General features: G+C 36.7%; 1 protein-coding gene across 1 annotated transcript; it reads left to right on the top strand.

The window, feature by feature from the left end:
* The first annotated feature begins 36,992 nt into the window (after positions 1-36,992).
* Positions 36,993-61,471, top strand: ERI1 (exoribonuclease 1). Its single transcript, XM_081269870.1, has 7 exons — positions 36,993-37,244; positions 41,295-41,473; positions 44,524-44,734; positions 45,847-45,930; positions 47,422-47,531; positions 49,515-49,629; positions 60,561-61,471. Exons 1-7 carry the CDS (start codon positions 37,137-37,139, stop codon positions 60,801-60,803), a joined length of 1,050 nt encoding a protein of 349 aa, XP_081125996.1. The 5' UTR covers positions 36,993-37,136; the 3' UTR covers positions 60,804-61,471.
* Positions 61,472-72,089: the final 10,618 nt, after the last annotated feature.

Genomic DNA, 72,089 nt, shown 5'->3' with positions numbered 1-72,089 from the left:
AGGAAAGGTAGCAGAATACAACAGTCACTAATATGGCAGTATGTAAAAATGTGATGTGTAATCGATGTGATTCTGCAATCTGTATTTGGGGTAAAAATGGGAGTTCATAACCCACTTGATTCTAATGTATGAAATATGATATGTCAATAGCTTTGTAATGTTGTGAACAACCAATAAAAAAAAATCTGAAAAAAAAAAAAAGAAAGCCAGATCGAAGCTCACCTCTCTGTTGAGAGGGTGTGTGGCAAGAAATAGGCTCTTTCTATCTTTGTTGGAATTCTTATTTACTTACTTTTATGAGTTAGATCCTACTGTAGATGAAAAGAATCTCACCAAATTTACTTGTTCATGTTTTTTTTTTCTTTAATGTGTATTTAGTTGTAGATAAACACACAGTGTCTTTATTTTTATGTGGTGCTGAGGATGGAACCCAGTGCCTCACACATACAAGGCAAGCACTTTACCACTGAGCTACAGCCTCAGCCCCCTTGTTCATGTTTTATAAGGAATTCTGTAGAATTCATAAACACATCACTGCAATGCGACCCCTCCAATAGGATACTGAGAGGATGTGATTCACATGTACAGAAGGACACAGCTGGAGGGCCTTTTGACTATAAGTGCAGGACTTCATTACTCTCCCTGCAAATGAAAAGTGTAAGGATGTAAGTGCACCAATTGTTCCCAATTTCTTAAGACATTTTCTGTTAATATCCAACCCCTTTCTGCAATTTTATTGCCAAGTTGAAAAGAAAATGGCCAGATTACTGTAGAGAATTTTAAAGTGTACAAATAAGCCTTTCAAACTGCTTAATAAAACAATGAAGCGTTGAAAGATGATCATCAGAAATTATATCCAAATTCAAATAAGCTGGTATGTGTCACATTTCTGATGCTCAATGGAATGTTAAATAACAAAATAAGTTTCAAAATAGTCACACAGAAAATACAACAGCCCAGTATGGTGGCACACGCCTGCAATCTCAGGGGGCTGGGGAGGCTGAGACAGGAGGATCACAAGGTCAAATCCAGCCTCAGCAACTCAGCGAGATCCTGTCTCTAAATAAAATATAAAAAGGGCTGGGCATGTGGCTCAGTGATTAAATGCCCCTGGGTTCAATCCCCAGTATGTATAAATAAATAACACAGCATAACTTTGTATAAATTGTAGTTCAATAACATAAATAGATGTGTAAAATTCACTTAACAGGTATAAATAGCAAGAGAAAAGCCACCATGCAAGGCTCTTGAAATTAGTTTTCTTTCTTGACTAACAAAATAACAAGAGACAAGCAAGCAAACAAATATATATATATATATATATATATATATATATATTGAAATAAATAAATATATATATATATATATATATATATATATATATATATATTGAAATAAAGTAATATTAGGAATATTTTTTCCCTACTAGTCTATTTCCTTCTAAGGGACACAGAAATTTAACATGCATTTGGTTGTAGCAGCCTACTAATCAAGTTAACAAAGGGGAGGAGATTGATTTTACTCACCTGACCTTGTGTGCATATCCTTGTGTGAATGCAGGAGTCATAGACCTGAAGATCCTGAAGATATTTAAAAATAAGAAGTGGCTCATCAGGGCAAATTGCTGCGATGCCCTGAGCACACTGAGAGTTGCTGGTTAGCTGACCTCTGGGGACAATATTTACTGAGTGCATGTATGTTCTGGGAAAACTCAAGACTATCAAAATCTCAGGGCTGCGGAATACCTTCTGTGCCAACGAATAGCCTGCTTGTACTTACATAGAAGTGGTTCAGTGACTTAGGTGCTTGTGTAAGTTTTATAGCAAACTGTAACCTAGATAGTGATCAAACGTTTGGCCAAGTAATTAGTAATGTTTGGTAATTTACTTATAGGGGATCTGGCCCTGGAAAATTATTTCCTCTAATATACTGAATATAGAAATCGAGTAATCTTACTGGATCCTTTATCACTACACCATTTCCTTTTAGCTCTAATCTTTATGGCATGTGTAAGTTTAGGGGTTTTTTCAGACAATAGATGAGACACCTTAGTAATTTTTCCACTTATGTTCTCTTACATTATATCTTTCTGGTCAGAAATAGAACAAATGTGACCATTTGCTGATAACAATGCTAGATGACTAGGGAAGAAAAAAAGATGACTGTTAACCTCTATTAATACACTTTGTACAATTTAGATAAATGAGTTAGTAATGTTTCATTTGTATTAAACGAAAGCTATTCTATCCCTAGACGTTTTCTATTTTCCAGTGTCCTTTGGTTTAGCTTTTTTCCCATTCTCCTTCCCATGTTTTTCCTTAGTGGATGTTCCAGAGTCTAGTGAAACAGGCTAACAAAAAAAATGAATGGAATTTCTCAGGGGAAATTTCTTACATAAACAAATCTCTCATCAAACCATGATTTTGCTCATATCTCAGATGTACAAAGAGCAAAGTCCACTCTGTGAAAGAAAGACATCTGTCAACTGGATCAACCCAACGGTCCTCCACTCACTTAGAGCAGATAATTTAGATGAGATTCTGTGTCTAATAAATGACACTGTGATGTTCTAACTTAGGTAATCCACAGGATTTTTGAAAGGGAGATAAAAACCTCCCAGTGGCTCAAAGACCCAGTATAAAAACATTAACATTTTATTCTATAAAATACATTTCCATCGCGCATCATCATCACAAAAGCCACATTTTGTGAGAGGGAGTGGTTTTTGTCACTGGGCTTCCCACATGGAAATGTTGGGTATTTGGGTATGTTTTCTAACCTTTTATGGTTACTATTTACCCTAATAAAGTTTGGGAACTTGTACTAGGTCTTATATCTATTTCCCCAAATATTGTAGGCGCAATGTAGGACAGAAACCCAAGGAAAGTACCTAGACTTTCTTTTTTTTAATCAGTTTTTGTGCTATTGGTTCATGGGAAAGTTAAAGGGCACCAAAAAAGAGTTTTTTTCTTCTAGAACTGTGGCGAGAAGCTCTGAGTGGAAATGTGGTCACCAGGGATGTATGACCATTGTGCATTTGTCAAAATCCTTACAACTGTACAAAACAGTGAATCCTAATTTATATTCTGGATCTGGTTAATACTAATGTATGAATAATGGTTCATCAGTACTGACAAATATACTAGAGAAACTGAACAAAAGGGAGTTGGGTATACAGGAACTCTCTGGACTTTCTGGTCATTTTTTTTTTTTTTTTTTTTTTGTAAACTTAAAGCTGCCCTAAAAAGATAGTCCATTTTTTAAAAGTATGTGCTCATAATAGTATGCTGATATTCAAAACCAGCATTTCAAAACTAAGGCGGGATTATGATGCTTTAGGCCATAAATTTTAAAGGCAAGGGGCAGGGATGCCTTCCCTCTCAGCCCCATTTGCACTGGGTCTTGGGCTGGTCCACACTCTTCTAGGTTCTCGGGGGAGAGATTCTGGCTGGCTGAGGACCTGGCGCACCCTTCTCTACCTGGGCGGGCCAGGCAGGCGCAATTTGTTTCCCACCTGGGTGTGGGGCACCACAGGAGATGAGGACCGCTTCAGGCATTGTCCCAGCCCGGTTTACGCCACCATTTCGGCCCAATCCCTTGGCACCTCCGGGCTCCAGTGCCTGGACACACCAAGGGTGACCAAGACGCTGAGCAAGGAGCCTGCATTCCAGCACTTTTTGCAGCTTGGACACCTCTGGGCCAGCGACCAGCCTGGCTTAACCCAGGTAAAGCAGACGCCCCTGCCGCAGGGGGCGTCTCCAGGAAGAGAGGCCCCGCAGGATGAGAGGCTCTCCGCTGGCCCAGCTCCTGGCCATACTGCAGACTCGCTCACAGTCGGCCAGTGGTGAAGCTGGGTCCTGGTGCTTAAAGCCTAAAAATAAACACCCACTTCCCTTGGGGGCATTGGGATTTATTCTGTTTGGATTGTACAGATTGTTTTCATTCCTTGGTGTCTAAAGCAGTGAAGGCTAAAATCTGCTTCTCAGCCCTTTGCATATATTTGTTTAGGGATGGAGTTGTCCCTGCAACAGGGACTGCTCCTATAGCAACTGCAGCAAAATAAGATCAGGCCTCCACCAGGGTCCAGGATGAAACCTCCCAAGCAGGCCAGGCGCTGTGATCACAGGCAGGGATCTACTTGAGAAGGGAGGGCCTGACCAGGAAGCCTAAAGAAAATCCTGTATGTATGACAATGATGCTCTCATGATGAAGTTCTACTTACTGTGTACTATCTTGACTGAAAAAAAAAAAAAAAAACTGACAGATGCTCTTCTCATTGGGTTAGAAGGAAATCACTGGAATTCAGAGTTGCATTATCCTCAGTAGTATGCATACATACACAGTGTATATAATGTGGAATGCATATATAATTACATAATTGTATCCTGTACAAGACATAGTTTCAGAATAAATGGCTATGTCTTATACATATAGTACTACATTTATTCTGAAACTTTGTAATTCAGAGCAGGTATTTGGTTTAAGTTCTTATATTAGTTAATTCCTCTGGATTCAGCCTAAAAAGTCAGGCTTCATTTTCTTCTAAAGGAAGAGTTCTCAAGTCTATCAGACCCATGATCACTTTTGTTTTTGGCGGTGGTTGCCGCAGTCTTGGCTGGGCACCAGATCACGAGCCACCACACACCTTGTAGATTCAAACAGCAATTCTTTATTCCCGAACTCACACCGGCCTCTACACACGTTCTGGGGAAATCCAAGTTCTGCTGCCGCCCAATTCACCTACTCCACGAGGCTTTTTTCCAATATCCCATTTGAATCTCATGAGAACTCAGCGGGAACAAGCAGCAGGAACACCCTAATCCCGGCAGCAATAATCTTCAACCTCCAACTTCCCTAAAACCCCTATTGTCTTAAACCGGGAACGCCCTAAACCCAAGGAGCGGGATACTTCCTCAAACCTGATCAGCTCTAAACCCGGATCCGCCTTGGTCCTTGAGCAAGGTCACCTTACATGCAATGTCAACAGCGAAATCCATTTAACATGGGGTACGCTAGCAAGGAAATTTTGATGCGTCATTCCTACTTGGCAATGGCCCTCAGCAGGTGGTGGGGGTTTACTGGGGATTGAACTCAGGGGCACTCAACCACTGAGCCACATCCCAGCCCGATTTTGCATTTTCTTTAGAGACAGAGTCTCACTGAGTTGCTTAGCCTCAGTTTTGCTGAGGCTGGCTTTGAACTTGTGATCCTCCTGCCTCAGCCTCCTGAGCCACTAGGATTACAAGCATGTGCCACCGTGCCTGGCCCAATGCTCACTTTTTATTAAAAAAAAAAAAATCAGCAACAAATAGTATGTTTATTGAAAAAGGTCTAATTTTTAGAGCAGTTCACAAAAAAATTGAGTGGAAAGAGATTTCCCATGTACCCCCTGCCTCCACACATTCATAGCTTCCTCCATCAGAGTGGTATGATACCTTGTTGCAATCAATGCCCCTGTATTGATGCATCATTACACACGGAAGACCACAGCTTACCTTAGGATTCACTCTGTCTTTAGGGTTCATTGTCTTAAAATCACTTTGTGCTGTTTATTCATTTCCTCCCTTTCCCCTGTTGTCTGGCAAACATGATCTTCTTACTTGTCTCTAAGGTTTTCCTTTTTCCAGAATGTCATATAGAATCATATGGTATGTAGTCTTTCCAGATTGGCTTCCTTTACTTAATAATATGTGTTTAAATTTCCCTCTTAGGGGCTGGGGATGTGGCTCAAGCGGTAGCGCGCTCGCCTGGCATGCGTGCGGCCCGGGTTCGCTCCTCAGCACCACATACCAACAAAGATGTTGTGTCCGCCGAGAACTAACTAACTAAATAAATAAATATTGAAAAATTCTCTCTCTCTCTCTCTCTCTCTCTCTCTCTCTCTCTCTCTCCTCTCTCACTCTCTCTTAAAAAAAAAAAAAAGAGCATGCCTGTCCTGACTAAAGGACAGGCATGCTCTTAAAAAAAAAATAAATTTCCCTCTTATCTATATGTTTTCATGACTTAAAAGCTCATTACTTTTAGTACTGAATAATATTCCACTGCCTGGATGTACCACAGTTTATTTGTCTACTCACTTATTCAAAGGTATCTTGGTTGTAGCCAATACTTCTCAATTATGAATAAAGCTTCTACAAACACCCACCCATTTTTATGTACAAGTAAATTTTTAATTCATCTGGAAAATACAAGGAGCATCATTGCTGGATTATATTGGTAAGAGCATGATTAGTTTATGAGAAACTGCCTAAGTGGCTGTACCATTTTGCATTCCTGGTAGCACTGAATGATAGTTCCTGTTGCTCCATATCCTGGTCAGCATTTGATGCTGTCAATGCTTTAGATTTGGGCCTTTCTAATAGTCATGTAGTAGTATTGTCATAAGATAAGGGTTCAAGGAAGTCCTTCCAAGGGGGAATTGGGACCTTAGCTTGGTCAGGGCAGGTTCTGGCCTTACACCATTGAAAGCAATTTCAGGACACATTGAAAGCAAGGTATAAGCAAAAATTTATATACACACACACACACATTATGGTAACAAAGGTATTTGCATCCCCAAAGAAGGGTATGGAGATCCCTCATTTATCAGACAAGTGACATGTGAGGGTTGGGCTTCCTTGATATATATATATATATATATATATATATATATATATATATATATATATTTTTTTTTTCCCCCCCTGGGGAAGAAATGTGCAGGTTCCTAAGCAAGCTTTTGTGAAAATCAAATCCCATTCATATTTGGGGTTCAGAATGTTTCTGCTAGGTTAAGCATTCTAGTCATAAATCAATTGTGGACACATTGTGTAGGTCTTTGAATCTGGTGACATTTAAATTCATTTTTTTTTTGTTGTTGTTGTTCTAATTGATTGGGTATAAGCATGCACTGGAGGTTTTGTTTATCTGGCTCAAGAGACAAGCATGGCTGATCATGCTCTTGGATCTGGGTCTTCCCCTGCTAAGTGTCTTTCTCACTGTCTCCTGGAGAGTCCACCTACCTCAATATCTCCTTGTTGCTTTAATTTATACATTCCTGCTGACTTATGATGTGGAACATCTCATATGCTTATTTTCCATATCACAACAAGTTCTGTAACATCTTCTTAATTATCCTCAAATTCGATTCAGTCAATATTAATTACCTCCAGCATAATTTCGTAAGAAAAACTGATATAATATCCCAACTAAAATATAAAGGAGAAATAAAAAGAAAGTGATTAACAATGATATAATATACAGAGGTGCAGAGGGGACATAAAGAAGCAGACATATGCTTGTCCTTATATGTAAAATCACCAAGAAAGTGACTACAATGAAGACTAATACAGGCATCTCATATTGTTGCAGGAGAAGAGATGTCTCCAACAAAGGGTCTGCGGAGTTCTATGAGAGAAGGGGAACTTGACTGAGGACCAGCAAGTTTCTTGGCATATGTGATGGAAAAGAATTTCATCACTTGCCAGAGGCATAGACAGAAGTTTATTTAGGAAAGCAAGGGCACATTCAAGGGAGAATGTGGGCTGTCGCAAGAGTGGGGGGTTTGGGGTAAAGCAAGAATACACTTTCAAGGGACAATGTAGGCCATTTTCTGAGGGAAAAACAGCCCGTTTGGTGTGAGATTTCTATGGTCATGGGCATTTTCTGCATTACTGAGGTTCATGGGTGCTTTCTTTGAGACTCAGTATATCTCCCCCTTTACACCAAATTCCCATCTCAATATTGGCAGGTAAAATGTCCCAAATCACCAGTGGAATTTTCTGAAATGGCCAACAACTCATACTAAAGCAAGGGGGAAAAAAAAGTAGAATCTTCTCTCTTTCACATTGTAGACACATTCACAGAAATTTAGTGTGTATTGAAATCATGTAAACGATATTTTATATTTATAAATAAAATGGATCAAATTCTGGGCTCAGATAACATAAATAGGGTGGTTTTTCCTACATGTATATCTGATGGGATATTAAAAATTTGGCAAAACTGTTTATGCCAATAGTGCTACTTGATAGCATGTAAAAAACACCTCCCCCCACCCCCCACCCCCCACCCCCCACCCCCCACCCCACCCCCGTTCTGGGGACCAAACCCAGAGCCCTGCAAATGCTAGGCAAATGCTCCACCACCCAGCTATACCATCAACTCCTATTCTACCTTTCAAATCACTCTTGTAAGTGATAAAACTCTGAGTTAACAGGAACATTGTGTGTTTTGATCATTGTCTTGAGATTTGAATCAAAGAAAGGAAGGCAAAGTTCCTGAAAAATCAGACTGACTTAGAAATCAAAGAATATAATGAGACCGTGTGAAAGGGTCCCTTCCTATTGCCTGGTGCTGAGGGAGAGGAATGGAATGACGGGTCTATTCATAGACAAAAAGAGCCAGGTCTTCAGAATTTTCTCCAGGCACTTTGAAGTTGCAGCTGGCGCCAAGTCCAGGTGCTGCCTTAGGAGCTCAGTCATGGGGAATAACACGGATGACGCAAATGCGTGACCAACCATGAGTGAATGAAGAGGGGAGAAGGAGATGGAGTACTCTCAGCCTCTCTGTCTCCAAACAGCTGCCTAGCTGTAGACACCATGTCAATCCGGCTAGAGCACAGCATCCCTTCTGCAGGCCTGAGTGCCATTTGCTTGTCTGCTTATGTCACAGAGATCCATATGCCATCTACCAAACAACAGAGGAGACATGCACAGTGCAGGAAGGCTGGATTGAGGGGAGAGAGGTAGGATGGTAATTCCCAAGCCTGGCTGCACTTTGGGATCTCTTGGGAAATCTTTAAAATATATTGATGCCTGGACCCCTTTCCATAGTGTTGTCCTCTACCCCTGACAAATATTAGCTGTTTAATTTATATATATGTACATATATATGACACACATATATGTTTATCTATATACATATATACTAAATATATATCATTTTTGAGAATTACCCCTAAATTTTGATTGTTTTCTCCCTCCAAATTCAGAGCTCAAGATATACATGCTAGCATGTCTTGCTATGAAATGGGAAAACCGATGACTCGACATTAGTTTCATTACTCTCCTTGTAATCCCTCACTCACTGAGGCCAAAAGCATGGTCCCGTGCTCTTCTCCCTCTAAGTGATACTCTTCTAACCATGAACTTGCCACCACATTTTCAATACAAGTTTAGTCTTTTGTTCTTTTTCCATCTTCATCCATGTGGTGTGAAAGTTGTCAAGATCAAAGCAGAGTCACTTTTTTTCCCCCTCTTGCTACTAGGGATTGAACCCAGGGGTGCTTTACCACTGAGCTACATCTCCAGCCCTTTTTTTATTTTTTATTTTGAGACTGGGTGGTGCAAACTTGCTGAGGCTGACTTGGAACTTGGTGATCCCCCTGCCTCAGCCTCCTACATTGCTGGGATTATAGGTGTGTACCACCACACCTGGCTAAAATGGAGTCACTTTTGTCCAATTCTAACCAAAAAAAGAAAATAATAAAAAAGAAAGAAAGAAAGAAAGAAAGAGAAAGAAACGTGGGAGATGGTGAAGGAGGGGGATCTCATGCACGTGTGCCTGATAATAAGAACTACTCACAAAAAGGCTTTGCCAGAACCACAGCCTTGCAAAAAGATGATCACAACATTACAAAATAAATAAATAAACAAATAAATAACTGCCACAAGGACATCTGTCCAACAACTGTTCGTTTAATCTTGGACTGACACCATCCATGTTGTTGATCTTCATAGCCAAGGACTATTATTTCAAGATATCTCTTGTAATCCTCTTCTTTTAAAAACTTCCCCTGCCTCACCAACCTCCTTGAATTTGCTCATAGTTTACTCTGACACATGTATTCCCCACTGCAAGGCTGTGCAAGACTGTGCTCCTCTCAAATAAATGTAATTAAACTGTAATGAAACTTTCTCTGATTGTCATTTAGTTTGATAGCAGTTAGCTTAACTTATTCTATAGCGATATCTACCTGTGGTACTCTGACTTAACTGGCTGAAAGTATGACTTTGGTGTTGGTAATGTGTGTGTATATGTGTGTGTGTGTGTGTGTGTGTGTGTGTGTATTACTAGAGATTACACCCAGAGCTTTACAAAATACTAGGCAAGCACTCCACCACTGAGCTACATCCTCAAGATCTCACTAAGATGCTGAGGCTGGCTTCAACTTGTGATCCTCCTGCCTCAGTTTCTTGAGGATTACAGACATGCAGAATTGTGCCCAACTTGTTATTAGTGATTTTAAAGAGCTCATCAGAGTCTGGGGGTGCATCTCAGTGGTAGTGGTAGAGCACGTGCTTAGCATGAGTGAGGCCCTGGGTCCAATCCCCAATAGCAGCAGCAACAACAGAGACTCATCATTCTATCCTGCAGTTGGAGTGGAGAACCTACTGGTGACTGGAAACAAAGGAAGAGTGAAAATTTTCCCTTTTGCAACGAGAAAGTACTTTTTACAAAATAATTAAATAGATATGGATACTGGAAAAGAGAGTCAGGGCCACCATATTGTGTTAGTCCTGAAATACTGATTTTGTATATGACTCTGTGTCATCTGCAACAGAAGGTAAGTGACAACACCAGCCTATGACTTGGGTTGAGAGTATGAGCTCTGGTGGCAATCACTTAGCTGGCACTTGAGAGGAAATGATCAGGAGATAACTGCTATTTCATTACCACCATTGTTATTATTTAATGGAGTAAAACTTGGAAGATTCATACACATTATATTGGCTTCCATGAAGAAAATGTAGACAATAAATCTTTTTAAGTGATTTCATATTCTGAGGCAGCTTTTCCTTTGAACATAGGCTGGGGGAAGCAATTTAGTAGATTTTGTGCTCATAATTGGACCTCTCCCCAGTTTTTTTGGCATTCCCAACTTTGAACCTCTGCCTTGTTAGTCCTCCTCCACAAAAGCCCATATGAGGCTTTTTTCATTTTTCTCTCAATATGTCCCATGTCTAGTGTCTGTGCATTAGGCTCTATAAATACTAATTCCAGACTGGTGTAGCCAGCACTTTCTGGCTGTAAAGGCCACACAAAATGGACAAGGAACTTCACATATAAAGCGTGGTCCTCTAGGCTGGTCAAAGGTGATGAAATGTTTTGTGGTATTAAATCTGAAAAATCAGGCTGCAAGAGCCAGGCTCTCAATCACTTAAATCATTTCCTAAGACAAGAGAAGATAAAGATGGCTGTCATTATCAATCCTCTGGAAAGTCATGAGCTGGAATAAATGATGTGAAGAATTCATATGGGCTAGGCTAGAGACAGGCCTCTGGGCTGTACCTGCAACAGAGAGCCCAGAAGCTTCTTGGGCTTCCTTTGCCCTAAGCCAAGTCCAATGCAGCCTCTTGGGCAGTCTGATGTGATAAGCCCAATGCAAGGGGTAATAAAAGGGAATGAGCTCCTTCCCGAGAGCAGATCTGAGTGTATTTAATCCCCCCAAACCGTACCTGTCAGTAATCATATTCGCAAGCAACAGGATCCAACTCCAATAATTTAAGATGGAAGTCATCTAATAAAGGAATTTTCAGGAGCTGCTGTTCTTACTGAGAAGGCTGGAGAACAGGCTTAGAAACAGAACCCCAGACCCAGACCTTGCTCAGGGCTGATGCCTACAGGAGCAGTGCCACGGCCACAGGCATGACTGCTTCTGCTTTTGAACCTTGATGAAGCAAACCCTCCAAATGATCAAATCGCAAAAACAGAGAACGACCCCTCTGAGAGTGGAAGTAAATGCCCTTGCCTTTGACCCTTGCAGATCAGTGTTGCTCCCCCTGGGAGATAGAGTGTGGAGGGGGACTGGGCTAGAGGATAGGAATAGAGGAGAGCTGTGTACTCCTGGGAGTCGGCGCTGGCACCCACGTTGTCACCAGTGTTTCATGTCCTGTTTGGTTTAGGGCAACATTTCTCAGCTAGAGGCCTGTGGGTATCCACTCTAAAGAAAGTGTTCTGGTACCTGTTTCACTGTCCAGGTTTTAGAGGTGAACCATGACAAATATCTCTGTCTAATTTGAGAGCCATTGAGTATATATCAACTGAGAATGCAAGGTGATTAATGGAGATCAGGTAGGATTGCTAATGATTCCGTGACTCGATCAGGGCAGCCTCTGCTGGGTGCAGTAAGCTTCCATGTTGTGTCCTGATTACCATACAGCACAGGAGAGAGCTAGGTGTCACCTCAAATCCATGTTCCCCTTCTTCAATTGGAAAATGCCAAACCAGCTAAAAACTCGACTTTCTAGTCTTCTTTATAGCTAAGTATGGCCATGTAGCTGTGTTTTCACTAGTAGAAGTAAAAGGAAATGATGTTATGAAATGTGGATCTTAAAACCAACATACTATAGAGATACCTGCATACCCATGTCTATCATGGCACAACTCACAATAGCAAAGTTGTGGGATCAGCCTACAATGCCCATCAACAGATGAAAAAAGATACTATGGTGTATATATATATATATACACAGTGGAATATTATTCAGCAATAAAAAAAAGAATGAAATCATGTACTTTGAAGGAAAATGGTTGGAACTGGAGTTGGTCATCATGTTACCTGACCAAAGTCAAATTCAGCGAGTACCACACATTTTCTCTCATGTGTGGAATCTAGGGGTGAGGAAGATGACATGAATGTAGAAGGAAGATGATTAGAGAAAAGAAAGGAGATGGTGGATGGGAAAGAGAAGGGAATGGGTAGATAATGAGAGGGGAGGGTAGAATTGATGAAAATATGTTATACGCCTGTACTAATACGCCATAATGAAAGTCACTATGCTGAATAATTAGTATGTACTAACAAATATTTTTTAAAAACAGAAGGAAATTTTGGCCCCACTCCCTTAAAGCATCCCTAAAATTTTGGGCCTTATTTTCCCCAAAATAATTATACTGGATTTCTACTCTGTCCCTTTCTTGAGTTAGAGCATGTCATGTCAGTTGCTCAATTTTAATCACATAAATTAGTTCATAGCTCTAGGGTGGGATTGCCTTAATCAGGGTTTTGTAAATACTCAAGGAATTTGGAGATACAAATCCAGGAGAGTGCATAACCCTACAAGGAAATATATGTGTGTGTGTGTGTGTGTGTGTCTCTCTCTATATATATATGTGTGTGTGTGTGTGTGTGTGTGTGTGTGTGTGTGTGTATGTATCTCCAACAACTTGTTGAAGGCTATTAAAATGATAATAATTATACAAATTCACTTCAAGGAGACCATTGCATATCTACATATAATTTTCATTTCAACAGAAGTTTCACATAGCCTAGTAAAACACCTCTAGTACTTTAAAACTGATATTAAGAGAAGGAAAATATGTCAATTAAATCTAACTTGACTCTTCCTTTGAATCAAAACATTTATTCCTACCTGAAATATGTTGTTTGAACAGAAATACCTGTATTTAGAAGTTTAAAATAATTTCTCTGTATTCATCATAGAAATAAAAATGGAAATTGTAATATATCAATTTTTTTATGAACATACTCAAGACATTAAATCTGTAGCACTCAGCTTGTTTTTGCCATAGCACATAATTTTAAATTTTAATCTAGATTTTAATATACATTTGATCCTAAAATAATATACTATACAAACTACTCTTGAATTAATTTGTTTCTTATTTAGGTTTTTGCTATATAATTCATTTAAATTAATAACATGTTATGGTCAAATGTGGAGAATCTGAATATGTCTATGTATTTTAAATATTACTAAGGAGTGTATAAAATAAACTCTAATCATACACTAAATAAAATGCTTTTTTTAAACATTTTATTTCACTTTTTCACTTTGTAATTCTTTTTTTGGTACCAGGAATTAAATAAACCCAGGGTTGCTTAACCACTGAGCCACGTTCCCAGCCCCTTCTATTTTTTTTATTTTGAGACATGGTCTCACTAATTTGATTAGGACCTTGCCAAGTTGCTGAGGTTGGCCTCAAACTTGCAGTCCTTCTGCTTCATAAAAGGCATTTTATAAGTGAAATTACTACTTTTTATATACTCTGTAAAATGATGAAATTATTATTAAATACCTTTTCATCCTAGGTACTATGGTTTAGATATTAAATTGTCCCCCAAAAGTGCATGTGTTGAAAGCCTGGTGCCTAGCTGATGGTGCTATGGAGAGAGAGTGGACTCTTTAGGAGGTGGAGCCTAGGGAGAGGAAGTTAGGTCATTGGGGGTGTGTCCTGAAAGGGGATATTGGGACTCCAGACCCTTTCTCCTTCTCTTTTTGCTTCCTAATGGCCACAAGGTGAACAGTTTTCTTTTATCACATACTCCTGACCATGACATTCTGCTTCACCACAGACATAAATGCAACACAGCAAGCTGATCAGGGATTGGAACCTCCAAAGCCATGAGCCAAAATAAAAACCTTTAAAGTTCTATCTCAGGCATTTTGACACAGTGATAGAAACTAACACACCAGGTTATACTATAATATGGCTTTGAGGACCAAATAAAGAACTAGAATAATGAAAGGACCATCAGGAAGAAGACCTGGTGTACAGTACAGTATTGACCTTGTCCAAAGACAGGTCTGGCCTTGGCCTTCAGATCCTGGGAAGAATGTCCTGACTAATAATTTACTGGGGGCCTTGGTCCAAGTAGATAGGCTGTACTAATAGCATCCTGTACAGTGAGAGCTCTGTGTCACAACGGTATCAGATTAAACTTTGAAAGAACTGGGAACTAAGTAAAGCCATGCATGTTGCTAACCATATCTACGTCACTGAGCCCCAATTTAAAACTCAGTACTTCAGGGCTTGAGTGACCTTCCTGGTTGGTTGGTAACATTCAGATGAATTGTTACACACCACTGCTAGGAGGAGCGAATAGCATTCATGCCTGGGATAGCTTTGCACTTGGAACTCTCCTGGACTCTGCCCCACATGCCTCTTCCCGTGGTTGATTCAAATCTGTTCTCTTTAACTATGATAAACCGTAACTGTGAATATATCAGCTTTCAGTGAGTTCTTTTGAGTTCTTGTAACAAACTATTTGTGGTCTTGAGGACCCTTGAACTGGCAGTTGGTGTCAGAAATGAAGGAATGTCCTGGAGACTCCTGATGTCTGACCTGTCTTCTGGTCCTGATTACCATTAACCTGAGTAATTATTGATCCTCTGCTTGGGTCCATGCCAGACAGGGGTCCTCACTCCACCCTTTTCTGCTTTCCTTTGCACCATCCCCCATATTCCTTTGCTTCAGGGGAAGATTTTGCAGTGGTTCATCCTCTGCCTACATTATTTTGTTTCTCATTGCCCATTTGAAATTTATTCACTGGAAGATATTTCTCTGCCCACAAATAAATAATCAGGTGGTTCCCTATCATTTATGATTATCTTTAAATGGTTCTAAATCTACATTAAGTTGCAAAGCACAATCTCACTGTGACATTTAAGATGTCACATCCTATATAGTAATAAAAGCTTCTAGTTTCACCTAGTTTTCCTGGTTCTTCTAATGAGAAGCCAGGTTTGGGACATGATTGTCTTCTTCTCTTTCATATTAACCCTCCAGTCTTGTTCTCCCAATCAGATAAACCTGGTTTCTCGTCAGTAACGTGAGAGGAAAGGTAAGAAGGAGGTACGGTAGTGGTGAATCCTTACTTACCTGGTCTGTTGAAGATGGCTTCCCACTATCTGTCTGGGCAGATGTGTAAAGGTGTGGAATGTCCCCCACCACGGCATTCATCCACACTTCCCATGTTGAGGGCAATGCATTTTCTTCTGGTTGCTTCTACCTTCAGTTTAAACCCATTGTTCCAGGGTTTAAGGGGGCTTCAAGCAGGCCCCCCTCACTCATGGTCCAGACATGGATGAATTCTTCGTCCTGACAAACAGGGAGCGCAGGCTGATCTTACAGCAGCAACAACTCTCCTTCACCCTCATAATGACACTGCTGGTCTATCCTTCTCCCCTGCCCTCTAGATTCTTGGGGTGCAAGTCATACAACAGTCTGCTGTGCATTTTCCTGACAGGGAACATTTAACAAGCTCTGTACAGCTCCGGGCAAACCTTTCTTGACCTGAGATGAAGCAGGAAACCTGCCCACCATACCCCTTTGGCCCTTGTGAAAAAGGAACCTTAGAGCATCTCTTTCCAAATAGATTTTCTTCAAAAACATTTTCTCAGTTTGAATTCTTTGGCAGGCAGGCATGCACTCCGTAATGACGTTTCCCTCCACCCACCATGGACTGCTTAGACCAAGGGGTCCCATAAGTTATAAAGGAACTGAAAACTGCTGTTGCTGATGAAATTCTAGGGTAATGCATTACTCACAAGTTTTTTTGTGTAAACAAGCCTACGGCATTGCCTGTTATAAAGAGCATAGCATGTATGATCATGTGCAGTCCATAATGCATGATAATGATAATAAATGACTATATTACAGGTTTATATATTTACTGTGCCATTTTTATTTTAGAGTATACTCCTACTTATTAAAATGTGCTGTGTTACACTGGCAGCAGCTTCATACAACCTACATTTACCACGGCTCTTGATTATATCAAGAAACCACGTGGAGTGATTGACCTATATCATCTGAGTTTGTGTAAGTATACACCATGCTATTTGGTCAATGATGAAACAAACTGATGGCCAATTTCTCAGAACATAGCCCTGTTGTTAAATGATACGTGACTGCATTTGGCTTGACTAAAGGAGTCATAGTTTGGAAACAAGTTTTCAACTGAATCCTGTTTTGTGGTTCTCCTGGGGAGATCTGTTCTACAACTTAATTTGCTATTGAATATTTACTGTCTTCATGCCTGGGCCACTAGTAGGAAAGGATGAGCCCCATTTTTACATCTTTTATGTGTAAAGAGTACTTAAATGGCGCTCAATAAATGTTAGCTGTTAATAATTTTTGAGGACATAAAATAGGACCTGTAGGTAGTTTAAAATAAGCAAGTGGAGGGGCTAGGGTTGTGGCTCAGAGGAAGAGCACTTGCCTAGCATGTGTGAGGCACTGGTTTTAATTCTCAGCACTGCATATAAATAAATGAATAAAATAAAGTTCCATCAACATCTAAATATATATATATATATATATATATATATATATATATATATATATATGCAAGTGGAATGGATATTGAAAAAAATCACTTCTTTTCCAAATAGCCTTCATCCACTTGCTGTTGTGGAATATCTTTTCCAGTTTTATTTTCAGAATGGGAGAGATTTTCATCTGTTTGGGAGGATTAGCAGCAGTTCAGCTTAAGCAAAGCAGTAGATTTGTGACCCGTCATTGCAGGTCAGTGATACTTTGAAACTCAGCCACATGGAGTAAAGGTGAAGCAGCATTTTTGCTGTGTAAGGGTTTGGTGAGCATAGAGGGCCAAGGCGCTTTGTGAAAAGGACAATGTGGAAAGATTAACATCTGATTCATCTGGCAATATAGCGACTGTCATTTCCTTCAGCAGAGAAAGTAGGGGAACCAAATGGTTCCCCTGTCCACGCTTCTGGAGAGGATTCTTAAGGTTGACTTTTCTAGGCAAAAAAGGTTCTTAAACTGAAAGGTTTTTACCAGTTGGCAAAGACATCGGAGTTTATTTATTTTTAATTTTTTGGTTATATAACTGCAGTTTCTATTTTTATACTTTCTTTTCCATAAAAAGATAAAAAGTTGGCTAAATTTGGAGGGGACATAGTTTTGATTGGATCAGTCAACTCTCTGCTGTGAGAGCCTGGGCTGGGCACTAACTGTATCTCTTAGAGCCTTGCTCTCTTCCTCAATGGAGTAGAGACCACAGTACCATAGCCCTGAGACCCGTGTTTGAACTCAGGGCACTCAACCACTGAGCCATATCTCCAGCTCTATTTCGTATTTTATTTAGAGACAGGGTCTTACTGAGTTGCTTAACACCTTGCTTTTGCTGAGGTTGGCTTTGAATTCTTATTCTCCTGCCTCAGCCTCTTGAGCCACTGGGATTACATGAGTACACCACTGTGCCTCTTTCACAGAGCTGTTTTAAAGATGGTGGGCAGATATGCATGAAATAGTAATAATATTATTACACAATTATGAAAGGAGCTGATTAGTGCTCAGAGCAACCAGTTGTGCTGTTGTGTTTAGATTGACATCTGCTAAACATACATACCATATAGAGCAAGCTGTTAGAGAAGGCAATACCTCAAGGCCGGGATTTTCTGACTAATAGAAGAAACTATAGGGGCTGGGGATGTGGCTCAAGCGGTAGCATGCTCGCCTGGCATGCACAGGGTGCTGGGTTCGATCCTCATCACCACATAAAAATTAAAAAAAAAATAAAGATGTTGTGTCTGCCAAGAACTAAAAAATAAATATTAAAAAAAAAGAAGAACCTATAGAACCATATAATGATAAGTCAGCAGATGCATGGCTTTTACTTCAGAAAACAAATTCCAATTTCTTTAATCAGTATATATCATAGAACAAAAATTTTTTCAGTGTTTTATAACTGGGATCATGAGGTATTTTGTAGCTGAAAGTCATGTCTGTAGGAGTGAATGGGAACTAAGTTTTTACAGTGATTTACCTTGAAAAGCTTAGTCTTTCTCGATAAGTATAAAAAATGATACTTCCAGCATAAATATGAACTCAGATAAGATGACTGAGCACGGAGATAGCAAGGGCCAAGGACAGAGATTAAAACAGCATAGAAGAGAGGTTGGGGGCTGGGTATAGCTCAGTTGGTAGAGTGCTTGCCTTGCATGCACAATGCCATGGGCTCAATCCCCAGCACCACAAAACAAACAAACAAACAAAAATCAGCATAGTAGAGAGGATGGAATAAGCAAATAAACAACTATAATGAGAATAATGGGATTCAGGGTTTTTATTTATGTGTGTGTGTGCATGCATGTATGTTTTACTGTGGAAGATATAAATACGGGAGCAGGGAGATGAACCCTAAGATGTTGGATTGAAACTGATAATATCAGTGTGACTCCCAGTTTATATAGACAAAGACAGAAATAGTTATATGGAATTAGATAAAGACAGAAAGAGTTACATAGAGTATGTGTGCATCTTCTATTTCTGTTCATCAGAGAGCTCAGGGCTAGTCACTTTGCCTCACCCAAGTAACAAAAGGTATACTGGTTTCCAAACATTCTTTTTCACTAAAAGGAGTCAGTACTTCTTGGAGAACTGGTTAATTCCAAGGCTAGAACAAGGACAACATATGGTAAACTTGTAACATTGCCCAAGAAAGTAAGGAAATACTTAAAAATTAAATGGAAACATCTTAAAAGGATCCAGGAACTAGTTTGAAGGGAATCCCTTGGTCAAATCTAAGTCCATTTGATGGGGGCAGGGAAACTTGTCTTTGCAGTAAATGTTAATTATATAGAAAGAATGATGGATATAATAATAGTTGATTTGGGTAGACCTTACCAACTGATGCTAAAGCTTGTGGGTTGTGATTTCATAAGACCCTACGTATCAACATAGCTTCAGTGTGCTTCTGCACAAAATATCCATTGCATAGGGAATTAGGGAGACATTATACTAGAGACACTTGACAGACATACCAACGTGATTAGGTGATAAAAGTTGTTGTGGGCTGAATTGTGCCCCTCCAAATTTACAAATTGAAATCTTAATATAAGAGGGCCTTAAGATATTCTTCTTTTTCTTCTTTTTTAATTAATGCAATGCTAGAATTGAACCCAGGGTCTTGCATATACTAGGCAAGTACTCTACTATTAAGCTACATCTCCAGCCAGAGGATCTTTAAAGACATGAATCCATAGGATTCATGTCTTTAAGAAACATGTTAAAATATGATCATTAGGATAAAGCCAACTTCAATATAACTGCTGTCTTTATAAGAGGAAATTTGGACACAATATGCATATAGGGAAGACCATGTGAAGACACAAAGAAAAGATGGTCATCTACAAGCTAAAGAGAGAATACTCTTTCCCCACAAAATTCATAGACTTCTAGCTTCCAGGATTGTGAGAGCCTAAATCTCTGTCATTTAAGTCATCCAGTCTGTGGGACTTTGTTCTTCTGGCAGCCCCAGTTGTTATCACTTATGTTGAAATGGGATGACAGCATGTTCCCTCTGATGTGATGTGTCAAGAAAACCACGACAGAATTTCTGTGGTCCTTTAGCCAGCAATGAGTGATCTGAATCCGTTCATGATGAAACCCTGACAGATGTACATCAAGGGAAGTGTTCATAAGGGAAGGCTTGTAGTCATTAAAACTGTCAAGATGATCAAAGTCTAGGAATGTTCCAGATGGGAGGAGGCTAAAGTGACTTGAGAACTAGGTGCAATGTGATCTTGAAATGGTCTCTGAATCACAAAAGAAAGAGAAAGGTTGGAGAGGTTGCAAAATTTGAAAGAGGTCTGTGGGTTGAACGGATGGTAGGGTTGACTCCCTGATTGAAAGGGTTGTGTGAGAATTTGGGGGGAAAAGTACCCACCAAAGTATATGGAAATGATGGCACATCCTGTCTGAAGTTTGATGATTTGGGATAGACTAAAGTGTAATGAAAGACCAAAGATGAAAGATGGAGACCTGGGAGGGGGCGGGGCGGGGGGGGGGAGACAGGAAGTGGGGGAGGGAAAAAGGAAGATCAAGCTCAGGGGAATATGGGGAATTGGGGTGAAGTGAGTGTATGAATTCTTCATACTAATCCTGCAGCTTTTCTATATAATTACAATTGTTTCCAAATAAATTAAACTTATGAATGTATTTATAATTTAAGCAATATTATTTCACATCTATCCTATCTCTTAAGAGTCTTAGAGGGCTGGGGTTGTAGCTCAGTGGTAGAGTGCTCACCTCACATGTGGAAGGCACGGGGTTTGATCCTCAGCACCACATAAAAATAAAATTAAGGCATTGTGTCCACCTACAACTAAAAAAAAAATTTCAAAAAAATATTATAGATACATAGTGCTCCTCTGACTACAGGTTTTAAATATTCTTTCAATTTCTCTTCCTTTCCTGAATATCAGTTGTTTTGTAACAAATGTGAAATTTAGTAGTTTATTCTTGCTTTATTTTCACTGTGGTTGATCTTCTTATATATTCTGAATTTCTGTATTATGAAACAAAAATGAAAATTTTTGAGGCTCCCCAGATCTCTGAAGTCAAATCTTGGAATAAGAACCCGAAATCTAAATTCTTACACACACACTAAAATTTAAAAGATATCCTTTTAAGATTTCTATAGGGTCAAGCTTGGAGATTTTAATACTACTCCCAGAAATGCCTTCAAGATAAAGTTATATCATGAAATTCCCATTTTAAATCAAATTGATTTTCAACTGCTGAGAGTACTTGCTCAAACATTTTTACAGGACCCCAGTCTATCTGATAATTTCTGTTTAAATCACTTCACAGGTAGCTTAGTTGAGTTTAAAATTCTTGGAATGCAAACTTTCCCCTTAAAATGTTTTAAATATTATCCATTAACTGTTGGAATTTAGTATTTCAAAGGAATCTGAGGACAGTTTAGTTTTTGTTCTGTTTATAGAGCTCTAGTCTTTTTGTGCCTGGACACTTCTATAATCTTTTATCATTTTAATTTTTCAAATGTGTCAAGATGTGCATTAGTTTTGCCTGTTCTCATACTAAGAATCGTTTCAGCACAGGATGATTTTTTTCCATTGTACCTTTGATTATTGGCCCTATGGGTTCCATACCAGGTAACTTCAAGACTTCTCCCCTTTATCCATACTGTTCTGCATTTCCCCTGAAATGTACCCCTACCCTCTGCACCTGGAGATCCCCTCTTCTTTATTATATTTTGTCATGTTTTAATAAAACATTTCAATTTATAATTGCTTATACTGTTCAAAAACAAAACAGGATTGTGTAACTTTATTCTGTACATTTTTAAAATTGTGAAATGACTCATAAGCACAAGACTTTTAAAAACATGTAAGTATGTAAATAATAATAATAATAATAATAATAATAATAATAATAATAATATAAATAATTTTGTATCCATTATCTGGAATGTGAAATAGGCCTGGGTGCTTTAAAAGTCACCTCTGAGACTTTCCTTTACAGCCTTTTACAAATATATTTTTGGTTTAGGACTTTATGTATAAATCATATTGTTAGTTTTGAAAAATTGAGAGACAAATTCAAACTTCTCCCTAGCAGCAAGGGCAGGATTGTGCCCATTTGATGAAGACTCTAGATCATCTGAACAGCCTGAATCATATCTGGCTTCATCTTCCTTGATGTCTGACAGGAGCCCTTTGGAAGTCAGTGAGTGACATCGCAAGTGAGGTCTGGGAAACTTGGCACCTAGGGGCATCCAACCTAACTATGGAGTAGAGCTCCAGACCCCAGAAGCAAATTGATCAAATGGAGCGAGTTGCAGTGTTTTTTTTTTTTTCTTCTTCTTATTCTTAGCATGCTGTTTTGCCTTTGCCTCTTGAGTAATGGAGAGGGATGGAATGAGTATCTTCAGCTGACATGGCAACAGGATTTTAAAGGGAGAGTAGTGACATCATCAAGTCCCAGTCAAGACAAAGCAAGCACAGATCAAAGTCAAGCCAGAGTCACCAGACTTTGTGTTCCCCTGTTGAGACAGCAGTAGCATCAAGATCTTAATAATAATGACATTGAACATACCATTCTCTTGAGCTTGTGTTCACTAGAGAGTGATTTTACAGAAAAGGCTGAGGAGGATAACTTGCCATGGGTGTCTTCAAGTACAAACCTTGCTCAAATTGTGATGGTTCCAATTAACGATCATTCAGCTTTACAGTGGTGTAAAAATATAGTCATACAACCAGTTTGTTTTTACTTTCAGTACAGAAGTAATAAACTACATGAGATATTTAATAGTTGATGATAAAATAGGCTTTGTGTTAGATGATTTTGCCCAATCTAGGCTAATATATATGTTGTGAGCATGTCTAAGTTAAACTTGGTTAAACTATTATGTTTAGTAGGTTAAGTGCAATAAAAGTGGATTGTTGATTTATTTTATTTTCAACTGGCTTATAATTACATTAAGAGTCAAGGAACATATATGCCATCTTTGTGGATGGCCAGAGTTCCCCAGGGAAGAGTCTTTCAATGTTGTACCTGGAAGATAAAGGTCTAGCTGCTGCATTCTGGGGACCACGCTTCGGAGGAGCTTCAGAGGATGACTTCTTCTTTTTTTTTTTTTTTTAACATTTATTTTTTTTTTATTGATTATTTAAAGCATTACATAGCTCATGATATATCATCTTTCATACATTTGACTCAAATTGTGTTTTGAACTCCCATTTTCACCCCAAATACAGATTGCAGAATCACATCTGTTACATATTCACATTTTTACATAATGCCATATTAGTGACTGTTGTATTCTGCTACCTTTCCTATCCCCTACTATCCCCCCTCCCCTCCCCTCCCATCTTCCCTCTCTACCTCCCCTGCTGTTGTTCAATTCTCTCCCTTTTTTTCCCTCCCCCTTGCCCCTCATAACCTCTTATAATTTTATGTATCATTGAAGGTCTCCTACTATTTCCATGTGCTTTCCCTTCTCTCTCTGTTTCTCTCCCCCCATTCGTCTTTGCTTACTGTAGTCTTTTCCTCATGCTCTTCCTTCCTGTTCTGTTCTTAGTTGTTCTCTTTATATCAAAGCAGACATTTGGCATTTGTTTTTTAGGGCTTGGCTAGCTTCGCTTAGCATAATGTGCTCTAATGCCATCCATTTCCCTGCAAATTCTATGATTTTGTCATTTCTTAGTGCTGCATAATACTCCATTGTGTATAGATGCCACATTTTTTTATCCATTCATCTATTGAGGGGCATCTAGATTGGTTCCACAGTCTAGCTATTGTGAATTGTGCCGCTATAATCATTGATGACTTCTTAATCCCCCTCATGAGAATAAACATCCTGACATCTGCCATGGGGAGGGAGGGGCCAGGGCTCTAATTGCTTCTTTAGCTTTCACTTAGGTCTTCCTTATCTTAGCTTCCTCTCCTTTGGACTGCAGGACTAGATTTGTACTCTGGAATACCTAAAGCATGCCCAGGAATTCCACTCTTTGAAGATTGTGCTATGTAAACATGGCTGGTTCTCAGCCTTCACACTTGGCAACATAGGATTTTGTTTTCTCAAAATGACAGTTAAATGACTCACTACTGAAGGATCATTTGTTCAGGTTCCAAAATGCTATTGCTGTTGTCTTCTCTCCTATTGTAGTCCTTGTGGGTTTAGGTCTTAAAAAAAAAAAAAAAAAAAACTCCTATTTTTATAAGATTTGAGAAGGAGGAAAATTAAATGCTTAGGTTCAAACCACTACTTTAACCTGGAAGTTCAAAAACATCTATTTCTTTTGTAAGACTCAGTTTTGCTGCAAACATTCTTTTGATTCATCTGCCTTTTGCAGAATTAATCCTGCCCTTGAACAATTCCGAGTACAATGCACAACAAATTGGATCCTAATCTGTGTGCTTATGTATGCTTCTTTCCCCAGGAAAAGCAAGTGTCCTAAAACATCAAGAAAAAGTTTTATTCTAATTTTCTCTATAGTACTATCACAATGCATAGTAAAAATTCAATGTTTATTACATACAGAAACATATGATGGATGATAACCTTTTCAAAAGTTGAATGCTTATATAGATATACTTTCTAGTGACTAAAAATTTTAATATCTCTTTATCAATTGCTGTCTCCTCAAACATGCTGAAAACCTGTTAGCTCCTTCAGTAACACATGGAGCTATTTATGGACATCAAGTAGAGCAAGGTATGGACTGACTGCCCTCTGGTGGCAGATCAAGAAACTAACTTCTTAGACAACTTGACATATGGTGCTGTTAAACCAAAATGGAACATATCCCTCTATTTTCTTTTTTAAATTTTATTTATGTATTTATTTGTTCTAAATTTGTCATAGATGACAGCAGAATGCATTTCAATTCATAATACACATATGGAGAACAATTTTTCATTTCTCTGGTCATACATAGAGTTACACTATTCGTGTCTTCATACATGTACCTAGAGTAATGATGTCCATCTTATTCCACCATCTTTCCTACCCACTACCCCCTCCCTCCCCCTCCTTCCCCTTTGCCCTATACAAAGTTCCTCCATTTCTCCCACGCTCCCCAAATCCCCATTATGGATCAGCATCCACTTATCAGAGAAAACATTTGACCTTTGTTTTTTTTGGGGATTGGCTTACTTCACATAGCATGGTATTCTCCAACTCCATCCATTTACCTGCAAATGCCATGATTTTGTTATTTTTTGATGCTGAGGATATAGTTTAGTTGGTAGAGTGCTTGCTTCACATGCAGTAAGGCCCTGGGTTCAATACCCAGCACCATATTAAAAAATAAATAAAATAAAATAGTCCCTGGATATTCCTCTTTTTTTTAAGAGAGAGTGAGAGAGAGAGAGAGAGAGAGAGAGAGAGAGAGAGAGAGAGAGAGAGAGAGAGAGAGAGAGAATATTTCAATATATATTTTCTAGTTATCGGCGGACAGAACATCCCTGTTCTGTATGTGGTGCTGAGGATCAAACCCGGGCCGCAAGCATGCCAGGCGAGCGCGCCACCGCTTGAGCCACATCCCCAGCCCCGGATATTCCTCTATTTAAAAAATTTTCCCAATAGAGCATACATGGATTTTCTAATCACAGGAAAGCTATAATTTTCAAAATAAATTGATGAATTTCTAATATAAGACATTAGGAAGCTGAACAAAAATACAAATCTTTATATACATACAATAAAATATGTATGTTTTAAAAATACAATATATTTATAATGTTTGCTTTATCTATTTTACTTCTCAGTTGCACTTAGTTGACTTCTGATAACCCCCAAATGAATCACTTATAATGCAAATGGTAAATAAGTATCTGAAGTTTTATTATAATAGAGAAATAAAGAGTTCATTTTCTTTTGTGTACTAAAATCCCAAATTGATTTTCTTCCATTCAACTTCAAAACAAATCTGAATTTGTGTGTGTGTGTGTGTGTGTGTGTGTGTGTGCGCGCGCGCGTGCACGCGCGCACATGCGCGTACTAGGGATTAAACCAGGGGCACTCTACTACTCATCTACATCCCAGCCCTTTATTTTTTTATTTTGAGATAGGTTCCTGAGGCTGGCCTTGAACTTGTGATCCTCCTGCCTCAGCCTCCTGAGTTGCTGGGATTACAGGCGTGGGCCATCATGCTGGCTCAAATAACTCTTTAATATGTAGGTTTAAACAGGCCTGTTCAACAAATACCTATAAAAATGGGCATAACAAACTTTCCTGGATTGTATTCTTTTTTGTATGTGTGCCAGGGCGTTGTGTATGGCAGACAAGCACTCTACCAACTAAGCTATATCCCCAGCTCTCTGGGTTGTAGTCTTGGTGAAAAGGTCAAAGATTATTCCCACCTTCTCTGTGAGTGAGTTGTGTTCATCAGCAAGAGGACACTTTCCTGGAGCTGGGGATGTGGCTCAAGTGGTAGTTAGTGCACCTGCCTGGCGTGCATGAGGCACTGGGTTCGATCCTCAGCACCACACAAAAATAAAATAAAGATATTGTGTCCCCCTAAAACTAAGAAATATTTTTAAAAAAGAGGATACATTCCCATACTGTAAGTGAAATAGAGGGCACTGCTTGCTTTGTGATCAAGGTTAGACAGGACATGAGTTATACAAGGTCGCACAAATGTTTCCAAATGATTGTGTGATACCAAAAGGAAGAGAAAACTATTAGAACAAGAAATTGTTCAGCTTGCCAATTATATAGATAATAAGCATCTAAACTAAATAAAATAATTTAAACCTCCAAATTTTTATATAGAAAAAAGTTCATGTCAAGAAAATATAAGCGGGGCTGGGGATGTGGCTCAAGCGGTAGCGCGCTAGTCTGGCATGTGTGCGGCCCGGGTTCGATCCTCAGTACCACATACAAACAAAGATGTTGTGTCCGCCGAAAACTAAAAAAATAAATATTAAAAAAAAGAAAATATAAGCAAAATTGATATAATTAAATGGGATCCATGGAAGACAAGGATGGGAGAGACCCTCCTCCTGTCTCCTGCCCACCAGAGCAGAAACCACCTTCATGGCATGAATTAACCAGTGTGGGCCCAGTCTTTTCAGTTCCTGCCCAATCACAATTGGTTGTTTCTGTGAACCACTATTTATGTTTTTCGTTCTCTTCTTCCCCTTCTTCCAAATAAGCATTCTTATTGTGTTACCCTGCTACTCTATATCATGTATGTCAGACACAGATAACTTGTCTTTGGGGTTTTACGTGGCTAGACCAAAAACAGCCCTAGCTGAGCTTGATGGAGAGGACAGCACATCACCCAGAGGTCACAGACACTGTGCTGGGTACATCTACTGATCAGGATCTGGGATTGTCTCCACTGGGAAAGGGGTGTTTTATGTGCAGGAAGAAAGCTGTGCATGCATGTGTAGGGTGACCAGGATTATAGAAGAGATTATTCGTTGCCCTAATGTTTGATCTCTCCTTCCGTGGCAATGACTTTCAACTCTTCATAGTTAACTGTTCACAGAACTAAGACAACAACTTCTCCAGCTTTCTCTTCAACTAGTGTGTAGTTGTGTGTCTATTTTCCAACAGATGTTACATAAGCAGAAATAATATGCATGACTTTATGATATGACCTCAGCCCTTTCAATGTGTCCCTCTTGACACTGGCTGGAATGCCCATGGAACATGGAATTGTCTGAAGATGAGGATGAGGACAACATGCTAGGGATAGTGGCACAACAGGACAAAAGGAAATTAGGGCCTTGACATCTTTGCATTATAGGGCCAAGCTTTAACTGCAAAAGGAAACTGTCTTATTGATGCCACCATAGTTATAGATTTTTTCATGTATATCTATATCTATATATCTATATCTATATATCTATATCTATCTATCTATCTATATATATATATATATATATATATATATATATATATATATATATATATATCATGGGGAGCCGCCTCAGAAAACACTCTAAGTTTGAATTCAAACAAAAGAGAGCTATATTTACCTGGCCAGGCACTGTCCCCCACCTGTAGAGACTGATGATCTATGAGAGAACAGCAATTTCCTGGCCTGTGTCTTGGGAATTTAAGGACGAAAACCACAGCTCAGGGGCTGCTCTCAGGGTCTTTCAAGCAAGCAAGTTACAGAAGATAAAAAGAGCAGTTAGCTTAGCCTCATCTTGGGTCCAAACAAATGTTAGAATCCCGAGTTTCAGCTGAGTGGGGGTGATAATCTATTTCAAAGTCATGGTCACCATGACCACCACTATATCCTGAGTTGGATACATTCGGTGGGGTACAAAGTACGGAAAAACAATTTTTATAAGAAAACAGCCATGTAGTTCTCTCTTTCACAAGAGCAGTAACAGAAAAACTAAGATAAAGTCTAGAACAGCTAAGATGGAATCCCTTCGGCCACATTTTTTGTTCGTATAGCCATAGTGAGCGCATTCTCGCTGTCCCAGTACTAGTAACTTATTTGATGCTTGCAGTTATCTCATTTACTCATCATTTTACTACTGATATCTATAAGCCTTATGTCTACATGATCAAGCTAATACAAATATTCACAACTATATTGATTTAACCTTGTCTATATCTATATTAACCTACCAGCGTATTTATCTATAACTACACTGGCCTACTGACTTATCACTTTTTACTGTTCCATATCTTTTTCCTATGGCTTACATCCTATGTCTGACAGTTACATGATTTTATTACTATTACTTAGGCTTACTCCTGATGAACTTATCTATGAATTTATGTCCTACTGTTGCTTAGCTATGTTATCTTACCTTATTCCTATAATCTATAACCTATGTCTATGACTTATTGATCATCTATGTTAACTTGCCTTATACCTATAATCTATAATCCATGTCTATAATTTATTGATTATATTAATCAGTTCATACCACAACATATAGACAAATTTCTATTCTTAAAACAAATCAACAACAACAAAAAGAGATCCCACAAAGGTCAGAATCTAACAAAATCTGAGAGCTTGTGGGAAAAAGTATGGAGTAAGTAAAGTTTAATCTCCAGTCTAACAAGTGAAAGAAAGTAGGTAAGGCTCTGAAATATGAACTGGCTTAGCATATTGAGATACTAAAATAAGTTAATAATAGGAAGAGAAAGAAAAAAGGTAGTGTGTGCCAAATCAAGAAACATATGAATGGGATTGGAGCTGTGGCTCAGTGGTAGGGTGCTCATCTGGCATGCATGAGGCACTGGATTTGATCCTTAGCACTACATAAAAATAAAATAAAGGTATTGTGTTCATCTACAACTATATATATATATATATATATATATATATATATATATATACATACACACATATGTATAAATATATAAACACACACATACACACACTCACATATACATATTAAAAAAAAAAAAAAGAAACATAAGCATGACCCAGATCATTCTGAGGTTTGTAGGCAGGCATCAAGAGAGATGGGGAAGAGTCAAAAGTGATTCTCATATTTTTGGTGTGATCAATTGTGTGGATGGTAGAATCATTTATTGAGAAAAGAAACATCAGTGAAGTGACAGGTTTTGGGGAAACAATGTTTTCACTTTGGAATGTGTTGTGTTTGAGGTATTTGTGAGTATACAAATAGTTATTTGGGTCTAGTGTTCAGTGCTAAGTAAGATTAAGTTTCTCAGAATTAAAAAAAATGGAGTTGTTAGCAAGTGCATGGTAAAAAGTTTAGAGGAATGGATAAAAATCACTTGGGGCAGAAGTCTGTACAGAGGAAAAACTATAAGAGTATAGAAGAGGGCCTAAGACCCAGCCCTGAGAGAATTCTTGCATTAAGTGATTAAATGTGGGAAGGGGAATGGACCAGGGAGATTGAATAGGAATAACCAGAAAGAAAGGAAGCCAGGTAGTCGGGTTGTTACTGAGGCCTTTTTGGAGAGGAGATGATGAAAACAAGAAAAGGCTAGCCAGCCCTCCTCAGCCATCAGTTCCTTTGTGCCACCCCCACCAAGTCCCAGCGCTGGTGGATTATGATCTGTGCAGTTGTGTTACCGCTGTTGAGTCCTTGCTTCCCCAATGTTGAAGAATAACACCAGAGAAGCATGACGAAGCAAGGTCAGAGTAGAAATTAGAAGTTTATTAAAGGACAGCAGAAAAGACTTCTCCTGGAGGAAGAAGGGGACCCAAGAGGTGGAATCCTTGGAAGTGCCGTTGTCTCTCCATTTTATAGTTTTCGGTGATGGAATGTAGGTGGGAAGGCCTGAGGGGTTGGGACAAGGTGGGCCAAAGAAGTAATCTGGGCACTTCCACCATCTTCAAGTTTGCTGTTCATTAACATTTCTTTGGGATGGGCTTTGGCCTTGGGCTTTTTCCTGGATTTCATTAACATTCCAGGAGAGTTGCTCAACTTTTCCGGGAATTCATTCTCAACATGGCCTCCATTTAGATTTCACTCAATATTAGACCCAATTTACCTAACTACACTGACAACCTAATTTTAAATCTGGCTTCAGTTGGTCTGCAAAGTTGCTTCTTGCTAATGAGTAAGATAGGATAGGTAATGGGCCCTAATTAAGGTTGTTTTCAAAATGTAAAGTTATATCCATGAAAATAATTAAAAAAAAAAATTCCAAACATTTCAGCCAAGTCTTTGTCCTAGAATGGCAGGAAAATGAATGTGGGGGCAGACCCAAATGGAGGTTAGAGCAAACTTCAAACTCAAGGCTAAAAGGGCATAGATAATTAGAAGGTCATGGGCTGAACCAAACACATTGGTACTTTCCCAATAACTGTTTAGCATCAATTTTGACCAATAGCCTTGGTACTTTTCTAAGACCTAATCAGCATAGATTTTGATCAACGTCCCTACCCAGTAGCTATGTAAGTGCTAAACTAGTACAGTTAAGTGGGCAATCCCTATTGGGTCCCTTCGGGCCTCTGTGGATGTGTCTCTTTTCTTCTCACTTGAATATATCATATTCCTTCCTGTCTTGCCTTCTATTAGTGTCTGTGGATCTCATTCTTTGAATTTGTGAGACAAGAACCTGGAAAGAAATCTGCGGTGAGCTGCTGGATCTGCTGTGACACTGGAGGGCATAGCCCACCATTAAGAGCTACAACACACCACACACCACCTGATCCTAGTGAAGAATCCATCCTTGCCTGCTGTGACCCTCAGAGCTGACACCTGCAGCTATCCCCCGCTGTGATTAGCTGCTAATGCTAAAACAGGCTTTCTCAACTGCAGAGGCTGCAGCTTACACAGATCCCATTTCCAGCAGAAGCAGAGAATCTAGTTTTATCTCAAATTCCAGTTTCACTAAGGGATTAAAGATAAAGCCCTGAGCAGGGTAGCTGCCTGTTCAGCAACAAACGGAAGTGATTAGCAATCCTTCTTATGATGACTGTGGCTCATTGCCTTCTCCCTAGTTCACATCACAAGACACTCCAAAACACATGAGCTCACAGGTGAGCATAACCTGGCACCTATGGAAGAACAAAGAGACTCTGCCTTGCAGACAGCTACTGAAGTACGCGTACCAACTGAGTCAGACTCATTAGAGCATATGAATCAAGAATTTAAGGGGAAAAAAACATGATGAATATACTTCAAGAGATAAAGGAAAATATTAGAAATATAACTGAAAATTAAAAATCATTAAAAATTGGAAATAGAAGATATGAAAAATTCTGATGAAAGAAATAGTATTTGGCCTCAAAAAGGTAGATGTTCTGATGCAAAGACACTGGCAGCCATGACAAACACCTGTTGCAGAGGCGCCCTAGTTAAAATTTCAGAGTTAAAAAAAATCTACAAAAGATTTCAATGGTTTTCTGTGAGACTCTTATTGGCTACTCAATCTGACAGGTTCATCCTACTAAATGCAAACATCATTCTTTCAAAGTGTGGCTATCTCGATTTCTTTCAAATCCCACTTTTGTCTTTGTTTTTTAACACCAGCCTAATGACTGCTTTCCTCATGTGACTAAATTCCTGAAGAAAATTAACTAAAGGTCTTAGAGTTATTTTTTGACTAAATAAAAGAGGTGGGAAGAAAAATGACAGATTCAGCTTAAAAAGAAGAGATTTGTAAAATCAGATTGTGGAACTAGGAGATGGTAGGAGAAGATAAAAATAGAAGAACAAAGTGGGATTAAATATAAATATATTTATGTATATATATATATATATATATATATATATATATATATTCTACACACACGCACATACACACACACACACACACACACACACACACACACACACAAATACACATGTGGCACCAGGCAGCAATGGGAAAATGGCATAGAAACAAATGTCATTCTCCTCTGCAAAGGTCACAAATCTAATTTGCCAATCCTGTTATCTCAGAATACACAGATTTATTGAAAGGGTAAAGTTTCTAAGCTGCAAAGCCTGAGTTAAAAAGTAAAGGACTAGGTATTGTAAAGTTTCTGAACTGCACACAGAACCTGAAATTCCTGAGGCAGTTAAGACAATGCCCAGTACTGACCACTTAGTTGTTTAATAACCTAGGACCCTGTGCAGTTTGGCACATAGGCATTCAGGGCCCAAACCAATCAGTTTGAATGTATCCCCTCCTTAGGAATGACCAATCACCCCCGCCCGACCTATTCCCGCCAATGAATGTGCTAATCATGTATGAGAGTTGTTGTTCAATTTTCCCGCGCCTCATGATGATTTGTTCTGATGTATCAAAGCCCCCGCCCTCCCCAAAAAGTGTACTTAAGCACTGCTTAACCTCTGCTCTGGGCTCTGGGCTCTGGGCTCTGGGCTCTGGGCTGCTCTCCCTTCTTGAGTGAGCACGGAGCCCCAGCATGCTGGATTCTCAATAAATCCCCTTTTGCTGATTGCATGAGCCAGTCTCTTGGTGGTCTCTTCCTCCGACGTTCGCTGGACCCTTACATTATCACTAACTATGATGAATCCAGAGATGTGACAGATCAATGAGAGGCAGGTGCATTTTCCACTGGAGGGAAATCAGAGAAGAGCTGATTTAGAATACAAGTTCCTAAATTTCTCCTTTAGGCTATGCCATAAGGAAGCATCCTTAGCTGTCCAACTGAGGCACATATTTGCTTAAGGAGGAGGTGCTAGTGTTACTGGGATTTCTCCTTCAGTGTTCGGGGGCAAGTTACAGTACTCAACATGTTAAAAAATTCAGGTCTCCTGCAGACTGATCCATCCTACACTCACAGGAAAGTACTGGACATTGTGATATTTCCTGAACAGTCCAGGCATCTTTCCAGCTCAGGGCTTTTTCACCTGCTGTTCCTTCTGTCTGGACTTTTCTTCTAGATATTCTCACAGTTTGTTCCCTTACTTCTTCAGGTCTTTGCTTAAGTGGCACATCACTGGAGAGGTTTTCCATAACTATTCTATTCAAAATGTCAACTTCCCTTCATGCATGGGCACCCCCCACTCCCCTTCCCTGTTTATTTTTCTCCCTATTATAACCATTTCATTTCTTTCTTTCTTCTTTCGTTTTGTTAATTGTCTGTATTCCACTTCTTAAATGTAAACTCCATTAGGGCAAAGAGTTGTGGTTGTTCTGTTCACTGCTCATTCCTGGCTCAGAGAAGGTGCTCAAAATGTATTTGTTGAATGAATGAAGCATTCCTGTGGATCCAAGCAGTAGTACTAAGGCCTAAAACCAACATTTTTAGCATAGATTAGTAGTCAATGGTGAATCTTCTTTAACTAAAAGTTGAGACATATGTCACATATCAAACCAAAATGTTTAGCTACAACATTAGTGCTTATTAATGTATATGTAATACGGATCCTGATCTTGTTCAGGGCAGTTATTCTTCCTTCTCTGAGAAAAAAGATATTTTCCAGGGAAGATAGCATTTCCCCTAGCTTCTCTGTAATTGTACATTAGGGCTCCAAAGTGTTATTATCTAAAGTGAAGGTGAATAAATTTGTCCCCAGAAAACGGAACAGGTGTTGTGTCTTTTTATAATTTATGTACTTTAGTTTATAAATACAAAGGTTAAGTCTGTGGTTATAAGGTAAACAATGACAACAGAAACCATAAGAAAATTATTTGAGGAGACACCTTGTGATACATTTCTAACTGTGTCTCTCTTTACCGGGAAATCATATGTCCTCACCACTGCCATGAAACTTGAAGTGACCCTGTATTTCTCAACTATTTTTTCAAGAATGCTGAGTAACAAACCACCCAATGGCTTACAACAACAAACTTTTTTTTTTTTTTCCTCAGAGATCTGCAGGTCAGCTGTGTCGGGGAAGAAAGGTTCCAACCTTTCTAGGGCTCCTGCAAGGTCTGAAATAAAAACTGATAAAGACAAATTAACAGAAGAAAATGTGATATTTATTTAGTCAAATTTTTTACATGTCATAAGAGGGAGACTTCAGAAGTGAAGATCTGAAGATCAAGAAAATCTGTTATTTTTAATGCTTAGATTGGGCAAAGAATGGACAGCTATATAAAAATGTGACTGGACAAAAAGAGTATGACTTAACTGTAACGGACTAAATGGGGAAACTCAGAAAAGCCTGTCCAGATCCTTCTAGGACTCTGGGCAGCTTGTCTTCCTTCTAGGAAGAGGGTAGAGCCCCCAGAATGAGTGCCTTATGACCCACTATCAGACAAGATAGATAGGTCAGAGGATTTCTTTATGGCCAGCTTGTACACAGAAAGGTGGGGTTCATTATTTCTAGGTTTTATGGCTGGTTTGGTGGGTAGCTGGGTTCTAGTTTCTTTACTTGCGAGGGCAGAGAAAGAGAAGCAGAAGAAAGGACTTGAGAAAGATATTTCTTCTGAGCTACTTTCTGTTATTTCCAAGCATTCCACATGCCAAGCACTGTACTCTGGCCTATCATTTTGGGAGCCTCACCAGCTGGGACAGCTTTATTTCAGGATGTGGATTTCCTGGGCTTATGGTCCAAAAAAGTCTTTGTATCACCCTGCTGGTGAAATTAAAATATCTTTATATTTTATATATTTTATTTTTACTTTAGTATAAAATTCCAGGTTGACAGGGTTCTTTTGTTTATTTTAAAGATTTGGGGTTTTTACTATTATCATTTTCTTTTGACTTGCATGATTTCTAATGAAAAGTCTATGAAAATTATGATTCCTTTGCATGTAATTAATTTCCTTTTGTCTCCTCTGGTTCCTTTTAAAATTTTCTTTCTATTTTTTACCAATGTCTTTATGATATGCCAGGGTATAGTTTCTTTTATGTCTATCCTATTTGGGCTTCTTTGACTTTCTTGGATCTGTAGTTTATAGATTTCATCAAATTTGGGACACTTTTGTTCATTATTTCTTTGATTTTTTTTTTTTTTTTGGTTCATCCCCATTTCCTTTCTGGGGCTGCAATTATGTATATGTTAGGCTTCTCTATATTGTGCCATAAGTTACTGAGGTTCTATTCATTCTTTTTTCAGTCTTTTTCCTTGTGTGGGTCATTTTGAATTGTTTTTATTGCTGTTTTCAAATTCATTAATTTTTTTTGCGCCGCCTAATGTGCTACTGATCCATCGAGAGAAATTTTTATCTCTGATATTGTATTTCCCATTTCCAGGTTTTTGTTTGTTTGTTTGGAAGCACTAGAGAGTGAACCCAGGGTCGCTTTTCAGTGTTCAGTCACACCCCCAGTCCTTTTTATTCTGAGAGACAGGTCTCACTAAATTGCCCAGTCTGGCTAGAACTTGCAATCTTCCCACCTCAGCCTAGTAGTTGAGATTACAAGCAGTGCTACCATACTTGGCTCCAGAAAATTCTATTTGCTTCTTTTTAAGTCTCTCTGATTTCTCAATCATATTTTCTTTTAAATCCTTGAGAATATTTAGCACATTTACAATACACGTTTAAAGCCTTTCTCTGTTAATGCCATCACTATTATCACTTCTGTATGTGCTTCTGTTGATTGTATGAGATATTTTCCTAGCATTTGACATGTCTCTTAATTTTTGATTGGATGGCTGACATTTTGAATCTGTTGTTGAATCCTAAATTTTATTATTTTTGTGGTCGTTATAAAGGATTAGACTTTGTTCCTGCAAGCAGTTAATTTTCTTACGGAGTAGTTTGATCCTTTCAGAGTTTGTTTTTAAGCTTTTGAAGTGTGCATTAATTCATTTTGATTCCTACAATCCGGGACAAGTTTATCCCACTACCGAGGCATGACACTTGTAAGGTATCTACTACAAGTTGCGTGTTAGTCAGCAAAGTTTTTGGACTTGGTTGCCTGGAACTCAAAGGACTTCCAGTCCTGTGTGAGCTATTAATTGACTTACTGCTCTACAATAATTGTTCTTTCCTGGCCTTGTGGAGCTTCACATGATATATTCACTCATTTTTATTCAGTTAAAATTTCAGATACTCCTATGCAGAGTTTTGAAGCTCTTTACGTGTTATTCATTCCTTTCCAGAATTTTGCCCCCCTAAAAGTGCAACCAACGTGTCCTCTCCCAATTTCTTAAACTCTACTCCTGTCTTCCCAACTCAGTGAGACCTTAGTTATGATTTTCCTTTCCCTGAACCAGACTGACAGTTGCCAGTAGGCAAAAAGTCCAGGTGGCATGCGCTGTGCTCATCTTGTTTTGTTTATCTTCTCTCAGGCAAACAATCCAGAACAGTCTGTTGTCTAACGTCTGAAAAGAGTTGTTTCCTACATGTTCGGTTTTCTAATTTTTAGAGTGGGCCACCAACTGCAGACCCATTTTCTCTTCTTGCGGCAAGGTACGAAGTCTTGTAAGTTATTTCATAACTTGTGTATGTAATGGAAGAAAAGCCTTTTTTGTGTGATGTCCCTCCCTCCTCCCCAACGGATGATTTTTTTCAGATGATTTGCGTCTAGCTACAGGGTCTTCATCTCTACCCGCCCCGTGGCAGCGCGCGGTTTGTCCACGCCCATTCGCTTCCCAGCTCCCGCCCTTGGCAGCTGCGCGCTCGTCCCGCGCGCGCCAGCTCACTGCGCCTGCGCGGCGTGCGGACGCCACACGCTCCCGGAAGTGGGAGGTGTCCGCTGGAGTTTGTGTGGCGGCCGCGGGAACGCGAGCTGGGTGGTTTTTCAACGGAGAAAAGCCCAGCTTTGGGGCTTGGTGGAGAGTGAGCGAGTGTGTGCCTCCAGCAGCTGGCTTCTGGCGTGAGAGCCCGCATGGAGGAAGAGCAGAGTGGGCAGCCTAGCGGCGAGGCCGTGGCGCTCTCGCAGCTGGAGGCGCCGCAGCCGGAGGGTGGGGAGGATCCGCAGCACGCGCTTCGCGAGGTGAGCGCTGGGCCCGCGTCCCCCTCGGACCCCGCCGCCCCTGGGCATCCCTTTTCTCCTGGTGTGCAGCTTAAACCGCTGCCCCAGGGATGCCGGGTCCCCAGCTCGGGGCTCCTGTCATTGACCCCTCAGGGCCCAAGCAGGATGGGTGTAAGTGGTCCAGAAGAGAAGTTTTGAGGACTGTGGTTTTGTAAGTTCTGGGTGGGAATTCCGCGCTAATCATTCTGCGTTCACTGTTGCTGCTGCCATTCCATCATCAGTAATTGGGAAGGGTTTTTTTTGTTTGTTTGTTTGTTTTGTTTTTTAAATAGTACCATTTGCTCTGGAAATGTCGCTTGAAGCCTGCCTCCTTCCTCACAGCCTTCACAGAACATGACTGTGTTGTCTGCCTGCCTAGTCTTCGCCTCCCATTTCTGCCCATTTTCTTCTATTATCTCATAGACCTATAGTATATGATTGATTTTCCTAATGATTTGACATCTCACTCTTTGATCTTAGTCACATTGGCAAACATGTAAAGCAAGCTTAAAACTTATTCGTCTTATTTATTGGAGATAATTATTTTTGATTAGCGCCGTACATTGTAAATAATGCTGAAGTTGGTCTTTACCTCGTAGTAACAAATCATTGTTGAGCCCCTTACAAAGTGAGTATTTGCAAGAGGATTCCTAGGTCTTTTGCTCCTTCCATGTATGAGTTACTTTCTGCGTACAGCATAATGATCTTTTAATAATCTGAATTTGGGTGACTATTCCATTCCTTGATTACCTTTTGTTGGGTGCCCGCAGGATCGTATCCCTTTCTGTTGCTAGTTTTATCTCACACAGTCATCCTTTTTCCTGCGTTGAGCCCCTAGCTTCATTGTCTTTTTTTATAATGGAAGGTGGTTCTCCTTAAGGGTCTTTATAGGTTCTCTTGCCCAGCATACTCTTCCTCTGGATCTTTGCAAAGCTATCTCATTCTCAAAGAGGACTTTCTTGTGCCCTGTGGAGAACTTTTCCACCCCACCACCTCCTTTATTCTGAGATAGATTTTGTAAGTAACATCATCTAAGTCAGTTTTAAAAAAAAATTTTCAAAAGTTTATCTTTAATAAGAGAAGTGTGTTTGATTATACTTCATTAATTTGAAAGTTTTGAAACTTCTTAGGTTTAGCTATTTCGGCCTCCGTCTGTTCCAGATTGTTTTAATGACCATCCTATTCATATTTGTTAAAAATTTATTGTTGGATGCTCTAAATAAATGAGCAGACTTTTCCAATCAAAAGCAAAGTTGTTTTTTGTTGATATTTAGCTAGTAAATTTCCATTATTACTAGTTTTTGATGCTTTTGTAGATTAATAAAAGCTGTTGCATTTTTATGTTTTACCAGGTAGGTTCAAATTTTATCAGAACTCTTATTTTGGAAGAATAAGAGTTAATCAAGATAAGTTGTGTTTTTTTAATGTATAGATGCAAATAGGTTAATGTAGTTTTTTTGCAACAAAATTATGGAAACACTAAAACACTGTTTTCAGATTTTCTTAACAGAAGATACTTTTTGATAAGCAGTTACTTTGAAGCTTATTTTTAAACCATACTTTATTTCTTGAAACAATAGATTGTGTTCATTTAAAAAACCAAACTTTTAGAGATCAAACTATCATCCCCTTCTCAGTACAAATAAAAAAGGATAGCAATTTTGGAATATTTAATGTTAACCGTTCTGTGAGGTGAATCTTTCTCTTCTTATTGCAGAATCCATCTCCCTCTTTTGTATATGGCTAGTATTGTAAGTGACATTTGACAGATGGACATAGAGACTGGAGCAGAAGGCAGTTCCAATCTCAATTTAGTAAATGAATGTGTTTTTGCAGATTAATAGTATATATGGGGTTTCAAATTTTTCTTCCTGTTTCTTGGTGGATTAACTTGTGTCCTAGAACTGAAGAAACACTAATCACTGAGAGGAAGACCTTTACTGTGCTCAGAACATCACTGAAACAAGAGGTCTGCAGTTGGTTGTAGGAGCAGAAACAAATCTTCATAAAAGTCATGATTTGTAGCATATGTAGAAGAGGTGTGTTAATTTGTAGTAAATTTTGTTGCTGTAGTTTTACATAAGAATTCCAAGTGAATCTGAGAATGGATTTATCCAAAGAGAAAATTTGTTTAAACTATGTGAGAGTGTGTTTTAGTAAGATGGGACTTAAAATTCAGTGTAGGTTTAAATACAAAAGAATAAATTATGTTGTTTAATTGTAAAGACAGTAGCCAGGTATCTTTTATAAATTTAATGTATTAAAAGCTAATTATTTTGTTAGTCAAAAAAGCAATGTAATAAAATTTGTTTTTATTTTTAAATGATTGTTAACTAGGAATCTCATGCTTAATCCTATTTATGGAATTCGTACAGTGAAATTGCTAACCCCTTTCTCAAAGGAGATGAGAATGAGTACTCTGGCACAGTACCTAGCATTACATTTCCAATAAATATGTATTGCATTAAAGTAAGAGTTTAGGGGCTGGGGATGTGGCTCAAGCGGTAGCGCGCTCGCCTGGCATGTGTGCGGCCCGGGTTCGATCCTCAGCACCACATACCAACAAAGATGTTGTGTCCGCTGAGAACTAAAAAATAAATATTAAAAATTCTCTCTCTCTCTCTCTCTCTCTCTTTCTCTCTCTCCTCTCTCACTCTCTCTTAAAAAAAAAAAAAAAAAAAAAAAACCCAGACGGAGGATCAATAAGGAATCAGAAGGAAATACTAATGACCACCTCAACTTCAAGCACAAAGCACCACAAAGCACAAAGCTTCAGATGTATCTAATTCCTCAGCAGGAAATTTATAGTTCTAATGTCAATGCTGACTATTTAAAAAAATAAAATAAAGTAAGAGTTTAGAGTGAGAAATAGCCCCTGAACCATTGGAGTAATTCTAAGCCAGGGATGGCGGCCTTTTGCTGTTATCCCTCCTTAGTCTGTAATTCAGAGTTCACATGGGAATAGTGTAGTAAATTTTGACTAAGTTAATAAGCATTAATATGTTAATAGTATCAAAGTATTTTTGGAAATTCTGAAATAGCTAATATTGAAACCTTACATAGGGGAAATAGTTGGATTATAAATGAATCTTTGGAGCATAACATTTGTAGTTTGGGTTTATCCGTAGAGAGAATAGAATTAAGTCATGTAACAGATTTAAAACGAGAATAGGTTTATAATACAGTAACTATAGTTCTGAATTATTGGATATGTGTGACTTGAAAAAAGTTAAAAAAAGTTTTTTTAAATTTTGTTTTGTAGTTGTAAATAGACAGAATGCCTTTATTTTATTTGTTAATTTTTACGTGGTGCTGAGGATCGAACCTAGTGCCCCACGCATGATAGCAAGCGCTTTGCCACTGAGCTACAGCCCCAGCCCTGTACTAGGAAGTTTTGAGTTAGATTTATAGCATATTTTGTTTTTATATTGGATTGAATTAAAAGATTGTCAGGAAGTCACTGACTTACACATGTATAGTGTGAAAGTTCATTTAAAAATTAGCTATTTTGTAAGTTTATAAAAAGGTCTCTTTTACTGCCTGTGATGATAATAAATAAAGTTGCCATTTATTAATAATCACTGCTGGATATGGTATTAGGAACTTGCTATATATGGTCTTATTGCATGCTTATAATAATTCTGCCCATATACTATTTACTGTTATGATTACTAAATACCATTTGAGATAAATACACTTTTACTTTATGGGTGAGGAAACTTAAGAGCAAAAGCTGATAAGTAACCACCCAAGATTATGCTGCTAGTAAATGATCAGCTCAGATTCTGTACTCAGGTGGCTCTGACTCCAACACCTTTTTGCTTAGCTTCATCTCCTTTGAGGAGCCTCATGACTCAGAGAAGGATAAATTATTTTGAAATATATTTTTCATTCTGTCCTCCCTACAGAAGCTGCAATGGGTGCTTTTCCTTGAACATGTAGCATGAAGAGGCCTCAGGAGTTTGAGTCTTTAAATATAAGATGTTTGTACTATTGATAAGCTGTATCCTCTCCCTACTTTTTTTCCCACAGAAAAAGCATCGATGTAGGTTTGATGGCCAAGAAACAAAAGGATCTAAGTTCATTACCTCCAATGGAAGTGATTTCAGTGACCCAGTTTACAAAGAGATTGCTATTACAAATGGCTGTATTAATAGAATGAGTAAGGAAGAACTCAGAGCTAAGCTTTCAGAATTCAAGCTTGAAACCAGGTAACTAAAAATAACTTTAAAAAATTACATGCTCACCTTAGGAAATTGTGAAAATACTGAAAAATTAAAAATTATCTGTATTCATACTTTAATAACAATTGACAATTCAAGTAAGAATTGTAATTGATATTCTTGTACATAAATCTTTGTGTGCAACTCTATTTCTATCAGTCTTTTAAATGATAAAATAACATTATTCAATCGAAATCCAGGAATATCTGCTAGCATAGCTAGGCGTCTATCTAACCAAAACAAATACATTTAAAATTTTTGTATGGTTGCTTTGTTTACTTGATGGATAGTTATATCTTATTAATGATGTTGAATATTTTTTGTTTTTATTTTTCTTTGGCCATTTGTATTGTTTTTGTAAGGAGAATTGTCTGAAACCAGGTAATTTAAAGAAATCATTCATTTTTCAGGATTTTTTTTTATTGTTTTAGCTTCTAAAACTAATGCAGAATGATTGTGTGTATTATATTTCACTGTGTATTGAAAGAGAAAAAATGTAGCTTAGACAGCTGTTTCTGTATTTTTAGTGAGATAAACACATACCTAAACTTTTAATATATTTTATAAAGCAAATTACTTTTTTCTAGGGTATAGGATAGGAATGACTTGGAGTCCAGAAAAATGTATAGATTTTTAATGAACAGTAGAATTGCTAGGCATCAAGAAAGAAATTGTATGTGATAGATGAAAAGGTATTAAATTTGGGCATCCTTTAATCCTTATTCCTATCTCAGTAGAATTCCTCCTCTTTGCTTTAAGATAGAGCTTCACTACTTTTCAGAAGAGCACACATAATTTTTTTCCCTTCTAAATTGTCTGTATCATAATTTGTGAAGAAATTTTTGACTTCATTTTTCCCTCTTTCTACTATGAAGGTCCACCCTATAGCCTACAGAAGACTTTCTGAGCAAAATTTTTATCTTTCCCAGGTGTGAAGATCATTTGCTTGCTTCTGGCTTGCATGGGAGCTAGAGATCTAGATGTATGTTTATACATTTATTTAACAAGCCTGTATTGAATTCTAAGCACTACACTAGGCATTGAAGTTATAAAGGTAAATACAGATATGTTTCCCTGCTTTGGAAATCTCACAGTCTTTTGGGAAAACACAAAAATAAATAATTACAGTACAAAGTGGCCAGTACTATATTGGAGGCCTGGCCAAGTGCAGCACAAGGATACAGGAGAGAGTGTTTCTCAGGAATTCAGGAAGGTGACATTTGTAACAAACAGAAAATGGCCAGAGGAGGATATTTCATGCTTTTTTTGTGAAGAAATATTTGACACCATTTGTGAAGAAAATTTTGACTAAAAATCTTTTGATTCCTGTTTTTAGATTTTTTTTTTTTTTTGTTATATGATTTGCCTTTTTAAAAAAACTACTATAAACCAGTTACAGAACATGAAAACATACCACATATTGAGGCCAGGGCCTATAGTATGTTTTGTCTGCAGTATCTGATATACTGGTGTGCAGTGGGGAAGCAGGGATGTTTAACAGTGATACTGAAATGATAGGTCATAGTAGTGTGAGGAGCACTATACTGAAGTTTACATTTTACCATGTAAAAAGAATGGACCTGTAAAGATGGTTGGGTAGGAAGTTGGCATTAGTGCTCAGTTTTTAAGTAAGGTAACGAACGAATTTGCTATAGTGCAAGAAGCTGATGGGAGCTATAGCAAAGAGAATTAAGGAAAACCAGATTCTGAATGTTTTTTTTGAAGTTGGAATTAGTAAAAGTGGTTGAGTATGGGAGGGAGCAAGGGAGATATTAAGGATGACAGGTTTTTATCCTGAGTATTTAGTTATATGTTTGCACTACTGTTTGGTTTTTCAGGTAGCCATTTAGTTAGAATAGTTTCTCCCCCTGGAAACAAATAAACAAAACAAAAAGGAAAAGAAATTTTAAGACAAAGTACTCTGAAGTAACAGAGGTCACTTACAATGACTTAAAATGAAAGGGGTTGAAGAATTTGCTTGTTAGGTTTCAGTGATTTGGAAAATCCCATAAAACATTTTGTCTTAAAACAACCAACTAGTTGATTATCAGTGTTATCATGGGTAGGATTCCTTTGTCACTGCTTTGTTGAACTTAAGAAAGGAATACAGGCAAAAAAGAAAACAAAAATACAAAAACCGTTCTTAAAGTTCCTAACTGGCAATGTTACCAAAATACCTTACTTGGCAACTAAATATTAATTATAAGCTAGAGCCTTTTATTTTTACTACAGTTTTGTATTTATTTGTAGGCCAGTTCATTATTGAGCCAAGTAACAGTGAAGGAAACATAAGCACTGGCTGTGACATTTTTAAGTTATTGAAGAAATACATATTGTTTGAATATGTGATCACTATTTATCAACCATTGTTATCTATGTAGGAGGACCCTTCCTTTCTCCCCTACTCATTTGTAGAATATGTATTTTAAAGCTTTGTGAAATATTGAAATTTCCAGATTATATTTTCCCCAAGGTAATTTAAGAAACTTCTATGATAATGTTCTGTGGATTATAGTTTACTCTTAGGATGGTATTGCTAAATTAGTTATACAGATAGTTAACTTTATGTTCTAGGCTCATAATGCTTTTATATCACATGGAGTTTTTAGTTGTCTAAACTATAAATGCCAAAAGAAAGGAGGAGATAGTAGAGTATGTTCAATTTACTTAATTTTTTATCTCTCAAACGTATATGGCCAATAGAATGATTCAATATTAGTTTTTAGTTTTCATATCATGACATCTTAATAGATAAGGTAGTATGGCTGAGTTAGTGGTATAGGCTGACAAAATTTATAATTTAAAATACCAAATATATATTAGAGAAATGCTCTTCTATACCATTAAAATGAACTGTTACTTGTGAAGGAAAATGTTGATGTTGTTTTATGCATTTTGCTGATTTAGCTTTGAGTCTTACTTTGCAATTTAGCTAAAGTATGCCATGACTGTCAGTGTTCAACCTATTGCCAGCAGGTAAGAGTTCGGAATTTTGACTGTAAAATTCACCTAAGTAAGTTTTTTATTCTTTTACTTAGAGGTGTAAAGGATGTATTAAAGAAGAGACTGAAAAACTATTATAAGAAGCAGAAGCTAATGTTGAAAGAGAGCAGTTGTGCTGATAGTTACTATGACTACATTTGTATTATTGACTTTGAAGCCACTTGTGAAGAGGGTAATCCACCTGAGTTCATACATGAAATAATTGAGTTTCCTGTTGTTTTATTGAATACTCATACCTTGCAAATAGTAAGTGAATTGTTATATCTTCATTTTATTTTTAGCAGCAACTGTTTTGGTGTTCACTACTAAGTTGGAGGGTCTCATTTGCCATTTTAGCTAGAATAGAATTTTAAAGTGAGCTTTTTGCTCTTATATTAGCTTAACGGAAAAAAACAACTAATCAAACAATAGTGGAAATAGCTTCTCCCCCTTTCCATTAGCTAACATTATAATAGTGTTTTTTGTTTGCTTGTATCTCAGTATACATCAAAACCACTTGGGGAGGAAAAAACAAACAAACAAAAAAAACCAAAATCAAACTAATGTTTGGGGCTGGGTTTGTAGCTCAGTTAGTAGAGCATTTACCTTGCATGTTTTGAGGCTCTGGGGTTCTATCCTCAGCACAACATCAAAACAAATAAATAAAATAAAGGTATTCTGTCTACAACTAAAAACAAACAAACAAAAAAACCCAACAGATGTTTGGTTCTATTCCCAGAGATGCTAGTTTAGTTTTTCTGTCATAGGGCCCCTGACATCAGCATATTTTTTTTTAAAAAACATCACAGGTGGTTTTAACTAATCTTTATAAATGACAATTTATAGAAATAACTGGCCATCTTTTTGATGGAAAGTTTATTGAGGAAATAGCTCTTATAACCTTGGTTTCTAAGCAACATAATATGTCTGCTTTAGATAATTATTATTAGTACATTCATAGTTCAAGAAATCATAGAATAAATTCCCCAGAATAGTACTTTTATATAATCTGAGTGAGTATATATCAGAACATCTTATCTATCTGAAAATCACTTTTGTAATAACTCTATTGCCACCAACACACTGGCAGTAAGTATAAAAAGGCTTTGCATGAAAATGAATGGCTTTTTCTGTTGAGAGCTCTTCCATAATCCCAGTGATTTGGGAGTTTGAGGCAATAAGTTCATGGCCAGCTTGGGCAATTTGGCAAGGCCTTGTCTAAAAAAAGGCTAGGTGTGTAGCTCAGTAGTCGAGTGGCTCTGGGTTCAATACCCAGTACCACAAATAAACAATTATCTGATAATTCTGGTGACTGAATTTGTTGTGTAGGGTCTGTCATATATTGGGTCATATTTTTAACTTGTTATCCTTTTCTTTAGGAAGATACGTTTCAGCAATATGTAAGACCAGAGATTAACACTCGGCTTTCTGATTTCTGCATCAGTCTTACTGGAATTACTCAGGTTATAATTTTGTGTTACTTTTTCTAAAGCTTGAAAGACGTTTTTAAATTTGGGATTTATTTTATAGATGTTTTTAAAAAGTCATTGTTATGAACAATTTCTGGCAGGTCTTTTTTCTTAACTGTGTTGTGACCACTGGCTTATTCTGCCTATCCTCCTGACTTCCAGACTGTAAGGATACTGAAGATACAGACTAACTAGACTGTGAATGTTTTCCTTGCTTGGTAAAGATCTTTCATATTATAATAAAAAGACTTAGAACTTGGCATGAGGGCTTGGCCCTAGCTACACAGAATGCTGAGGTGTGATGATCAGTTGGGCTCAGGAGTTCTCATTTGGTCTGGGCAAGATAGTGAGACCTGCATCTCAGAAACAAAAAGCACATTTTACTTTTCTTTTATGGAGTTGTAATTGTGCATCTAAAGATTTCCTGTGTAAAATGAAGCATTAGCAAAGTAAGTATTATTGTGCTGTACTTGAAGATAAGGTTTAGAATGTATGTGTGTACAACTTGACTGTATATGTATCTTAATTTGTTTTTTAGTGTGATTTTTTTGTTGTTGTTGTAGTATTCTAATAAGTAGGCCCTTCGTTCATCCATTTATCTACTCCACACATATTTGATTATCTACTGAAATATATGTTATAGAACTAGGGAATCAGTCTAGTCAGTCTCTGTCTTCATCTTTCTTATGATCTATAAGTCAGACAAAATAATCCACGTAATTAGGAAGAGTGACAAATCAGTGTTTTATTAGGCTATTGTGGGCATCTATAAAAAGGATTTTTGTATGTGTAGAGGGCTATCCTAGGAAAAGCTTCCTCATGTTGGTAATCTTTGACTGAGTCATGATAGTAAGTAAACAGGAAGGAGGGTTGAGCATTTCACTTGTGAAACAGCAGATACATATAGTTCAGGATGGCTCAAATGTGCATGGGCTAGTGAAAAAATGGTCTAGGTAGCCAGGGGCAAATCAGACCATGAAAGCTCTTGTGTGTCCTTTTATCCCAAAGCCTTGAAGAGTGTCTGGAAGATATTGAGAGTGATAGAGTAGGTCAGATTTACATTTTAGTAAGTCCAGTTTGGCAGCAGTGTGTATATAGTGTGGTGTGTAAAGGTGTGAGACTTGAGTTGGGAAGACCACTTCATAGGCTATGGCTTTGAGTAGATAAGAGATTGCCCTTTTTTCTACTCTGAGAATCAGTAAGCTACTAGGTTAAAGCCTCTAGAAAGAGAACCATTGGGGATGGTCTTAGGTCTTAATTTTGGGAGAATTATATACCTCAGTTGAAAGTAATATCTACTACTTGGCTATAAGCAATTTTTAATTATTTAGATGGTAGATCTATCTAACTGAAGGAAACTATGAAGAATTTAAAACAAATAAGCCATCCTCTTATTGATAATTTTCTTCTTGTATATGTCGGGGTGTTTTGTAGGACTATAAGTGGTTGTCTTAATTTTTAAATATTTTACTTGTATATCCTCAGGATCAGGTTGACAGAGCTGATACTTTTCCTCAGGTACTGAAAAAAGTAATTGACTGGATGAAATTGAAGGAATTAGGAACAAAGTATAAATATTGCATATTAACAGATGGGTAAGTATTTAGGGAATTTACCTTTTTAAAAATTATTTTTTAGGATTAAAAATTACCTTATTTAACTTAGGATGCCACTCTAGGGCCTTTAATAAATAAAAATATTTATTAAAATATTTCAATAAATAAATATTTGCTAAAGGCTCTAGAGTCATCCCATAGGAGATAGTATTTTCCCTTTCTTATTTTTACTCCTACTTAAATTTTGAATCCTAGAGATCAAAGAGGAGGGAAAGCAATGATAACATTTTAATCCAAGACTAGAGGTCTAGAAAGATAAATATTATTATGTGAAACTAAATGTCTTTCCTAAAACTGATTTTAAACACATTTGCCTTCTTGCAGAAGTTCAGCTTGGCATTCAAGGTTTCTCATCCCACTGTATCCATTTAGCCTAATCCACCTGCCATTATTCATTTTTAGTCAGGCTACCCATGAATTTACATGGTATATCCTTTCTTTGTGTACTTCATGTTTTCCTGTCTGCTGAGAATCTCTTTCTCATTATTTCTTTGTCATTATTCAAAGCCTTAACGTAGTCTTTTTACCCAGATTTTACATTTCACGTTGTTTGTTAAAGTCTTATACTCTATATGATGTATTTCATTCTGACTACATATTCTTATATCTAATGTTTATTCATGTAGGACTTATTTTTGCAAGGAAATTAAAAATCATTTTAGGGTAAGGATTTTTATTAACCAATAGTCTTCCACAATGCTTAAATGCTGAACCCAAAGTATATGCCCAACAAGCATTTGTTAAGTGAAAGGCTAAATGGGAAGATCAGAAAAATTAAAACCAGGATTACAGGCATTGTGCAAGAGCAACTCCTCTGCCATAATGCCAATAAGGTTGAAGAAGAAAATCCCAAATAATTTCTGTTTTAAATTGTAGATGGTTTGTACTCTAATGCTGAGATTTGCCAACCTGAAGGATTTGGGAATCTCTCATATAAGAGCATTGAATTTAATCACATCATAGTTGAGTTTAGAAGTTTGGGAAGATGTTGATGGACCTTTGTGGAAATCTGTCACTGATTTTAAACATGAATGAGCAATATTCCTGCTAATGTTGACAGGTGCTTCTATCATACCACAGTATATGCAGTTCTGTAAACACCTCAAATTCTGGGACAAATCATTGGAAAACTTGTGCAAAACAAAAACAGTAATTGATACTTTCAGAAATATTTGGACAGCCAGGAAAGCAACTTCTCAGGCTCATTGGAGGTTGCTTCAGGATATTAAAAGTACGCAGAAACAGTAGGATCCTAGAAAAAGGCACTTGAGTTTAATTTTCCTAAAATACATTTGAAAGCTTTCCTGTTGTGCCAGGGTAGCTGCTGAGTTGAAGCCTTTTTTATTTCCTGCTGAATGTTATAATTTCTATTGCTATTCTGATTCCCCTTGTCTAAGAAAAACCATGTATGAACCAACACAATTTCTATATTGCATACTCAGTATCAACTACCTTAACTAAAACATGTTGATTGGTGTTACAGAAAGATATAGGTTGCAAAACAGACATTTTAACCCCATTATATATAATCATTCTATGTATTTGATTTTGTTTTTTGTTGTATTTTAAAACTTATCTAAGAACTTACTAATATGGCATACCTGGCATTACAGTTATCTTAACAATTACAAAATAAAAGAGAAGAAAAAAAAAAAAAACTTAGCAAGACAGAAGACTGTCCAGTCATCAGCACCATAAAAACAGTCAAGATGAGCCTAACCAAATTTAGTTTGTGGAAAAAAAACTAATATGCCAACTTTCATCCCACCTTTAAAGTTAATTTTTGAAGTAAGGTGTTGTAAAAATTAGTTCTTAATTTTGTAAGCTTGATGTTTTGTGTGAATATGGGAAAGTTGATATGTGTAGTTTAAAAAAACAAATAAAATGACTTAAAATATTCATTTGTGAGAATAGTATAGCCCTTACTTTATCCTCTTTTTCCCTATGTTTCTGATTTATAAGTTCATGGGATATGAGTAAGTTTTTGAACATGCAGTGCCAACTGAGCCGACTCAAATATCCGCATTTTGCTAAAAAGTGGATCAATATTCGAAAGTCATATGGAAACTTTTACAAGGTAAGATTTTTATATCACTGATTGTATTATTCTTTTAAAAATGTTTTTATTAGTGCACTATAGTAATACATAACAGTGGGATTCATTTGGACATAATCATATGAACGCAGAATATAAATTGTTCAATTTCAGTCCCTGGTGCTTCCTCTTTACCTCCCCTCCTCCCTTTGCCCTGATTATCCTATTCTTAATGAAAAGTTTGATGTTTTGCATGTACACTAATATGTGATTTTCTAAGTGTTTTTTTACAGAGGAGTTCTATATAATTAATTGTTACTTCCTAGATTCCCATTTAGTTATGTTCAATTTAGAAAGATAGACCATTTTTCTCAATCTGTTTATTTAAATATGCAGACTATATATTGAAATGGCAAAAGTTTGAAAGAATGTAAGGGTATTCATATGTGAACTGTTTGTGGAACAAACGGTCCACAGCGGACTTTAATTTTACTTTACGTCCAAGTTAGAACGTGTGTAGTGTAAATTTTAAAAGTAGTACTACAATCCTTATAACAAATTTGGTCATCTGCCACGGCTCTCAGCAGAACTGGTTCTTATTCTCCTGAGGCATACATTTTCAACTATTAAAAAAACTGTTTTGTCAGGTATTCATCTTTATATTTCTAAATTGCATGCATTTACTGTTTCTTGCATTTTCACTTGATATATCTATTGAATTCCTGCATTGAAAGATGAAGGTTTAGTTCCATAAACCCTCTCCTGCTTCTGCATGTCCTTCCTGTTCTGCATCTTTTGAATTTAGTTGTATTACTTTTGTAGTCAAATCATTATTTATTATTTATGGTCTCTGACTAGAGAGTATTCACAACTTTTCTCTAGATTTAGTAATTCTTTACTCTTTACTTATTTCATTACTCTCCATTCAAACTGAGTCACTTCTCAATACTGAAAATACTTAGGTTGTGTATTGGTTGTTCAAGGACTACTTACCTGAAGCCTTTAATCTTGTTCAAAGCTGAATAATTTGTTCTTTAGTCTTCTACAATCATCCTAGGGGATTTCCTTTGCTTCTGTATTATGTGTTAATACCCCCTGTGATCTTTCTCCCTTCAGTTTCATTTTGGTTAAACATTCTAAAGTAGTTTCATGAGAAAAGGTGCTTTTCCTTAAAAACCTTTGTTGTCTCTTTAACGTTTTGTTTTTTTAAAAAAACTAAGAATATAGGGAGAAAGACATATTCATACATTGCTGGTGAGATTGCAAATTGGTGCAACCAATATGGAAGGCAGTATGGAGATTCCTTGAAAAACTGGGAATGGAACCACCATTTGATCCATCTATCCCTTTCCTTGGTCTCTATACCCAGAGGACTTAAAATTAGCATACTATAGTAAACATAGCCACATCAAAGTGTATAGCAGCATAATTCACAGTAGCTAAATTGTGGAACCAACCTAGATGCCATTTAGTAGATGAATGAATAAAGAAAATGTGGTGTATATATATATACACACTAAAACATTACTCAGCAATAAAAGACAATAAAATCATGGCATTTGCAGGTAAATGGATGGAGTTGTAGAATATTATGCTAAGTGAAGTAAACCAATCCCAAAAAACCAAATGTTGAATGTTTTCTTTGATATAAGGATGCTGATCCATAATGAGGATGGGGTGGGGGAGCATGGAAGGAATAGATAAACTCTAGATAAGGCAAAGGGGAGGGAGGGGAAGAGAGGGGTCAGATGGGTAGGAAAGACGGTGGAATGAGATGGACATCATTACCCCAAGTACATGTATGAAGACATGAACTGTATGACACTACTTGGTGTATAGCCAGAGACATGAAAAATTGTGCTCTATATGTGTACTGTGAATTGAAATGCATTCTGCTGTCATATATAACAAATTAGAATAAATAAATTTAATAAAACCAGAAATATGTATACAGAAGAGTAGAGTTGGACACATTGTTTGAAAGTGAATGCCCTTGTAACTTCATCCGCTTTACTCTTTCCTTCCCCCCGCCCAGAGCTAACCATATTTCATGGTAATCATTTTTTTGTTTTTCTTAATAGCTTTAATATTAATATATATCCTTCTGTAACTTGACTTTGCTTATTTTTGAACATGATATAATTAGTATTATAATGGCTGAAGTATTTATTTTGCTTTTTTGCTTAACATTGTGATTGAGAACCATTCATTGTATATATGGCTGCAACTCATTTACTTTATTGCTCTACAGAATTCCATTGTGTGAATATACCTGTTTAGTAGTTCTACTTTGGCTGACCATTTGAGTTATTTTTAATTTCATACTTTTTCAAATACTGCTGCTATAAACATTTTTATACATATCTTCTGATGGCTTTGTGCAGTCTGTTTCTGTAGGGTTTAAACCTAAGAGTGGAATTGCTAGGTCAGTGTATTGTTGACATTACTAGATGATTCCAAAATAGTTTTCCAAAAGTGTACCAGTTTGCACTCTCATCAGCAGTGTGTGACTTTACATTTGGTCTAGGTCTTTGCCAGCATCTGATAATTGCCAGAAATTCTAAATGTTTGTAAATCTGATGGATGTGTGTAACCATGTCATTAACCTTCTGACTTGTATCTTCCTGTTTACTCATAAGGTTGAGCTCCTTTTTTTTTTTTTTGTATGCTTATTAGCCATATAGATTGATTTTTTTTGTGAAGTCCCTGTTTAAGTCTTTTGCCCAGTTTTTTTTAAATTGGATAGATCTTTCGTTATTAGTTTATAGATCTTTATTTCTAGTTCTTTGATTATATTTGATAATTTTTCCCCCTTTTTTGATTTTTTTTCCACTCAATTTATGATTTCAAAAATTTGTTATGGAAAATTACAAACACATAGAATAGAAAGGTGTAATGAATCCTCATGACCCAGTTTCAACAGTTACAAATTCATGGGCAATCTTGTTTCAGCTATATCCGCACTTTTCTTTTCCTTATTATTTTGAGTCAAAGCAGACATCATCTCATTTGACCTGTAACTATTTCATAAAATAGGCTCTTTTTTTTTTTTTTTTTTTTTTTTTTTAAGAGAGAGTGAGAGAGGGGAGAGAGAGAGAATTTTTAATATTTATTTTTTAGTTCTCGGCGGACACAACATCTTTGTTGGTATGTGGTGCTGAGGATCGAACCCGGGTCGCACGCACGCCAGGGGAGCGCGCTACCGCTTGAGCCACATCCCCAGCCCAAATAGGCTCTTTTGATATACCATTATTGCACTAAATAATTAAGAGTAATTTCTACTGTTGTCCAGTAGTCATGTAAGTTTTCTTTCCTCTCCCTTTTTCCCCCTAGCAATTATTGTACTTTTCTTTCTTTTTTTTTAAAGGAACAGTTATTCTTTTTTCAGTAGTATAAATTTTGCTATTGTATTCTGCAGTGTAGTTTCAAAGGTGCCTCTGTCCTCTTAGATTATGTAACTTTGTAGGGGCTTGATCACCTGTAGGATCTTTTTTGCTGTAGTTCCCAGATGATAATGCATCCTTATATTAGACCATTCTTTCTCAAACTTGGAACTTAGATGGCTAATTTATTTTAAGACTTGTTAATAGTTAACTAAATCTTAAGATGATTTTTAGGTCTGAATAAAAATATTTATAGCTTGTAAAACATTATTGTAATTATAACTATAATGCAGATACTATAAGGCAATACAATTGCCAGTGCTCTTGAGTAGATTTTGGCCATTTCATTGGGTGTGGTTTCCCCTCTTTCATAATAGATACCAATCGTAATGCCAATTACAAACATAAGTAGAAGAAAGTTACAGTTTTCTTTTTTAAAAATTTCCTCCTTTTTTTTTTTTGTTTGCTTTATTCAGTTTTATCAGAAATTTCTACTGTGTATGGTGGTAACCACATATGGTTGATGGTATGTAGTTTAACCAGAGTTGTTTTTGTTTTTTCCCATTTTTTAAACTAAAAATGAGTTTTTACCCTACATCTCTTGAGGGTGGAGGGTAGAAGTGGATAATTAGAGAGTAATTTTTTTTTACTTTTCATAAATTTAAAAAATTTGGAAGGTGCTGAGTATGGTAGCACATGCCTTTAATCCCAGTGGCTCATCACTGAAGCAAGAGGATTATAGATTCAAACTATTAAAAAATAGTCAGCCTCAGCAACTTAGTGAGGCCCTAAGCAACTTAGGGAGACCCTGTCTCAAAATAAAATGTAAAAAGGGCTGGTGGGGTGGCTCACTGTTTAAGCACCCCTGAGTTCATCTCTGGTACCAAACAAACAAAAATCTTAAGGCTAACATTGTATATTTTTGTGAAATAACCAACTCTGTTAATTAGCTTTTTGTTAGACAAAATATCTGACAAGAACAACTTAGAGGACGAATGACTAACATTGGTTCACAGTTTCAGAGAGTCAGTCCATGGTCTGCTGGCTCCAAGGAAGAAACATGGCAGGGGAATGCTTCTCGGCTCATAGTGGCCAGGAAATAGCAAGAGAGCGAGAAAGATGGAAAGACAGGAAGGGGACAGGGACAAAAAATTATCCCCAAGACCATGTCCTTGGTGGCTTGCTTCCTCCAGCCACATTTCCTCCCCACAGTTATCAGTCAGTAGTTTATTCAAATTATTAATTGATTAAATGGATTAATCTACTGATGCGGTTACAACCTTCACAATACTACCATTGCCTAAAAATCCCTCCTCTGAACCTTGTTCGTTGGGGACCATGCTTTTTATACATATGCTTTTGGGGGGACATTCTAGATCCAAACCATAACACTGGCTTAAACTAAAGTGAGATTTGATTTTTCTAAAAGTAGACTGAAACAGTGTGAGTTAAAATAAAGTCTAAGACAAATTTGTACAAGATTTTGGGGAAAACGCAACTACTTTCTCTGCATGGCATATCATTTATATGATACGGGCTTAGCATTTATAAAATTATATGAATGTGATATTTCTTTCATAGGCCTATATGTTCATAAAAATGATATTTTGAAGTCAAAGTGAAGAATAAAATATATCTCTTTCCTGTTAATCCTGTTCGTGTGTGTGTGTGTGTGTGTGTGTGTGTGTGTTTGTGTTTTTTTTTTTTTTGTGTGTGTGTGTGTGTGTGTTTGCTTCTTCCTCTACAAATATTCATTTCTGGGAAGAATTTAAGCTCACATGATTTCTATTTTCCATAGAAATTTAATAGTGCTTGTCATTTTTGTGCATGCTCCCTAGAAACAGAAAAGGCTTGTTTACACTTATAGAAATCCCAAAAATGCAATGAAGTGTTCACTGCATTCCTGTGAACTCTTACAGAAAGGGGGGGCAAGGCAAGTATTAGGTCTCTAGTGTAAGATCAGATTGTACCTACAGAGCTCTTTCTCATTGGCTGAGCAGAAGAGTTAGAGAAAGGATTCTCTCACCTAGTTTCCTAGTTGAAGGGAGGAAAAACAATTTTCTCCTAGAGTTTTCCCAGAATGCTTTTAGTAAGACTTGATACTTTGTAATCACTTTCCTCACCATGAAGCCCAAGCAAAATTGTGAATATTTTAAGTTTCATTTTGTGACGTTTTATTTCTAAAGACTCCGTTTCTTTTTACTTCATTGATTTGTTACTTGAAGTGGATCATTTTCTCCGTGGTATTATCAGGACTTGTTTAGCTGGTTGTGATAAAAAGTCAGTAGGCTGAGTCTTGCAGCTCATCTTTAAACCACTCTACAAAATCTCCTGCTTGTTTTCCTGCCATTCACCATTCAGCAACACCTTATTGGGAACTTTCCATCTAAGCCAGAGGAAGCAGGAGGATTATGTGTTCTCTATCCATGTTTTCACTTTTTTTTTTTTTTTAAACCAACATCCTGAAATGAATTTGCCTTTGATTAAGTTAACTGTTTTTCTTGCACTATCCAGGACTTTTTATCTCTGAGATTTTTTGTTTATGTGTGATAAAATATGTGTAACATAATATTTACCATCTTAGTCATTTTTAAGTTTACAGTACATTGGCATTAAGTACATAGTTGTACAGCCATCATCACATCCATCTCCAGAACTTTTTCATCTTCTATAACTGAAACTCTGTTCCTGTTGAACTTTCCTCGATTTCTAGACCTGGTAGCCATCATCCTATTTACTGTCTTCATGAGTTTAACTTCTTTGTGTACCTCTTATATGTGAAATCATACAGTATTTATTCTTTTGTGATTTTACTTGGCATGATATCTTCAAAGTTTTTTCACATTGTAGCTTGTACCAGAATTTCTTCTTTTCTGAAGCTGAATAATATTCATTGTATAATAATTTCCTTACTATCTGAATAATGTTCCATTATATGTATAGATCACACATTCTAAAAATTCATTCATCCCTTGCTAGATACTTTTTGGCTATTGTGAATAATGCTGCTATGAAGATGGATAGTCAAATATCTGTTCAAGTTACTCCTTTCAATTTGGGATATGCAGAGAATTGGGGGTGGTGGTCATATGCCAATTCTATGTTTAATTTATATTTTGAGGAATCTCCATACTATTTTCTCCAGTGGATTTACCATTTTTTCTCCTAGTAATTCACATACCAGTAATTCACAAATTTCAATTTTTCCACATCCCTGCCAATGCTTGTTATTTTTTGCTTTCTTTTTGTAATGGTCCTTCTGTTACGTATGAAATAGTATCTCATTATGGGTTTGATTTGCTTTTACCTAGTTTTTAGTAATATTGAACATCTTTTCATGTGCTTATTGGCTGTTTGTGTTTTATCCTCAAAGAAATGTATAAACATGTATAGCAAGTTCTCTGCCCCTGTCCCCTTTGCTTTTAACCATCCATAAGAATTTTTTTTAAAAATTTTGTTTTTAAAAAATTCAAATTCATTATCTAGAAAAGATTAACAGTTTTATTTATTATTTTTATAAAGCTAAACTGCTAAAACATTGAAATATTTTTGACTTGCATTAATGTTTTATGTTCCCACATTTATATTAATGATTCACACACAAAGGAAAATGGAGAAATTGCTAATACCTGATTTCTGTCACCTACTTTTCCACTTAAAATCATATACTTAGTTATCTTTTGACCCATGGGAAAAAATAACTAATGTTTTGAACTACCAATAACAGAAAAGAAAAATAATTTTGAGAGTGAAATGTTTTTCATCATAGTAGATCCATGTAGGTAATATGCTTAGCTGGATGTCTTTTCACATAATTGTTAAACATTTGGCATGAATTACACAGGTTTATGTCTTCATAAAGGCAAACCATGTAGACTTCATTTGTTTCAGTCTCTTTGGGGTTCTTTGAGACTTCATATGAATCTTGGGATGGAATTTTTTATTTCTGCAAAAAAAAAGTTGCTGAGGCTGGCTTTGAACTAGTGATCCTCCTACCTCAGCCTCCCGAGCCACTGGGATTATAGGCATGCATTACCACACCAAGCTGTCATTGGGATTTTGATAGGCATAGCATAGAATCTGGAAATCCCCATGGATGATTATTTATTTCTTTATTTATTGGGGGACATGGTCTTGTAAGTTCCTGAGGAAGATCTTGAACTTGGGATCCTCCTGACTCAGCCTCCAGAGTTGCTGAGATTACAGACATGCACTACCATATTGGTATGTTGATATCTTAATATTAAAAATAAGTCTTACAGTCCATGAATATGGGGTGTCTTTCCATTTATTGGTGCTTTTTTTCCAGCAATATTTTGTAGTTTCACTGCATAATTCTTTTGCCTTGATTTATTCCTAAGTACTTCATCCTCCTTAATGTTATTTTATTTTTTGTTATTGCTGTTATTATTCAGCATTTTATTCATGTTACAGAAATCTTTTAGGAGAAAAATGTCATGCAAATGGGCTAAAAAGTCTAAAGGAAATTAATCCACTTTATTCCATTTAAAATCTTAAAAAAATATGGAAATTACTGTTACAAATAATCCAAACTCTTCAAAAAGCCGCTTTTAGACTCTCTTCCATCCTCCTCACACTACAGTTGTTTCAATCCAGGCCAGGACTCTTTCTGTACCTACATATTCCATTTAAATCACATTTCTGAGTCTAGTTGGGGAAAAAACAAACAAACAAACTACTGTTTGAAGGCATTTTCAGAAGTCTCTTACTGAAGCTGTTGGTGCATGGGCAGAGCAATCTGAGGAGGGACATTAATGAATCTTTCACTTAGGAGAAAGCCCACAGGCTTGGTGGTGTCATTTAAAAGCTTGTCCATCTGTTCAACCACACTCTTTTCACAGTTCTTCTCATAGAAGCTTAGAACCAACTCTTTAATTTGTTCAGCACACTGGGTATCCTTTCTTTCAGTTAAATTTAAAAGGCTTATAAAACCAAAAATTTCATTTTTATCATCATCATCATCATCATCATCATCGCTGTCTTCTGAAACATTTGTTTGCTGCTGTCCTTGATGTTATTTTAAATGGCATTATTTTTTTAAAATTTTCATTTTGGGTTTTTATTGTTAGTGTATAGAAATTCAACAGATTTTTGTGTGTTGATTTTGATCCTGCTTCTTTGTGGCTTTTTGTTTTGTTTTTGGTTACTGGGGATTGAATCCAGGGGCACTCAAACAATGAGCCACATCCCCAGTCCTTTTTTGTATTTTATTTGGAGATGGGTCTTGCTGAGTTGCTTAGGGTCTCACTAAATTGCTGAGGCTGGCTTTGAACTCACTGTCCTCCTGCCTCACCATCTCAAGCTGCTGGGATTACAGGTTTGTGCCACTGCATCCAGCCGCTGTTTTTTTATATTATAGTTCCATTAGGGTTTTTTTTTTGTGTGTGTGTGTGGAATCTTTATGATTTTCTACACATATCCTGTTACCCACAAATAGGTAATTTTATTTCTCCCCATTTGGATAGCTTTTGTTGTTTTTTCGTGTGTGTGTGGGGGGGGAGAGAAAGAGAGAGAGATATGAGAGATACATACATACATACTACCACTGAGTTACATCTCATCCATTTTATTTTTTGTGACAGGATACCAATCTCACACATGAGCTTTAAATTTGTAATCCCCTACCTCAACCACCTGAGTTGCTAGGATTTCAGGTGTGTGCCATTGCACCTGGCCCTTTTATTCTTTTTCTTACCTAATTGTTCTGGGTAGAATTTCTAATACTCTGTTGAAAAAAGAGAGTGTAGTAGATATCTTGTCTTGTTCCTAATCTTATAAGAAAAGGTTTCAGTCTTTGACTACTGAGTATGATGTTAGCTATGGGTTCTTCACATAGTCTTTATTTTCAGGTATTTTTCTTCTGTTAATTTGTTGAGTGTTTTAATCATGAAAGGTTAATTTTGTCAAATGCTTTTTCCTTCATCACTTCTTATGGTCATGTGATTTTTTTTTTCACCTTTATTCTGTTAATGTGGTAAAACATTGATTTTTGCATGCTGAACCTTTTTGAATCCCAGGAACAAATCCTACTTAGTCATTGTGATGATCCTTTTTTTTTTTTTTTTTTTTTTTTTTTTTGGTGGTGTTGGGGCTTGAACCCAGGACCTTATACATGAGAGGCAAACACTCTACCAACTGAGCTATATCCCCAGCCCATGGTAATCCTTTTATTATGTTACTGAATTTTGTTTGCTTTTATTTTGTTGAGGATTTTCTTTTTTTCTTGGGTACCAGGGATTGAGCTCATGTGCCCTTGACCACTGAGCCACATCCCCAGTTGTATTTTGTATTTTATTTAGAAACAGGATTTCACTGAGTTGCTTAGTGCCTCGCTTTTGCTAAGGCAGGTTTTGAACTAGCGATCCTCCTGCCTCAGTCTTCGAGCCACTGCAATTACCGGTGTGTGCCACTGTGCCTGGCTTGTTGAGGACTTTGTATTGTGATATTCAGAAGGGATATCGATAATTTTCTTCTGCTGCCATCTGGTTTTGGTATCAAAGTGGTGTGGGCCTTACAGAGTATGTTAGAAACTGTTCACTCCTCTTCATTTTTTGGGGAGTAGTTTGAGAAAGATTGGTGTTGATTCTTTAAATGGTAGAATTTATCAATGAAGTTATATGGTCCAGGGCTTTTCTTTTATTAGGAAGTTCTCAATTAACTGATTCAATCTCCTGTCTAAGAATAGATTAGTCAAATTTTCTATTTCTTTATGATTCACTTTGGTATTTTGTATTTCCAGGAATCTGTCTTTTCCACCTAAGTTATTCATTGTATTGCAAAGGTTATTTTTAGAACCATATTTTCTAAGTGATATTTAGAGGAGGCAGAGTGCATTGTAGTTGTATACCTTACATTATCATTGTTCTTTTGTATATCATTTTTGCTTTGTGATTCTACCAGTAACCCTTTGAATAAACAATACAGCTGTTAGTCCTATTTTATAGATGAATCTGAAGCTCCGTGATACTCAGGTGACATAGCTTATACAAATCATAGAACTTTAAACTTAAACAAATCTTCTTGATGGGAATATGCAGAAAATATAAAAGTTGTTCTCAGAAGTGAAGGAGCTTTTTAGAATTTGGGAAATGTGAGATTTGGGGGTTTATCACAATGGAGCAGTTTTTAAAAATAGGTTGAAAAATACCACGACATCATCTTTCATTCTTGAGCTTCCTTATTTTTAGTTATTTAAAAATGGTAAATATTTTTATTACTATCTAAAGTATTTGTAGAAAAATATCACGCAAAAATATTAGGTTAAAAATGTGAATCTTCAACTTAGGTGTTCAGAACAGTACATTTCCTTTAATAAATGATTTGTTTAAGTATAGTACTGCAAAGGTTTTCAGTGTCTGAGGATTCTAGCCATATTTTCAGTTAAAATTCTAAGATCATTTGTTAAAGCTCTGAAAATTTGAGTTATTTATTTGCTCATTGATCAAGTTATTTATTTGCTCATTGATCCTTTGCCCAACATAATTTTATTACTACTATTTTCAGCTTCTTATTTTTCTGTGGCTTTATATTACAGTTTATAATACTAAAGAATTATTATTTATATTTCAGGTTCCTAGAAGCCAAACCAAACTGGCAATAATGCTTGAAAAATTAGGAATGGATTATGATGGACGACCTCATAGTGGTCTTGATGACTCTAAGAACATCGCACGAATAGCAGTGCGAATGCTTCAAGATGGATGTGAACTCCGAATCAATGAGAAAATGCATTCAGGACAACTAATGAGTGTGTCCTCTTCCTTACCAATAGAGGGCACTCCAGCTCCACAAATGCCACATTTTAGAAAGTAATAGCATTTTGTCTGGGGAACATTCTAACTGGAGTTGCTACAAAAGAGGTAGCAGATGGATGCTCATTGACTTCAGTGCAAACTTCAAGCACCTTAAACATGAAAAATCTTTGTTACAATTATATGTATATATATTATGTATGTGAACAGATTTTGTGGGAGGGCATATTGAATTCTTTCTCACCAGCACTTTTGATATGAGCAGTATTTGTTACACAGTAATGTCCTGCTTATAACTAAATTTTTTAAATTGTCCAAGATTTTAAGGTGTCCAAGATGTACTCTTTTTGATTTTAAAATGCAAAATTTTATTGACTCTTCCCTTAAATGTCATATTTTATTGATGTTGAGATATAGAATGTATTTCTGAATTAACATCATTTCATTAAATCATTCTTAAAATGCCAAAAAAAAAAAAATTGAAAGGTAGGCCTATGTTAACCTTTGGGTTTTATAAATATAGTCCTCTTGACTTTTGAAGTTTATATACGAAGTTCAACTACAGTCCTCTCTCAGTACTCTTGGGTTTAGTTCCAGGACCCGGTGTGGATACCTCAAGTCACTTACATAAAACGGCATAGTATTTACATATAACCTACATAGTCCTCCCATATATTTTAAATCATCTCTCATTTATCATACCTAATAAATATAACTACTATATAAATAGTTGCTGTACTGTATTGTTTAGGGAATAATGACAAGGAAAAAAGTTTATTCTGATACAAACAGTGTAGACTAACCTACATAGTACAGGAACAAGATGCGGGACCAGCAATGACCAAACAACATGTGCTGGAGAGAAACTAAGCATCTGTGGAGTGGCAGGCTGCAGCAGGGTGTGCTCACACATCACTTTTTTTTGTGAAGATTCAGCGTATTGCTGGACATGTGGAAAATTCAAGTTTTGCTTTTTGGAAAATTTCCCCCAAAATATCTTCAGTCTATTGTTGGTTGAATCTACAGATGTGGATCCCAGACTGGATATATGGCGAGTTTCGTAAAAATATTTGGTGTACATATCTGCTTTTTTTTTTTTTTTACTTAATTGCAAAACTTGATATGGATTATAGGATTAAAAATTAAGTTACTAAAGAGATTAATGAAAAGTAAAAAATGAATACTATTTCATAGGGCTGTTGCTCAAACTTTATAAAATAGTGAGTTCTTTTGGATTTGATTGATTAGTTCCCTTCCCTCTTATGACATATTTGCCCTAATTCTTAAATCTAAGATGCCACACTTAGAAGTAGCCATTTAATATTACATTTGTATTTAGTTTTATAAATAATGTTTCCTACCATATCTATGCTTTTATTTTTAAAACCTCCATTGGCCACTAGTGTTGTTTAGTTAGTCAATATATTCTTGATTGTCAGACTTCACTTAATATATGACCACTAGATATTGAGTAGTTCTTAATTCTAAAAACAAAGATGGCTTTTGGATTAGTAAAGTTGATAAAATAAGACTCTTATTGGAGACTAAAATATGTATTTTTAAGAATTAAATTTCCTGTGGCTTTCTCATGGACATTGCTTGCTTTTCTTTTACCTTGTAATACTTGTGATTCTACTTTAGTGATTTGTGTATTGTAATCAAATGAATTAGCAAAGATTTCCTGACACTGATGCATAGAAGAAAAGTATGAAAGTAGATACTTTCTTGGCATGAGAATTTTCCACATAGGGTTGTGGTTTTCTTATTTGACCCAATGAAGTTCTGCCTTTGAGCAATAATAATGTAATAATGAACTATATTGTGTAGGTAACATAAGGCACAGAGAATGAATGTCGTTAGATAAAACTTATAGATTATAGAAAAACAGTGAATCCAGGAGTTTTAAATTTACAGTAAAAACAGTGAATCCAGGAGTTTTAAGTTTACAGTAAACACTCGGAGTGAGAGGGATATATAAAGTATCCTAACAGTTTTAAATAATTTCCTCCAAATTCTTACTGTGCCAGGACAAAGGAGTAGAATATAGCAAGTCATTGTTGAGTTGATTCTGGATGCCAGGAGGCCTACTAGACATATTCCTTAGGTGATTCTTCTACATAGCCACCTTACTAGAGGATCAAATACATGCCCTAGTAAAACTAATTGCTTCCCACCTACTTTCATAATTGCTTAGGAATAGATGAAACTACAGTTAGAAAATCTTAGAATGGCAAGGAAATATTAATTGCCCTTTTACTTTTTTATATCAAGTTGTTTATTTATTCTTGCCAAGTACCCAAGTACTGAAAAACTCATTTCTTTTGAAGAACTTCACTATTATAAATTCTCAGTACCCTTTTGGCTCAACCAAATATTTTACTGTCTTAATTTCTTTTTTAAAAAAATGTATTAGTGCATTATAGTTGTACATAATAGTGGGTTTCATTTTGATATTCATAAATGCATATAATATAGTTTATTCCATCTCAATCCTCAGTATTTGCTGTTTCCCTTCCCTCCAACCTCCCCAATCATGTTCTCTTTATTTATTTTTAATTGGTACATTATAGTTGTATAAAATTGGAATGCATTGTAATATATTCATACCTGCACATAACAGTTTGATTGACCTCATTTCTGTTTTTTTTAACTACTGCTGAGTCTTTGCTGCCTCCCCTTCAATATGATTTGAGATTCTGAGATGAATCAGGTCTGTTCTAATGAAATGATCTTAAACATTAGGAGTACTGCTTTTTTGCTTTTTGATTATTGTTGTGTTGTCTTTAAGTTATAGAGTACAGATAATTCTTATAAGGAAAACACTTAAGAGATTAATGCCATTCTAGTATCTCAGTCAAGATAATACTTGCTGATACTTTCTTGTTAATGTCAGTATTATGAACATTAATATTCTTTGCAAAAAATCCTTTTGTTTTTTATTAATCATTTGTTATGCTAATTTTCTTGTTTTTTATGTTTCACTTGCTCTGACTCAATGACACTGGATTTGTGCTTTATTTTTTCAAAGTCAGTTGTTAGAACCAACTGAAGTATATATACTGGAGCACTGTATTTCGTCTAGTTTTTGTGTTTTTTAGTTAAAATACTTAACATTTTGCTCTGAAAAATAATTTTTTTTGACTAGATCAGGCAGAAGAAAAAAAAATTTTTTTTTTTTTTTTGATCTGTCTTTTCTGCTTTAAGAAAGACCTGTTTGTCCTGCCTGGTAGGGATAGGTTTCTTTAACCTGGATTGAAATTAAAACCACAGGAGTTACTAACATGTAAGGAAGATGCCATCTCTTGAGATTAGTTTATTTCTGTGTATATTTTTAACAAATGGGATCAGTTGACCTTTTATAGATCATCCTGAATATCATCTCCCAAATGATAGTGCTAAGCAGTAATTTGGAGGAGAGGGGAAGAACTGGTAGTAAATTTCCTGGGGAGGGGAGGAAGGGTGAGTGGTCAATATAAATAATGCATGTTTGGCCTAAGCTATAGGTGGAGGCAATCAAGAAACCACTTGTCTCGTGGATGAATGCCTGTGTGTGTGTGGTAAAAATCTGAGAAGAATATACTGTGCTTGGAAGGAAGACCTATTTCTATGCTTCTGTAGAGAAGTATAAGCTACTTGAGGGCAGTGACTACAACTTGTAACATTTTCGATTCCAACAATATATAATAAAATGTTTTGTATAGTTGAGTGTGGTTTTGATAAATAATTGAAATTAAGTCTTTTTATTTTCTAGTATATTTAGCTTTCTCTTTCTTTTGTACCACCAACCTATATTTCAGATCTCCCTGCTCCCATGAAACTTCCCAAGAATAGATTTGTTAATATAGAGCAAGGATTGGAGAACTCATCTATGAGCCAGATCTGGCCTGTTGTCTTTTTTTTTTTTTTTATGGCATAGAAACTATGGTTTTTGAATTTTTAATGAAATCAAAAGAATACGTAGCATGAAAATATGAAATTAAATTTCACTTTTGTACATAAAGTTTCATTGGAACAGAACTACCATTCTCATTTGTTTGCATGTCATTTGGGGCTGTTTTTATGGTACAGTGGCAAAGTTGAATTGTTACTACTAAAACCATCAGGCCAGCAAGGCTTAGACTATTACTTTTAGACCTCTACAGAAAAAGTTTGCTTATCCCTACCTTTCTGATCTCAAGCAATATATAAGTTCCATCAATCAGTAAGAAATTGGTAAGATAACCTAGAGCAGAATGTTGAGCTATGTTAATATTTATTGAACACTCAGTTTCAAACTCAGTCTGACTGGTGCTTCTGTGCTTTACCCCTATACTAGGCTACCTCCTCTTGTAGACATTAGCTCATTTGATAATTTAAGAACAGATGGGTTGTGTTACATAATACAAACATCTTCCTGTTGCTAGACATTTGCAGTGTTTGTATTAAATATTACATTAGGAAATAATTTGATGTTCATTCTTTGTATGAAATGTAAAATAACTGTTCACATCAGATGTAATAGGCTCTGAAGCTTTTGGAGGATGGGAGTAGGTGGGAAAGAAAACGGATTTTTAAAATTTTTCCAGTGTTTGTAGGGTTAGAAATGTTATTGTGAGTCAATAATGGGACAGAAGCAAAAAAGATTTCAGTTGCAGTGTAGTAATACCTATATAGTATCTTTGGGAGATTGATTCCAGGAGTATTACAGATAAACAACTGAGGATGCTACTACAGTCTTTTGTATTAATGGTGTACTATCTTCATAGAAGCTGTTTGCATCCTCTCGTAAACTTTAAATCTTCTCTAGATTACTTTATAGTAAATACCTAAGGTAAATGCTATAAGTTCAGTACAGATGCAGTTTTCACTAATTTCAGTCTTGGTTGAATTCTACAGATGTAGAACTCAACTAGTTGTTTTCCTGGATTCTATATTAAGATAGGTGAGGGACTAATGATTCTGAGGCTTTAGACATGGTTTGCTTTTGTACTTCCAAATGTCTGTTCTCCAGATAAATTCTTTTAGTTTTTCTGGAGTGAGTAGTGATTGATCATTGTAGTGTCATGTAATAGTATGATCAATAACAGTCTTAGACTATAACTCCTTTCCTATTTAATTGAGTGAAGAGAACAAAATAGCATATGATTTTTCTCCATGCTAGTATATTGAGTTGCAACATAGCTAGTTATGGCAGAGGTCACACAGATTGAACCTTTTCCCTTCAAATGTCTATTTTTACTTGCTGAATGTGTTCCTTTGAATAGAAATCTATTTTCCCTTTGGTTTTGGTTTTGTAAGTGGGACCATGACTATCACAATTACATAGGTTTGAAACCTTGGAATTATTCATGGTCCTCTCTCCCCAAGTTAGCATAATGTCCATTGATTATTTTTCAGTCATATTATCCTTGCATCAGTACTTATATCTTAGATACCCCAGACTTTTGCTAAAATTTAGTTGGCTGTTCTCTGCTATTGTCTTAATTTTTCTCACCCATTGTCTGTCTTAGTTCACTTTATGATGCTATAACAGAATACCATGGACTGGGTAAATTATGAAGAACAGAGATTGATCTCTCCAATTTTGGAAACTGGAAAGTTCAGTATAAAGGGGGTAATATCTGGCAACGGCCTTTTTGCAGCAACATAGCATGGGAGAGGGCATCATATGGCAAGAGAATGTAACAATGTGCCAGCTTAGGTCTATTCCTGTTAGAAAGGCATTCATTCTGTGACCACCCATGGAATTCCCTGAGCCCCCATTACCTCATGTAACTGTAAGTACCTCCCAAAGACCCCACTCCAAATATCATCTGCATATTCGGAGGTTAAGTTTCCAGCACATGAATTTGGGTGGACACATTTAAACCATAGCACTCTCTTCCTATGTGCTCCAGTCATAGATCTTCCTAAAATGTTTTGCACATTGATCTCAGAAACTCATTTCTCACAGAATAAAAACCAACAACACTCCCTTGGCTTTTAAGACCCTCCACACTGTGGTTTCTTATTATTTTCCAACTTTTACAGTTGCTGTCAGTTGTGAACTAATCACATTCTCCTAACCATCACATGTGCATACACATACACCATTCTACTTCTGTGTCCAGGAAATGAGTCCAGCAAGCTTGTTCTCTTGATTCCAATTTTTAAAAGTTCTGCTTTGATTCTAGTCTTTTCTTCCCAGAGTACCCTGCCCTTTGGCAACATATCCATCACTCCTTGTACTTTTGGTGAACTTATTGGGTTCTTAATTTCTGCTACAGAGATTAAAATTTTCTGGGATCTTTTTTTCTCCTCCCAATAATAGTGCTAATTCTTCAAGCATGTTCTTACATGTTGTATCCCCAGAACCTAACATATGAGGTGTTCAATGAAAACTAGTGATGGTAAAATATATTTCATAATGTCAATACTTTTCCAAATGTTTTATAAAGTAGAAAGCATATGTCTTGACCATACATTTTTAGAAGCTCCAACTGAGGAACAGAAATCTTGAATCCCTGTCTGTGCATGGCTTTCCCTCTAGGTGCCAGAAAAGGCAAACAAATGTTCAGCTCTCCTCCCTAGTTGTTCAGTCTGTGTGCTCCAAGTGTCTTTGGCCTTGAAAAGGGTCATTTGCTTGCTTTTCTCTGTCTAGAGTAGTGATTTTCAAACTTCTTTGCACAAATACTTCCTAATAATTTAAAGAAAAAAATTTACAAGGCAGCCGTATGCTTTATTCCATTATAAATTTAAAGCTATTTCTAAGTTAAAAATATCGGCAAAAGATATAATATCCAGCTTAGTGTAAATACTGACATTTTAAAACAAAACATGCATCAGTTATATGTTCAGGGAGTCTGAATACCATAGAAATGTAATGCCATTACCCATATAAAAAGAGCTATATTTAGAATTTTACATCTTTCCATTTTCTTTTTGTATTTTTCATTGCAAGTTCCCTACAAGATTTTGTCTAAATGAAATATGGGGAAAACCATTGTAATGCCTTTGTGGAACCTGTAAAAATCAAGTGGTGAAAATGTGGTGTCATTTTGCAAATATAACTTTTTTTTTTTAAAGTGTGTTTTAGTTTGTACTATCACACAAAAGAACAAGAGTAAGGGTGGCAAAACTTGTACAAACTGACCATTTACACTTAGAAAGTCCCAAGGCAGTCACTTTGTAGTCACCATCAACCCCTGCTATCCCCAGAGAAGCCTAGAGCTTTCAGCTCCTGTGTTTGAGATGGGGCACTGGACCAGAAGACAGGGGCCAGTTCCATTAGATTCAGTTGTGTTTCTCCTGGAGGTTGTTGTCAGAGGATTTTTAAATATATTTTTATTCCTGAAAGTAATTTTGATCATTCTACCATTCATCTATGCAGGAAAAGTACATACATCAAAAATTTTAAATTTCTCTATTGTGACCTTAAGACTTCATTCAGTTTCTTCTATTTTATTATTAAAATTGTTGTAAATAACAGATTGAAATATAAATATGTTAACCCTTTTGATAGTTGTTAAATGAAATGTAAAAGTTTTGGAAATACTTTTTTTTTGGAAATGCTATTTTTTCTTCCAATTAAGTTATATAACCTCTGATAAATATGACATTGCTAGAATGAAAGAGAGTTGAGTGTCAATTCTTCTGTTCTTTATTTCTTTTATAAAAGCTGAAAGTATCCCCTACATGAAGAGGAATGGAAGTAATTTACTAAAGCAGTTCTTTAAATTCCATGCCAAAGGTCACACTGTGATTTGTCTTAAAAATGATTTTTTTCTTAAATAATCCTTCAGCTCACAACACAATTAAGTTTCTGATCATTTTTTTTTGTTGTTGAATACATATTGGAAGTCTGACATTTATTTATTTTTTTATTAGTTGTTCAAAACATTACAAAGCTCTTTTTTTTTTTAAAGAGAGAGTGAGAGAGGGGGAGAGAGAGAGAGAGAGAATTTTTAATATTTATTTTTTAGTTCTCGGCGGACACAACATCTTTGTTGGTATGTGGTGCTGAGGATCGAACCCGGGCCGCACGCATGCCAGGCGAGTGCGCTACCACTTGAGCCACACCCCCAGCCCCATTACAAAGCTCTTGACATATCATATTTCATACATTTGATTCAAATGGATTATGAACTCCCATTTTTACCCCGTATACATATTGCAGATTCACATAGGTTACACATCCACTTTTTTACATACTGCCATACTAGTGTATGTTGTATTCTGCTGCCCTTCCTATCCTCTACTATCCTCCCTCCCCTCCCTTTCCCTCCACTCCCATCTTCTCTCTCTACCCCATCTACTGTAATTCATTTCTCTCGTTTTTTCCCCTTTCCCCTCACTTCCTCTTATATGTAATTTTGTATAACAATGAGGGTCTCCTTCCTTTACCATGCAATTTCCCGTCTCTCTTTCCCTCCCCCCTCTCGTCCCTGTTTAATGGTGATGATCTTCTCATGCTTTTCCTCCCTATTCTGTTCTTAGTTGCTCTCCTTATATCAAAGATGACATTTGGCATTTGTTTTTTAGGGATTGGCTAGCTTCACTTAGCATAATCTGCTCTAGTGCCATCCATTTCCCTGCAAATTCCATGATTTTGTCATTTTTTAGTGCAGAGTAATACTCCATTGTGTATAAATGCCACATTTTTTTTTTATCCATTCATCTATTGAAGGGCATCTGGGTTGGTTCCACAGTCTAGCTATTGTGAATTGTGCTGCTATGAACATCGTTGTAGCGGTATCCCTATGGAAGTCTGACATTTAAAGGTGTTAACAAATTTAGAATTATTCATTCTCACATTTGGGGATGCACACTTACTGGGCTTTGCCAAGACTATCTAGTAGTGATTAGTAATTGGATCTGTTACTTTTTTAACTTAAAAAAATTGGACTGATTTTGTCAGGAAAAGTCTTGATTTGAAAATTCAAATACTATGTTCATGAAATTTTTTCTTGTTCTAATTAGTTTTACATGATAGTAAATGCATTTTAACACATCATACATAAATGGAGTATAACTTCTCATCTGGATGTACATGTTGTAGAATCATACTGGTCATGTAATCATATACATACATACACACACACACAGTAATACTGTCTGTTTTATTCTACTATTCCTACCCCCATACCTCCTCCCCTCCCTTTACTCCTCTTTGCCTAATCCAAAGTACCTCTGTTTTTCCCTAGCCCCTCCCCTTAATGTGAATTAGTATCCGCATATCAGAGAAAACATTTGGCCTTTGGTTTTTGGGGATTGGCTTACTTCTCTTAGGATTTCTCCAGCTTATTAGTTTATTTTTCCAGCTTCATCCATTTACATGAAAATGCCATAATTTCATTCTTTAAGGCTGAGTGATATTCCATTGTGTATATACACCACATTTTCTTTATTCACCTATTGAAGGACATCTAGGTTTCTTCCATGGTTTGGCTGTTGTGAATTGAGCTGCTGTAAACATTGATGTGGCTGTGTCACCGTAGTATGCTGAGTTTAAGTCCTTTGGGTATAAACGGAGAAGTGGGATAGCTGGGTATGTTAATTAATTTTGAAGACGATTATAAAAAATCCTCTTATAAAGGATTACTAGAAACAGTCAAGATTTTAAATATTGTAGATTTTACATAATAAAAGAACCCTAAGATCAATAATATGCTATTTTTCATTATTTAACTTGTAATAAATCATAGTCATCTTTGTTTAATTTATTTAGGAAGAAATTAGGTTGGTAAAGACAAGATATTTTTTCAGTAAAGGTGTGTACATATATTGAACTAAGGTGTTTGGTAGAATTAGCAATCAGAAAGTAAAAGTTTTTCTCATAGGATCAGACTGTTACATACTGCTAAAAACTGTCAGGTGGAGTCTAATTTGGTTTCTGCTGTAGTTGTATTTCATAAGATGTAAGTAAATCAATATTTGCATTTGGAGTGCAGGTTTCATGATAGGACTAAAAATTTTCTCTATACGTTTTATTAAGTACATCATAAAAATTTTGGTATACCTAAAAATATCACAAGTTACAATTAAAATAATAAACATAAAGTAGCTATGGTGGTGCACACCTATAATTGGGATGCTGAAGCAGGAGGCTCAGGTCCAAGGCTTGCCTGGGCAATTTAGCAAGAACCTGCCTCAAAAAAAAAAAAAAAAAAAAGTACTGGAAATGTAGCTCGGTGGTAAAATGCCCCTTGGTTCAATCCCCAGTACCAAAGAATAAATTAATAGTAGAAATAATAATAAACATAACAAAAATGTTCTTGTTTCGACTATCCAAAGGTTTCTTTTAGTCAATGATTGTTCTAAGGGTGTTTTTAAATAGTTGGAAAACAGGAGGACAGCTAGTTGTTACTTTCAGTATTTCTTACAGATGGTTGCTGCCTTGGTGGAATTTCTGTCCGGAGTGATGAATGTTCTGGTAGGAGTCTTGGAGATGGAAGTGGCCAACTTGTCAAATAAAAATCGTTAATTCTACTTTACTGCACTTCCCACATATCCAAATTTTGAACATCCCTAACAAGTCCTCAAATATCCTCATTTGTAAATCCTCTTAACAAAAGTTTAAAAGCAAAATGCAGGAAGCCTTGAGGCTGTAAACTGCTGAGGAAGCTTTGTAGGAGGCTTCCACCTTCGGGCCCTGTGGACTTTTAATATCTCAGCCTAGAGTGGGTTGGGGAGGTGAGTGGTGGGCCTTGGCTTTGCAGAAGGAAAAAAAAAATAATGTGAATGCAGTGGTTTTGTGGTTTTTTTTTTTCGGATTTCTCAGTTTGAGGAAAGAGTATATATGAAAGGATCTGGTTACTGGTGGCACATGCCTGTAATCCCAGTGATTTAGGATGTTGAGTCAGAAGAATCGCAAGTTTGAGCCCAGCCTCAGCAACTTAGTGAGACCCTGTCTTAAAATTAAAAAGGGCTGGGGATGGGGATCAGTGGGTAAAGCATCCCTGGGTTCAATTCCCAGTAAGTGCCCCCCCATCCCCAATATATATATATGAATGACAGGGAAGAATTTGGAGGAAGATTCCTTTAAAATACCCTTCTTCAGGGACCCTTAGAAAATTCTGAAGTACCCCTAGTGTTGAACATAACTCACATTAAGTCCTTTGTTCTGGAGTGTTGAAATGACTTGTCCTCATTTGTATATAGTCATAAAATGTTTTCATGGGTGATAAAGATGTGCTCTTTTTTTAAAAAAAAAAAAAAGTTCTTCCTTAGGAATTGTTTAGAGAGCACTGAGAAAACTGGGTTAATTTTTTGTATGAGGAGCATAAACCAAACCTGCCCTCGCCTCATTAATGTCATAAAGTCTATTTGTCAACCAGCAACACCAAGTCTTGTAGATTCCTTTTACCTGATAATATCAGGCACACCTGGG

Source organism: Spermophilus citellus, assembly GCF_964194105.1.
Source record: "Spermophilus citellus genome assembly, chromosome: 16".
NCBI classification, from domain to species: Eukaryota; Metazoa; Chordata; class Mammalia; order Rodentia; family Sciuridae; genus Spermophilus; species Spermophilus citellus.
This window is presented reverse-complemented; position numbering and strand designations above follow the sequence as displayed.

What these genes read in the sequence shown, in the direction of transcription:
- ERI1 (XM_081269870.1), top strand. Translation starts at nt 37,137, where the DNA reads ATGGAGGAAGAGCAGAGTGGGCAGCCTAGCGGCGAGGCCGTGGCGCTC. An exon ending in ATACTCATACCTTGCAAATA is followed by an intron (nt 44,735 to 45,846) that starts GTAAGTGAATTG and finishes CCTTTTCTTTAG; the next exon opens with GAAGATACGTTTCAGCAATA. An exon ending in TATTGCATATTAACAGATGG is followed by an intron (nt 47,532 to 49,514) that starts GTAAGTATTTAG and finishes CTGATTTATAAG; the next exon opens with TTCATGGGATATGAGTAAGT.